General features: G+C 38.4%; 1 pseudogene; it reads left to right on the forward strand.

Annotated features, from left to right (window-relative positions):
* Positions 1 to 26687: 26687 nt before the first annotated feature.
* On the forward strand, positions 26688 to 28064 carry LOC100342489 (cysteine and histidine-rich domain-containing protein 1-like; annotated as a pseudogene).
* The last annotated feature ends 44025 nt before the right edge of the window (positions 28065 to 72089 follow it).

A 72089-nucleotide genomic window follows, 5' to 3' on the forward strand; every position in this document is an offset into this window, starting at 1 on the left:
AAAGGCAGGCGTGAAGAGAATTATGAGAAGATGTTAGTAAGGAGTGGATGAATATATGCTTTGTCAGAGGGTGCTAGAAGAAAAGGGTCACGTAAGTGCTGTACTGGGGAAACCAGAACAAGATTGATGACTTACTTAATGTAGTCACATGTTTGCCAAAGACTCAGAAAATTAAAGTTACTCACCCAGCACTCCACTGAGAAAGGAGTAATTCCACAGTCTTCACTTATCTTTTGACTCAATGTTACTTTGAAGGGTCAATTTTATGATACCAGAGGAAAATATATTTTGCAAAACCTATGTGAAAATAGAAGCATTTTCATAAGAAATGTCAGGGGTCATTTTCCATCACGATCAGGAAACATACGAGCACTTTGACAAAGAAAACACCTTTGCATTCTCTTGTATAGATGTAACCTGAGTGGGCCTTTCCAAACTTGCAATTAGAAAGATTTGTCAAAGCATAACTTGCAGGACTTAACTGTATGTAAAATCCATACTTAATTTTGACCTTATAAATGTTCTGCTACTTATTCTAGGTAGTAAAAATAGAATGTATTTTCCAAAAATAACGAGTAGCAGGCATAATTGCACATGTACTCTTGAAATCACTGAAATGTGAAAATGGATGATCAAACCACAAAGTATAGTTTAGAGACCTGAGAAAACCAATTATAACCATCTTCAGTAGCTTTTGAACTATTTAGAATTTCTTTGCAATGCGATATAATGCATATCAGTCAAAGCTTAAATGTCTATATTGAATACTTTAACTGTTTATTACGTTGGAAATAGGCAAAAATTATTTTTTCTCATCTACACAAAAATTTCAATTTACACTTATTTTAAAATAGCCTCACAGGAAAAGGAAAAATAAGAAGAACACTTTAATTTCTGTTTACGATATTATCAATATAAGTAGGCAGGGTGTTGATTGGGCTATTGCTCCAATCTTTTCCAAAGGAATAAAACAATATTGTACTTGTTCCACCCTTGGGCTTAGGTGGTCTAAGAAGGCTTCCCTAAGGAGCACCATGACAATTGACAAGGTTTGACAAATTAGGTAATGTCAAATTGAGTGAACACACTTAATGGAAAACAAATAATTGACAGCTAATGATGAGTTTCTTTGGAGGTGCACAAACATACCCAAAAAAGATGGAAAATAATTGGACTGTATGTTTGTCTTTCTAAGGCTACATCTATTTTCTCTTACATGGTATCATGTAAGGATTATTAATAGCATGATATAACTTTAGCCAGACATGAAAGCAACTTCTGGCCAGGGAGGATAGGTGGACTGCGTTATGTTGCTGCTAAGTCTGACAGGTGCTGTATTTAACTCATCTACTGACACATGAGTCGGGCAGAATATCCTGGATACCTCCTAGAACTGTATTGGAAACAAATGTTGGATCTTGCCTATCATAACTAATGGAGTAATCTACATACCAGTATCTCAATTCAGAGCCAATCTTTTTTTTTTTTCCTGACAGGCAGAGTTAGACAGTGAGAGAGAGACAGAGAGACAGAGAGAAAGGTCTTCCTTCCATTGGTTCACCCACCAAATGGCCACTACAGCTGGCGCACTGTGCCGATCCGAAGCCAGGAGACAGGTGCTTCCTACTGGTCTCCCACGCGGGTGCAGGGCCCAAGCACTTGGGCCATCCTCTACTGCCTTCCCGGGCCACAGCAGAGAGCTGGACTGGAAGAAGAGCAGCCGGGACGGAATCCAGCTCCCCAACCAGGACTAGAACCTGGAGTACTGGCGCCGCAGGTGGGGGATTAGCGTAGTGAGCTACAGTGCTGACCCCTAGCCAATATTTACCACCAAACATGATAGTTCAATCTTTAAGAACATGGTAAGGCAGCTAGGTTATTCCTTAATTTATTTGCCATAATTAGAGTTAACTAGTGCCTTTCTGACGCTGTATAAAGCACTATAGTAATAAATTTGAGTAAAAATTGTTTTTTTTTTTTACACAGAATCCACTGTTCTCAGACCAAACTTCACATTGATTATGAAACATATTCTTTTCTTTTTAGCTATGGGAAAGCTTTCTGCCCACAAAAGTCTAGTTTGCTTTTACCAAAAATCCCATACTTGTAGGATTCCCCTATCATATTTCAAGTAGCTTTATAGCATTTATATTTTGCCTTTTGTTATTGGAAATGCACAAATCATAGAATATAGAGAATAAGGTAAAAAGCAGAATATATCTATCATTAATGTATTTTATGGACTCAGATTAAATCACAAAGAGATTATTTGCATATATAAAATATGAAGTTGGGGCTGCTTTGTGCCACAACTTTTTTTTTTAAAGATTTATTTATTTACTTACTTACTTGAAAGTCAGAATTATACAGAGAGGAGAGACAGAGAGAGAGAAAGAGAGAGAGAGATAGAGAGAGAGAGAGAGGTCTTCCATCCGATGGTTCACTCCCCAATTGGCCGCAACTGTTGGAGCTGCACTGATCAAAAGCCAGGAGCCAGGAGCTTCTTCTGGGTCTCCCATGTGGGTGCAAGGGCCCAAGGACTTGGGCCATCTTCTACTGCTTTCCCAGGCCATAGCAGAGAGCTGGATCGGAAGAGGAGCAGCTGGGACTAGAACCAGCATCCATATGGGATATAGGCACTCCAGGCCAGCGTATTAACCCACTCACCAGAGCGCCGGCCCCAACCACAACATGTTAAACCTGCAGCCTGTGCCACTAGCATACCGTATTAAAGACCTAATTTGAGTCCCAGCTGCTGGTTCTCTATCTAGCTCCCTGCTGATGTTCGTGGGAAAGCATCTGTAGATGGCCAAAGTATTTGAGGCCCTGGTTCCCATGGTAGAGTCCAGGATGAAGTATGGAGTTGCTACCTTCAGACTGGGCCAGCCCTGGCTGTTGTGTGCATTTGGGGAATGAACCAGCAGAGGATGATTCTCTCTCTCTCTCTCTCTTTCCTTGCTGTCTGTATGCCTTTCCTATAAGTAAATCACTTAAAAAATATGAAATTAGATCTCAACATACTTTACATAAAAATCAATTCCAGATAAATTAAATGCTTAAATATGACTGATAAACCTTCAAAACCTTTAGAATATATTATTGAAGAATATTGTTTACCTTAGGGGAAGTATGCTACTTGTTGAACAAGAAACAGGGCCCTGTCTTTATGTCTTTTCAATTTTTGAAAAAAAAATATTTATTTGAGAGGTGGAGAGAGAGAGGAGTGAGGAGAGTGAGAGAGAGACTGACAGATGGAAATCCTATCTGCTGGTTCAGTTCCCAAAAGTCCACAATGTCTTGGGCTGAACTGGGGTCAAAGTCAGGAGCCAGGAACACACACCTTGTCTCTCATGTGGGCGCCAGGAACCCAGTTACAGGATTCATCCTTATACCCAGCTCCCAAATTAGCAGGAAGCTGAAGTTAGGAGCTAGAGATGGAAACAAACCCAGATATGTAACATGGGGGTGCTGGACTAAATGCACATTTCTCTTTATGTCTTTTGATACAGAACATCTTCCAATTTGAATGTCATTGAGCACATCAACCTTGTCCTTTTCAGTCTATACTTAGTTTGTAGTCTGTGTCTCATTGTTCCTGTGTCTTTTTCTGTGTGTCTGGATTTTCTGGTTTCTGTTTCTTTCAGTTCCTGCTCCTGCTACCTTTTCCCGAGTGGGTGAACATGGGTGCGTTTTTATTTAACACATGCTCAGTTGTATTTTACCTTAGGGAATACTAGAATTATTAGTGGAAGGGATATTCTCTCAAGTGTTTTCTTTGGCTTCTGTCAAGTGAAAATCCACGATCATTTTAAAATGGAAGCTTTCATAACAGAGAGGCTGTGTATTTTCAGCTGCCAACTCCGTGTGAGGCTTGCCATATTTTAGCCTTTAAATGTTAAATGCAGAGATCTTTGGATTCTAAGCTGTGTCCTCTGTTTTGTGTGCTTGCAGTCTCTGCAACCCCAGAAGACACTTGGATAATCGTGTGTGCTGCAGAAGTACCCAGGGCAAAATTCATCCACACCAAGGGTTCCCTCAAGGAACCTTCTACCTCTATTACTTCTTTATCTCTTTAGCTTTTTAACCTTTGTTTCTTTTAATTTATATACATGTCAATTAAGTATTTAAAATACATCCATTGAAATATTTATTTTATTCTGCACTATTGTCTGGTGCTTTATGGTTATTTAGGATATTTATTTTATTCTGCATGATTGTTGTCTGGTGCTTTATGGTTGTTTAGGATATTTTGTTTCCCTGTCATAGTTTCATAAAGACTTAGGTACTTACTCTTTTCTTGTCTTTCTCTTGCAATTATATTTGTCTTCCATCTGCTTTTTAAGTTGCCATTTATTCTCCGCTTTCTCTGAGAATTCTCTTTGCTTTCTTCATTCTTGATAACAATAGAGATACAAATGAGAATTCTAAAAACACAATTCATTAAATATTTTTTAAGGAGTGTGAGAGAGGGTACACATAAGAATGAGACAATGTATTAATAACAGTGACTTTTAGTTCTGTAAAAAAAGATAAACAATTAACTTCACATAAACATTAACTTCACATGAAAAAATACTTATATGTAATACCAAATTAGCTATGCATTCCCACAGTCTTTAGTCTAGAATTTTCTTTATTAAAATGTGTATCCACAATGTTTGATAATCCATCAATTTATGCATTTATATATATTTGTAAAATGAGCACAATTATACTGTGTAAGGTTTTGGAGTTTCTATGCATGATAAAATACTATGTCATTTGGTGATTTTTTTGAAAAAAAAAAAAAAAAAGACAGCAAAAAAGCTTGCAGTTGTAAACAGGTTGTCGTGGGAAGGACAGACTGAGACCCATTCAGGAAAGCTTAAGGCCATGGGAACTTAAACAGTTAAGGATGAAAGAACTAGTGGCCCATAGATGTGGTGGTTTCTGAATGCCATGTCAAATAGGACGTTTGCTCTCGTGGAAATTGAAGAGCACCGTGGCAAATGCGGGCTGCAAATCTCATCTCCAAATTAGACACACAGACTCTGCTGCTCACTGTGCACTTTCCTAGGCAATGCACTTTTCTGTGACTTAGCTTGACAGTATCTTTTTTATGAACCATTCAGGAGCAATATTGAAAATTAAACCATTGAGCAGAGCCAGAATGTAAGTTTGAAGAAAGAGCATTTTTGAGAAAAACATCTAATGCTTTTAGGCTCAAGTTAGACTTAAACTAAATGGAAGTAACTATTTGTGTAAGAGTAACACTATTTGTGCTAGGTACGCATGTCAGTCTTAGAAATATAAATGATTTGGGGTTGATGCAAATGAAGAGAATTTGAAATACAGTTGCATAGTAGTGAAACATTAGTATTTCTCTTCTCAGGACTATGTAATTGTTTAGATAATAGGAAAGCTAATATAGAAAATTGATACAATGTCACACTTTCAAAGAGAAACCACGGAATTATTTAGTTTGGTTGGGGATGGTTCTCTGACTTCCTAACTCTGGTGTGCTAACTCTCCACGTCTCATTGTGGAGATAGCATATGTCTTTTTAAATTGACAATTATCATTTTAATCTCCACCAGGGGTTTAAAACCTTTGCTTGCATTGAATCAGTGTGACTTTAAGCAAAAGTCCATTTATTAAATCTTTTATTAGGCTTTTCATTATGCATGCTTGTAAAGATCTTAATAGAGATGTTAAGTAATGAAATTTTGCAAGTTCCTAAAATCTTCATAAATCTCCATAAATTGACTCTTTATGAGAAACCTGCTTTCATTGTGTCTGATTTTTATTCATATGCAACCCAAATGTTAATATACTTTAATTAGAGCTAATATGATTTATCTCTTCACTCATTATATAAGTTAATTTTCTTCTAAAGAAGTCCTGTTTTCAAATTCTCTCCAGCAGTGTAGAATTAAAGTAATTATAGTTTGGCTTAGGAAATTAGTCATGAAGGTTCATGAATGCTAAAATAAATTGGAGTTTTCACAGGATAAATTAGGCCATATGCTTTACAGAAGGAAAAAGGAGAGAGGAAATGATTTCTGTCGTTCTATTTTCTACAGGGGAAAAGACTCTGGAAAAATAGAGGATAAATAAAAAGAAGCTTTGCTATAGCAAAACCTGGGACAGACAGAATGGTCCTCATTTTTATGACTAACAATTGATCCAACAAATATGGAATATGCACATGTAAAATCTAGTGTTATACTAGCATTCAAAAATAAACCGTTGTTTATTCAACAGCTATTTTTATAGTTTTTGATTGCCTGTGAGTGATAGGCTAACAAAATAGTTCTAAAATTTATCAGAAATATTTTTTATGATCTAATGTCTTTTGTTGCAGGTGTAGATTTCAGGTTTATTTGTTTTCTTTTTCTCAGTGTTCTATGCCATTCTTCTTTAGCTTTCTACATATTCTACCAATGAAATATTCTGAAACTTATCCTCCCAAGATTTCTTTCTGTCATGAAAATACTCGCAATTCAATCTGTAACTCTGTCATCATGAGCCTCACTGTTGTATACAAAAGGATACCCCAATAAAACATCTCAGCTACCAAAATCTTGTTCTAAAACTTAGGGTAGCACATTTATTTTAATCGAACAGTACCTAAATGGAAGTATTCCTTGTGAATTAGAAGGAAACAAAGTATTTCTTGCAACAACTTCAATTTGGATGATATTTCTCATTTATTTCTGCCTCCCAAGCAATGTGGTGGAGGAGCTGGAGGTAGTGTTGCCACTTCCTCTCTTTGCTGCTGGAGGCCAAGGATTCATGGAGGGCTCTCCAAAAACAGCCACTCTAGAGCGCTCTTCTTCCACTGCCGTCTCCTGGGGGACAGAGGAGCCTCCTGGTGACACCAAGAAGAAAATTGACCTCCTGCTAAAGGCTGTGGGAGATACCTCTATTATGAAAATCAAGAGGAGGACAGTAGCGTGAGCTAGAACCATCCAAGGGCTCCTTGACTTCATCAAAAAGTTTGTTAACCTTATGGTCTCAGAACAGTTGATTATTTATGTGAACCAATCCTTTGCTGCTTCCCAGACCAGGAAGTCGGAACTCTGTATGGGTGTTTTGGCAGTGATGACAAACTGGTCCTGCATTACTGCAAATCCCAGGCATGGGAATGAACCACAGAGAAAAACAGCTTACTACATAAAAGGACTTTTCACAGAGGAAAAGGCTTTGTGGCAAGAGAATTAATGGGTGATCTGTCCAGGATACATCTACTGTGACCCTTTTGTAAGCCTAGGAAAGGGCCATAGAATGGATGGACTCAGGAAGATGTGACTAGGATGGATGTCCAGACCTTCCTAAAAGACTGACAAGTCTGACCATTGCTCCTACCCATCACTACTATTGTGGGTTCTGATCTGCCTTCAAAATAGAAAAGGAGGTTAAGGTGCTGAGAGTTTCTCCATTGCTGTGTGGGAATGACTGAAATGGTTCAGGTGGAGAAGTGCACTGCTGATTTTCATAGTAAGAATTAATTTACTAGGGGATTGCTTTCTCCCCTCATTCTTCAGGAAATCTCAGTTTGGGTTGGAGATATTAACTTTTTTATGTGTACTGTGTCATATGTTCAACAACTTCATTGACCTGCTGGCAGAATACCTTCCATAGTCCAGGATGGGGCAGAGAAGGTTTGGCAGTGTCTTTTCACATCTTTGCCAGGTGGTAACAAAGAGCAGGATGGTTCTTGCTAAGTCCTAGTGAACATCTAGCTAGGGGAGCAAGCATGTTGACATACTGAAAGGCTGTTTTAGGACTATGCAAGTGGTGTGCTGAGTAACAGTTCCCTTTGCAGTGAAGAGACCACTGTTGAGTTCTTTTCTGCCTCTGACCATAAATTGTTGGTTCCTTTTATACCAATGTCTCTGTGTGGTAAGTTCATACAGCCAGTGGTCACAGTGGGATAATGCTGACAAGCAGAACTCTGCAAAGTTTTAAGATTAGGAAACAGGTTTGTGTATATATTGATAAGAAACCTGGAAAATGTATTTTCAAATCAAGTAAGTTGGATATAGGAGAAATGTGTTCCCTGCTTTTGTTGACTTAGAGTTTACTGAAGTAGGTGAATTCATTATATGCATAGGTATTTAAGGAATACCAAAAGTGTGTTGAGTTTGTATACTGTTTGCTGCTGGTGTTTCAGATGATAGAATATGTACTACCTTAACAACCAAAAATCTGTTTGAAATTTTAACATCAATTTAATTATTATATCTGACCAAAATAATTTGCTAGCTTATTAAAACTAAGATTAACCAAAAATATTTCTATTCTCGTTTCACAGTGATTGTGTGGATTCAAAGGGTTTACTTGGAAAAAGAAACTGATAACCACAATAAGGGTAGAAAAGAGAATTCTGGGAAATATATAGCAAAATTACTTTCTATTGTACTTCCCATATTGCGATGTTATACAGAATACTATTTCCAATTTTTATTCCTGTATAAAATTTCAATTCCTGTAAATGAGAGATGATGTTAAATTTCTCAAAGTTGTTATGATTTTTTTTACGTAGATCATAGCTTCTTCTAGCCTTCTGGGTGTATTATCAGTGAGAAAACTGCAGTGAATTCTCACCTTGAACTTTTCTGGCTGCCATTTGTCTCTTGTGATAGAGAATGAAGCTCTGAAAGTTTTGGGGTCATCTGTTTGTGTGAGAGTGTGTATGTGCAAGCTTCTTCAGGTTGCATGATGGATGCTTCTTTTCCATTGTGGATACTCAATGATTGATGATAAACTAGGCGACTCAAATCATGCTATTTATCATATAGATTTCCTTATTAATATTTCTTAATCTGAAAAATCATGGGTGAGAAATTCTGCCTAGCACTAATCAAGCCCTGTTATAGAATAGGTTATGATGTTTCTCTAGAATTTAGCATGTTGTGCATAGCCAAGAGCATATTACATATCTAAACACTCAGTATGTTTTCTCTTTAGGTAAAATTTATCGTGTTCAAGATAATGGACCCTCGAGCTATCTTGCATTTTCATTTTTTTAATGCCTATTTGTTGATTGGTTTTATTTGAAAAGCAGAACAACAGAGTGAAAGAGAGAGCTGAAGTGAGCGGTCTCTTCCAACACTGGTTCATCCCCAAAAGCCTGTAAACAAATAGCCAGAGCTAGACCAGACCAAAGACAGGAAATAGGAAATCCATCTGATTCTCCCAGGTTCATGACAAGAACACAAGTGCATGAGTCACCAGCTGTAGTTTCTGATACATCAACAGGAAGGTGGATCAGAAGTGGAGAAGCTGGCGCTGGCCCTGTGACATAGCAGGTAAATCCACCGCCTGCAGTGCCGGCATCTCATATGGGCTCCCCTTTGAGTCCTGACTGTTTCATTTCCGATCTAGCTCTCTGCTACGGCCTGGGAAAACAGTACAGGATGGCCCAAGATCTTATGCCCCTGTACTAGTGTGGGAGACCCAGAAGAAGCTCCTGGTTCCTGGCTTTGGATCTGCCCAGCTCTGGCTGTTGCTGCCAGCTGGGGAGTGAACCAGTGGTTGGAAGACCGACCAACCTTTCTGCCTCTACTTCTCACTCTGTGTAACTCTGACTTTCAAATAAATAAATAAATCTTAAAAAAAAAACAAAGAAGTGGAGAAGCTGGGCAAAAGTCCATCAATCCAATATGGGGTGTTGGATTCCCGAGTTCTGGCCTATCTTGCTGTGCCACATGCCCATTGTAATCTCTTAGTGATATAATAAATTGGAAGTAAATTACATTGAAATCAGATTGTTTTCATCTAAAAAGTGGGTATAATAATCAGGATATTTCAAAAAGTTTATGGAAAATGGAATTAAAACTTATTTTGGTGCAAAATATTTAGAAATCTATATAAACAGGATGTTCATAAAGCTATGAAAGGACTGTGCTTGTATCTAAATGTTTTAAATAAACTGAAATAAACATATCTTCTAATTTCATTTTTTCCCACAAACTTTTTTTGCCTTCATATAATGTGACAGGTTCTCAGGATGCTAAGTTGTATTCTCATTCACTTTGTGTTAACAAATTAGACACAAAACAGCAAGGTGATTAAATTGTTTCAAGTGAGAAGATGTAGATTCAAGTCCTGTTTCTGTCTGTTGATGTCTATGTAAAACATTTAAGCAACTTTGTTCAACAGAAACATGAAGAAAATTACAAATGTGAATCCCATTTTTAACTTCAAATTTCCTGGTGCCCATGTTAAGATAGTAAAAATTAATGGATACTTGGGATTTTAATCGCTTTAAAAAGTCGCAATAAATATTATAATTTAAAATTTCTAATAAATATAATCAGTTATTTTACAATTTTTTCAGTCTTTTAAACCCATGGTTTTAAACCCATGCTATACACAGTCAGCGAAGCTTAATTTGAATTTCATCACATTTAAGTGCTCAATAAGTTACAAGTTCTCTATGTGCTGCAAAATTGGAGAGTATTGACTTTGAAAACTGCTTGGCATGCAGCAAAATTTTTATCAATACTAAATTTTAAAATATGTTCATATGTAGTAAATAATATAGTTCTTAGATATGTTAAGGGGCAATAGATAATGCACTTAGTTTAGAATTTTGGCCCATAGTAAGGAGTTGATTAATGTTTAATATTCTACTAAAACTTGCCTTTCTATGATAACTTAAACATTCTACTCTAACTGTGTTGTGATCTATGTTTACACACATGATGACAGTTCAATCCTTGCTTTGAAGGGGATCGGTGCTCAATGTGGAGCATTGAGATTTCATTTAGATGCAGTAGAAGTTGGTTATAATGGTTTCTCTTTCATATCTGTTCTCTTTCCTTTCTTACCATATTCTGTACCCATAAAGGCTGAATTCTGTTCCTTCTATTGTCTGGAATCCTTCGACAGCTGAAAGCATTGTAGTTAGGCTAACAGGAGGTGTCAACAGAAGACTGATGAGGTTGACAAGAGAGACATCAGAACATTTCCTCATACTTCTTCCTCGGTTGTGTGTCATATATATATATTTTTTTGACAGGCAGAGTTAGACAGTGAGAGAGAGAGACAGAAAGAAAGGTCTTCCTTTTGTCGTTGGTTCATCCCCCAAATGGCCACTATGGCTGGTGCGCTGCACTGATCTGAAGCCAGGAGCCAGGTGCTTCCTCCTGGTCTCCCACGTGGGTGCAGGGCTCAAGCACTTGGGCCATCCTCCACTGCCTTCCCGGGCCACAGCATAGAGCTAGACTGGAAGAGGAGCAACCAGGACAGAACCAGCACCCCAACCGGAACTAGAACCCAGGGTGCCAGTGCCACAGGCGGAGGATTAGCCTAGTGAGCTGTGGCACCGGCCATGTGTCATATCTTATGATAGGTCCACCACTCTGTCTGGAAGAAATACTTCCATGGTTTTAATACTTATAGGCCTTCAGTAACATTACATTCCACCCATAGCCACTCATCCATAAGGGTGGTAACGATTTCTCACCGCCTAAGAAATCTCTGAGAAACTCATTTATTGTTTATGCCTTAGTCTGCCCATTTCTGTTTGTATTCTCTTTATTAATGCCTCTTACTGTGAACATTCAGTGGTCATTTGGCTTTGTCCTTATGTGTTAATTGATTCAATAGTCAGTATCACCATTCAGTTTAGTGTCCAAATTCTAGAATTGTTTTTACTCATCTAGGAGATGCCAAGATTTTCATTTAATATTTGACTTATTATTTTCACCTCATCCTTAGAAGATGAGTAAATTACCAAAGGGTATTGAATTGTATGAATTCCTTGTTTTGGCAACTTATTATTAGGCAACAGAAACCTTTAGAAAGAGAAGTATGGCTTTTAGACAAGCACGCTAATGTCCTGGTAGACCTATTCTTTTTGAGCAAAAATAGGAATATAGATTAAATGATATGTTCAGGTCAAAGATTCTAGAAGTAAGTGAGCTTTTTACTTCAATAGTGTGCAGGAGTAACACAACAGCTAGAATAGAGTTCTGGGACTAAGATTTATTTCCCATTTTCCTTAGATTATCTTTAAGACTGTTCTCTGGGAACATACTCTCTTCCCCATGCCTTTGGACTTGAATTCAGAGAGAGTGGCTCATGGAATCTGCATAATAAGTGACACTTTGGGTGAGCATAGGACTTGGAAACTTGCCTTGAAATTAGAGATAATTCACATAAATTTCTTTTTTTTTATTTTTTGACAGGCAGAGTGGATCCGATGATCCGATGGCAGGAGCCAGGTGCTTCTCCTGGTCTCCCATGCGGGTGCAGGTCCCAAGTACTTGGGCCATCCTCCACTGCACTCCCTGGCCACAGCAGAGAGCTGGCCTGGAAGAGGGGCAACTGGGACAAAATCCGGCGCCTTGACCGGGACTAGAACCCGGTGTGCCGGCGCCGCCAGGCGGAGGATTAGCCTAGTGAGCCGCGGCGCCGGCCATAAATTTCCTTATCATAGTCCATATACATTTCAGTAGCTATTCACATTCTCATATCTACTTTTTTTTCTCTTATCTTTTACCTCAGTTAGTTGTATTGTAATCTAAGGATACGATTAGCTGTTTTGGTATCTTGTGACTACTACAACAAATTAGCATAAGCTATCTGATTAAACCAACAACAAAAATTTGTCTCACATCCTGGGGAATAGTGTTGCTAGAAAAGCTTCCATTTGAAGACTTTAGAGTAGAATCTTACCTTGCCTTTCCCAGCTTCTGGTGATTTCCAGCAAACCTTAGACTTCCATGACTTTTAGTTCTTCACTCCAATCTTCCGACTTCTCATGGCCTTACACCTGCAGATTTGTCTGTATCCATGTTTTATCTTACATGTACACTTATCATGCGTTTAGGAGATCCCTTTAATCCAGGATGAGTATATCTTAAGTCAATTATATATAAAAAGACTATTTCCAATGGGACTATAGAATAAAATGGCATTTTAAATGTCTTTAGTATTCTTCAGACTAACACATTAAAGATAATATTTTTCTTCTGGATTGTCAGCATTTATATTCTCTTTTTCTACAGTTTATTTATAATTACCAGCTAGTGTAAGAATTAGGTTCAATATTTGAAAAATGAAGTACAATAATAGTTTATACAATAAGATATAAATGTTGTAGAAATAAATCACACTGTAACATTTGGAGAGAGAGAGAGAGAGAGAGAGAGAGAGAGAGAGAGAGAGATCAAATACTGGTTTATTCCCTAATGCCCAAAATAGCTAGGTTTGATGCTAGCCAACCTCAGGAGCTGGGAACTCAGTCGAGGTCTCCCATGTGGGTGATGGGGACTTCAGGATGTGGGTAATCACCTTCTGCCTTCCAGGTGCATAGTAGCGAGAAGCTAGAATTTGAAGTAGAGCCAGGACTTGAAGCAAGCATTCTGATATTGGGTGTGGGCATCCCAAGTGGCATTTTGAAAGTTGCACCAACAAATTTAACTAAATAGCAGGCACACACAGACTGAACTTGAAAAAAAAATAGGTTAAAAATCTGATATCTCAGCGCGGTGTGCCGGCTGCAGCGTGCCGGCCGCAATGGCCATTGGGGGGTGAACCAACAGAAAAGGAGGACCTGTCTCTCTGTCTTTTTCTTTCACTGTCCACTCTGCCTGTCAAAAAAAAATCTGATGTCCACTTTGATGATAAGTGAACAAAGTTATATTTGAAAAGACCTGTTCTTATAAATTAGCTTCTCATTGGATTAGAAAGGAATTAAAATGACATTAACCGTTTTAAGCAAATGGTCTCAAAGGTAGACATTTTTTCATTATGAGAGAGAAAATTGACATAAGGCATAAGAGAAACTTTGACATATCTAGCCAACATCACAAAATATTCATGCTCACTTTCTGAATTTTAGGTTGACATGGCAAAGAAATTGTGTTTACCAGTGTTTATTGTCTTCATATCCCTTGTAAGCACATCAAAAGAGACAAAAAACATAATAATGAACTCATATAAAGCTTGCAAAAAAGTTACTGAAGATGGGTATTTGGCTTAAATGTTGATATACTCACACCCTGTATTGAAATATTTGGGTTCAATATCCACCTCTGGCTCTCGATTCTAACTTCCTGCTAAAGTAGATCTTTGGAAGCAACAGCAATTGCTCAAATGATTGAGGCCTTACAATCCATCTGATAGGTTTGGACTGAGATCTTGGCTCATTGCTTCAGCCAGACCCCGTCCTGCCCATTCCAGGCATTTGAGAAATGGACCAGTGTTTAGGACCTCTCTGTTTTTCTCTGTGTCTTTCTCTTTTTCTTAAATAAACAAAAAAATGCTTATAGAGGCTAAAGCTATATAAGAAATTTCATGATATAAAGAAAACAGATCAAATTTATCCATTAACGTATTCATTTACTTAAAGATATTTAACATTTATGTGCCTGACATCATTCTATGAGTAGGTATTTTGCAACTGGGAAAAATTATCCAAAGCTTCTGATTATCTCAGAATACATCTAAATATATTACAATGTTATATGTAGCATATATAGTCTGTATAATATGTAAATGAATTATCTAGCATATAAATTTATAAGTATGGTAAATAAATGTTATGATATATTAAATAATGCTTTCATATAATATGATATATATTTAATGATGTATTCTGCAGTATCTGGTATATGTATGTGCAATGTATACTATATGAAAGTTAACAACTATTAAACAGATTACATTGGATAGTGTTGCATGCTAAGAAGTATAATGAAACAGAAATATGGGATAGAGACAAATATCCTGGATGAGTTGGTATTTTTAATATGGTGGTCATGAAAATTTTATTGTGGAGATGACATGTGAACCTAGAACAGATAGAATTGATGTTATTTTGAGGGAAAGTTTTTTTTCAGAAAGAGGAGTAGGCAAATACGTGAATAAGCATGCCCGATGTTTGGAGTTTTTGAGAGACTGGTAGAGATACGAATGTGATCAGATTAAAGAGAGGATGAGTGCAGTCATGAGAGCGTTCACAGGTATTATAAATGTGTTTGCTTTTACTCTTGGTAAGAGGGAACCCTCGGTTGTTTTGAACAGTGGTGTGAAGGTGTCTTCTACTCCTATGTTAAGGAGAGTTTGAAGAGGTCACTAGTCTCCAGAAGTAACACCTCAGTTTAAGGACTACTTTGATAATTCAGATGGGAAATGAATGGAATATATATGAGAAGCAGGACAAAGAAAATAATGAGAAAAGGCTCAACTCTGGATAAATTCAGATGGTGACATTTATATTATTTCATGAAAAGTTTGTTGAAGGATGCAAGAGAAAAAGAATAGGGATAATTCTAGTTTCTGGCCTGAGCACATTGATAAAATAGAACTGAATTTACTTAAAGAACATAATTTCACAGAATCGGGAAAAGTTGGGAAAATCTAGAGTTCAGTAATGAAAGTATTAGATTTGACATGTCTTTTAGATATTCAAGTGAAACTAAGTAGGTTTGCTTCTCAAAGTATGTTTAAGCTTTTATGTATACATTTAGGAATTACCATTGTGTAGATATTTGGGCCCAAGAGATCAAATGAAATTTATAATAAAGGTGGTTTGAATAAGAAAAAAAATCAGTTTTTGCTTTTGGGCACTAAATAACAAGGACTGAAGGAAAAGAAAACATCAAACAACAAAGGATGAAATATGCCCCATATCAGCCTGAAACACAAGAACATCTGTTGTGCTAGAAGTTGCATCAAGAAGGAAGAGACGAACACTGCCAAATGGTGCTGTTGGCAAAGAACGACGATGACCTGGAAAGGACCATTAGATGTAGCTACACAGAGACCTTGGCCAGCTTTGCAAGTACTTTCCAGTGACGATTAAATAAAAATCTTGAAATACATGAATAGTATTCCCGTAGTATTCATTTCCATTTACCTTTTTTGAGATTCTTTGTATGCATGGATTCTGAGATCTTCTGGTCCCCAAATCAATTTGTCTTTTAGTTCTGTTGACCAGGAGCTTTCAGAAGTGCCTGTGTTCTTTTATTTGAAATTTCGACTTGTCATTAATATTTTTCCCAGAAACCTTTTATTTAAGGAATACAAACTTCATGCTTTTCATAAATACAGTCTTAGTAATATAGTGATTCTTCCCACCATAACCATCCTCCCACCCATACTCCCACCCCTCTTTCTCCTCCTTCTCCTATTCCTAGCCTTATTTTTTAGTAAGATCTATTTTCACTTAACTTTATACACATATGATTAACTACACTAAGTAAAGAACTCAACAAATTGTTAGATTAAAAAAAGAAAACCTCAACCTCAGCAGTTGAGAAGGGCTATTCAAAGTCATTGCATCTTGAAGTGAGTGTTAATTTCACTTCTAAAGATTACCATTTAGGTGCTCTATTAGTTGTTACAGATCAGGGAAAACATATGGCATTTGTCCTTTTAGGGACAGGCTTATTAATGTGAAGTTCCCCAGACTTGGTTTAGCCATTGAAGGTCTCAGTTTGGACAAAAGCCATCATGACTGTGCTATGTGTTGGAGGCATGTTCCATCTGTATATAGAATCTGTTGAGAATAAAGACAAAGGGCACCATTGGAAATAGCTATATTAAATCAGTGTCTAAAATATTTAATGGAAATCAACAGTTGTTACAAAAGAGTTTGTCAGAGAGTTATCTAGCAAAATAGGATTAGGTGGTAGTTACACAGAGTTCAACAAATAATGTGAACAGATAGAAGAGTGGATAGTATTATTTGATAATACAAGATTACATCTGGGATACTGCAATTTTCCTATTATTGAAGAATATGGATCCATTTGCAGTACAGAATGGTAGACTGAGGGAGAGAGAAAGAAAAATAGATTGATCTTACATCTGCAGTTCCTTCTTCAAATGACCACAATAACCATGGCTAGGTCAGGCTTGAAGTCAGAAGCCAAGAACTCCATCCTGGACTCCACGTGGTTGGCAAACAATAAGTATTTGGAGCAATTGCTGCTGCCTTCCCAGGTATATTAGCAGGAATCTGGATGGAAAGCAGAGTAGCTGGAACTCAAACTGGCATGGGATAATGGCATCAGAGGCAGTGGATTAACCTGCTCAATCCTGTCCCCTGGATGTTGAAATTTCTATATTTAGACATTTACATTACATAAGCACACTAGACAAAATAAATGAATCAATTGTGTTTATATATTGGTGCACTGGCATAGCTCTGACAAGAATGCAATGCTAACCAGAACTCTCATTCATACTGGTGGGGATAAAACAAAAAATCTGTAGAACTATATGACTCAGTAACCCCACTCGTAGGTATTGATTGAGGAAACATGAAATTCATGCTTACACAAAAACTTGTTTCTGAAAATTTCAGTAGGATTATTCATAGTTTCATAAACTCTACATAACTCAAATGGTCTTCAGCTGTTGAGTGGATATGTAAAATGGTACATCCATATAGTGGAATACCATTGGTAAGGTAAAACAGTGAACTATTGGTTTGTGAAAAAGCATGGACAAATCTCAAATGCATTCTATTGAATGAAAGAAGGCAAAAGATTGCATAATGTATGATTTCATTTAAAGGCAATTTAGGAAAAGGCAGAACCATAGGATATATTAAGTCTAACAACAAAGGAGAAGCACTAAAAAAAATTTTAGGGGGAGATATTTAATATTCCTACATCTTGGTTGTGATGGCAGTCACATAAATTTTACAAAAGGGTACTTCTAAAAATTCATGGAAATACAATTAAAGAGTTAGCATATTTTGTCATTTTTTGGGAACTCATGTGTGTGCTTTTCATAGTATACGTTTCCATTGGCTTTTGAAGCATTCTAATAACTTGTCCAAACACATGAGTATATGCTACAAATATTGAATAATTTTGTATATACATTTTATAAATCTTAGAAATTCTGATTTAAATAAAAAAGGTCCTAGACAGATATCAACTACTAAAATGAACTCAATGAATGGTAATATTGAACAGAAAAAGAACTAGAGAAGAAATTAAGTGTGGGTCAAATTCCCACATAAATAGACTCAAATATGCCCAACTCATTATCCATAGAGGTACGAAAATAGTCAATTGAAGAACACATTTTCCAACAAATGGTGGTGGAGCATTGAACATACATAACTATAAAGCAAAACCTCAAGCTAAAAATAATACTTTTTACCAAATTCAGCTCCAAATGTATCCTGTAAAATATACAAGTATAACATTCTAAGAATAAGAAAGAACAATTTTAAGACCTAAAATTAAGCAAAAAGTTTTCAACTTGCCACAAAAAGTAAAATCCACAAAAGAGAAAAGTGATAAATAATTCACGTTTTGTCAATAAAATTTAAACTTTTGCTCTATGATCTTGATGAAAAAGATAGTCAAGTTGCAGACTGAGAAGAAATATTTGCAAAATGTCTTACAAAGTCCTTCTATGTAAAATATGTGATAGATTCTCACAGGTAAAACATATGAAAATTCTATTTAGAAAATCTATAAAAGGGGACCGGCGCTGTGGCGCAACAGTTTAAAGCCCTAGCCTGAAGTGCTGGCATCCCATATGGGCGCCGGTTCTAGTCCCGCTGCTCCTCTTCCGATCCAGCTCTCTGCTATGGCCTGGGAGGGCAGTGGAAGATGGCCCAAGTCCTTGGGCCCCTGCACCCACGTGGGAGACCCAGAGGAGGCTCCTGGCTCCTGGCTTCAGATCGGCGCAGCTCTGACCGCTGCGGCCATATGGGGAGCGAACCAGAGGATGGAAGACCTCTTTCTCTGCCTCTACCTCTCTCTGTAACTCTGTCTTTCAAATAAATAAAATCTTAAAAAAAAGTCAGGAAAAAAAGGAAATCTACAAAAGATATAAACATATTTCACTACAAATGACATCCAAATGGAAAATAAGCACATGAGAAGTATATCATTAGCTATTAGGGAAGTATAAAATAAAAGCACAATGAGAAATCACAGCATACCTATTGTTACAGCTAAAATTAAAAAAAAACAAAACACATATTATGACAGCAAATGTTGTTGAAGCTACCGAGAACTTGGCTTATCCATAGATTGTCAAAGGAGATGTGAAATGATGAAGCCACGTGGAAATTATTTTGGCAGTACTGTATAAAATTAAACATGTACTTAACATTATAACATAGAAATTGTTCTCTGCTATACTTTGCTACAGAAATGAAAATATATGCTCATAAAACAAAACTTTACACTAATATTAAGAGAAGCTGTATGTATAATAATCAAAAAGGGGGAACACAAATTTCTGTCAAAGAATGAAGTGTTAAATCAATTGTGAAACAACTTAAGTAGCTCTCAAGGGAATTATGGTGAGTTAAGAAAGTCAATGTCCAAATCTTACATAACATGTGAATCTATATATCATATATATCAATAGAAATCAATATCAGAAATGGAAAATATAGTGGTTGCTACACCGGTTAATGCTTAGTAGTGGGGTAGAAAGGATGTGACCATAAAAAGGGATCTAAATATTGATTGTGCACATGGCTATACAATGTACTCTTGGGATAGAATTACAAAAACCTTTACCTAGACAACACACACACACACACACACACACAAAACCTATGTAATATGAATGACTTGTATGTATTTTACTAATGTTCAAGGTTTTTTTATTTTGATGTTGTGCTGTAGTTATGCAAGATATTATCATTGGCCAATGAAGGAAACTAAGTGAGCAATACATGGAACTTCCCTGTACATCTTTTGCACCTCCTATAAATCCATAAAGATTTCAAAATAATAACTAAAAAAACTCCATACATAAATATGTACAAATAAATTTGCATGTACATATCATCAACCTATTCAACTTACTTGGCCCAGCAATTCCAAATTTAAAAATTTAATGGAATTACTATAGTATACATGTTTTCATAGTAGATATTTATCTAGGATTTATAGTAGGGCTTATAGCAGGTATTAGGAAAAAACTATATAACTATCAATAAAAGGAATCACTAACACATTATAGGAATTATAAGTAACTTTTCTTATATATAACTATTATAATATTATATTATTTATAATATTTATTATTATATTATATTATTTATCATAATATGATATTATACATAATATATATTATTTATTACCACATACAATGCTATACAAACTTACATAAAACAATTATTTTGTCAAACTTGCTTCAGTGATCATCACTAAAGCTAGACAATCAGCAATAGTCCCTGTTTCCTTAAAGCTGATGTATTAATAATAGATCCATGCCAATAGCACACTTTGAAAACCAAAAGGTAGGTGCGGGCACTATGGCGTAGCCTACAGTGCCAGCATCCCATATGGGTGCTGGCTCAAGTCCAGGCTGCTCCACTTCCAATCCAGCTCTCTGCTATGGCCTGGGAAAGCAGTGGAAATGGCCCAAGTCCTAGGGCCCCTGCACCCATGCGGGAAGACTTGGAGGAAGCTCCTGGCTCCTGGGTTTGGATCCTCACAGCTCTCGTCGTTGTGGCCAATTAGGGAGTGAACCAGCGGATGGAAGACCTCTCTCTCTGCTTCTCCTCTTTCTGTGTAACTCTGACTTTCAAATAAATAAAACAAATATAAAAAAAAAAAAAAACTAAAAGGTAGTCAATTCCTAAATACTCCTGTTTTTGGAAATCTATCAGTTACTGGAATTCACACTGCCAAAATTCCCATGTAAGTTCGGCCCTCTGCTTTCACAGGGAGATTAAGCCTCCTATCACTTATCCAGGGTAAATGCAGCTTGTTTCAGACATTGAATATGTCCTTCTGTTTTATTAAGCAATTGGTCATCATCAACTGATGAACAAGGAAACATTTGTGAAGAGTGAAGAAGGAGTGAAATTACATGTGTGCACCTTGTAGAGATCTTTACTTAGTATGGAGTTGGTCTGTGTATAAAGTTAATTGACAAGGAATCTTAATGGAGAATGGGACTGGGAATGGGTGAGGAAGGAACAAGTGGGGGAGAATCTCTATATTCCTAAAGTTGTATTTATGAAATTTGTAGTCATTAAATAAAAGGTTTTAAAAAACAGAGATTTTCAGAAATCATTTATAAAAATGCGGGTCCATCTTATTCTCTCTGGAAAATGTAAGGGACAAAAAAGTGATATTGTTGAAGATCTGTAGGAAGCTGCTGCTAATGGTATCACCCTAGTTATTAAAGGAAGACAAATCACAGCTTCTAGGACATTATGAAGTGACAACAATACTGACGCTAAGAGTCCTCAACATACACTAGTGCTTCGTGGACAGTGAAACCAACACTTTCAAATCATTGCAAGTTCTATCCAGTGCAAGCCATATGGAACCACTGAGATATCATTCATGTCTTCAGCTAAACCAATAGAGCCCCAGTGGGCTTACCCGTAATGTCTGGTTTTCTATACACATAGGAATAAGAGAAAATCCCTGGGAAGGGATACTTCCTACTTAAATAAATTCAAGTTCCCCTTTCACTCTACTCTGCCCTTGTTCCCACAAGTACATAAAACAATGAAGACTGTAATAGCCACAGCACAGATATCTCTCTTTCACAGATTAGTTTCTCATTAGATACATATGCTATAGTGAAGCAGTTGACTAAAGTTTTATTTTCTGTGACTGTCCAGATGCTAAGAATGTGATCAAAATGAATGTGATTTGAAGGACCATTACTATTTATCAAGCAACCACAATAGGAGGTATCCGTATACACTTTATTTATTTATTTATTTTTTGACAGGCAGAGTGGACAGTGAGAGAGAGAGAGACAGAGAGAAAGGTCTTCCTTTGCTGTTGGTTCACCCCTCAATGGCCGCTGCAGCCAGCGCGCTGTGCCAATCCGAAGACAGGAGCCAGGTGCTTCTCCTGGTCTCCCGTGGGGTGCAGGGCCCAAGCACTTGGGCCATCCTCCACTGCACTCCCGGGCCACAGCAGAGAGCTGGCCTGGAAGAGGAGAAACCAGGACAGAATCTGGCAGCCCAGCAGGGACTAGAACCCAGGGTGCCGGTGCCACAGGCAGAGGATTAGCCTATTGAGCCACGGTGCTGGCCCATACACACCAGGTCTCCATAATACAGTTCAACTTCATGTATTTGTTAATATTCATTTCCCTCTGTGTTTTCTCCATTCTAATAGGTCGATGACAAGTGCCATGTGAAATGGTAATTTATATCTATAACATATACGTGTAATGTGATGTTACTAAGCAGATCTAAGCTTTGTTATCAACTATGACCAGTTGCCAGAAAACGCTGCTTTAAAAGTCAAAGCCACATGCTCAGATTCAGGCCCTGTAAAAATGGGATGCAAACACAACCAACTGTCAGCCTTTTGGAATGCATTGCTTTTCTTTCTTGTGTATCCCTTAGGAAGACCTTGCTCATATAAATAGGAGACTCAGGTTGAAGAAGCTCTTCTGCCCTCCATCCCCTGTGATTCTTGGAGCATGTGGATAAGCCATGCCATCTGCGTGGAGACAAAACTGGATAATGAGTTTGCGGCTGCCAAATATTACCAGGTAAGATTCATTTAGAAGCTCCCTGTGAATTCAGATTTCCAAGATTTTTATATGAACAGCCTAGAGGCTATGTTCCTTTCCCTTCCCTTCTGCATCTCTTTGTTTCTTATAATTGGCCAAGCAAGCCTCAGTATGAGCTATTTAACATGGCAGCCATTCCAACTCCGAGAGAGACATTTTAAATGCACTTGCTAAATTAATGCTCAATATTTTTTCACTCTGCCTGTTACTGATGTCCTGAGAATATCATGAACGTGTTTAATAACCCATCTTTGCGACATGGCTCTTTTTGAATTATGGAAAGAATGACAATAATGGCCAGGTTATTGTTAAACATGATAAATTGTTATAAAATATAATTTCCCCTTAAAACATTTTAAACAGTACTCTAACTGATAAGACACAATGGAGAGAAAGAAGAAAAGAGAGGTTGCTAAGGAAACAGTAGGTATTTAAATGAGCAACAGAGTGAATAGGCAGGTAAAATGCACCAAAACTGGGTGTATAATTAAGTTCTCCCACCAATTCAAAACTGCTAGTACTGTGTGCTACAAAATGACAGGACTTATTTTCTGATCAGCCTCAGTCCTAGATGAATCTTTCAAATGAGATCAGACATAACTTGTCCCCCCTTAGCTAAACTCCAAATTCCCAACTGTAACTTTGGGGGGCCATTTGACCTTGTTTCTGCCTACAGGCCTAAAATGGATATACCTTAAAGCCTAGAAGAAAAAAATAAACATTTCCCTCCAATGTTGAGCCTAAGTTCCTAAAAACCTGCTTATTTGTCTGAAAATGAAAATATCAGAAGCTCAATAAGGTGCATGTTCAAATAATAAGGGAGAACTTAAATGAGATGCTTACCTAAGAACTGACTGGCTGAATTCAGGACACTGATGCTTCCCTTTCTCATGATTTTTGTTTCTTTTGTGTTAAAAATAACAAAGCAAAAATTGGTTTTAGTTTGATAAAGGGTCTGTGTCCCTATGGTGATTGATGGCCAATGGAAAAGCGAGGTTGATGAATTGAAAGAGAAATTACAGTAGAAAAAAGATAAATCAAGAGAGGGAGAGGGGGAATGAAATAGTAACAATAATAAGAAGAAGCAGAGGAAGATAAAGAGAACATGTGAGGCTGGCAGTGCAAGGGAGGGAGACCAGCAAATGTAGAAGATCAATAGCTGGAAAGAGAAGCGAAGCCTTCGGATGGATGAGCTGCAGAAGGTGCAGGGAAGAGGAATGCTACGATTCAAATTCTCCTCTGTCCAAGGAACCTTAGATGTTAATCCTTGAAAACTCACCGCAATAAAAAAATGGGTTAAAAAGAGTCGTTATACAAATACACAGCAGAACGAAAAGAAAATCCCATATTCAGATTATAATGTTTCTTGGCTAAAAAGTGTAGAAACTTCTGGAGCAGAGACATGAGTCTGGGTCTGTTTGAACCAGGGCCTAGTCCTCCTCTACTAGCCACTGTCCTGACTCTTTGGGGTCCAGAAAAGGTTTGAGACCCATATTCTGTTCCTTGTCAAGTCCGCACCATTAAGTCTCACTCTCTGGTACTTCCCACGTACAATGAAGACATTGCAAGCTCCATCCAGTTTCAGCCTATGGGACAACTAAGGCAGCAAGTGACACCCATTTCATTGCATATTAAAATAGGAATAAATACAAACTTCGTAGACTGTCCAAATCCCAAACTCTGCTTACAAAAGGGAGGCTGGAGTGCTTTGTTAAAAAAGATAGTTTTGAGAATGTGAACATAATGCATTTCCAAATTTATTCCTAGACCTATTAGAACAATAGGACACAAGGTTTTAGAATTGCCTCTAATCATCTGTGTTGGCAGAAGCTGGAGAAACATAATGATACAGGACAGCAATCATCTGCCTTTCCAGAAATGTGGATAGAATCTGGGAGAAGGCTTTATTGAGCAGAATACAAGTCTGTGATAATTTAGAGGCAGCAATTCTCATGGCATGTAACGCTTTAATCCTGAAACTTTATGATTGATCTGGAAGAAGCTCATTCAGCATTAGAAAAAGCACCATCCAGGAGTATCTGCTCTCAGAAGCCATTCTATTGTGAATGACAACTAGTTTTTAAAGTGGAACAATTTTCCTGATCCTGAATTATTATCTAATAGCTGTAAATGTGTTTAATAAATTTTACGACCAAGGCTACCTGGGCATGAAAGGCAAACAGTTGCAGGGAACGATTGGAAGATCTCTCCAGTTATAAAATCATCTTCTCTAACTCCCTGCTTTAAGAGATTTGTTTAAATCAAGTCTTAAGATTTCCACTGAAATATAAGCTCCTTACTGGGCATCCAGCTTTTCTGTGTGGGCAGCTCACCACTGTACCCCAAGCATGGGGGAGAGTGCTCTCAGCGCCTAGGAGCTGTCCATTTATTATTTACTGACCAAATTGTTTTCTGTTTCTGGAAGCTCCTAGTTCAATGATCAATCTGCCACTTAGAAGGCACACTTTATTGAGCATTATAACTTAGCATCTCAGCACCTCCAAGATTAAAGGGAATGTACTTGAGAAGGAAGGCGGCTGCAGGAACTGAAGTGTCCGTGTTTGTTCCTGAGAAGGGCAAACGGAGAAGTGCACACTTTTTAACGTTTCTTACTCTCTCACATCCTTTAGAGCTGTTATGACTATAATAGTCAATCCAACTGCAGTTCAAAAGTCATATTGAAATACTGTTATCCACCTCACATTGCTTCACGAAGTTATTTAGTTAAAACATGTACAAATAATACTCAATATCCTTTTGTGACTCTGAATTTACTGCATTATTTTCTGAATTGACTACAGAGAATGGAGGCCATCCATGGTCTTCTTACCCACACCTAAAAAATCTCTAGGCGTCACACCACCAGAATGAGTTTTTGTTTTAAATGATTTATTTATATATTTGATAGAGTGACAGTAGAGAGAGGAAGAGACACAGCATCTTCCATTTCTCCCACGTAGGTTCTGGGACCCAAAAACTTGGGCTGTCTTGCATTGATTTCCCAGGCCATAATCAGTGTGCTGGATTGGAAGAGGAGAAGCCGGGGCATGAACAGGTACCCATATGGGATGCAGACACCACAGGCAGAGCCTTAATCTGCTATGCCAACAGCTCCGGCCCCAGAATGAGTTTTTTTTTTTTTTTTTATATATACTTATTTATTTATTTGAAAGGCAGAGTTAAAGAGAGGCACAGGCAAAAAAAAAAAAAAAAAAAAAAAAAAAAAAAAAGAGAGAGAGAGAGAGAGGTCTTCCATCTGCTGGTTCGCTCACGAGATGGCCGCAAGGCTGGAGCTGCACCAATGCAAAGCCAGGAACCAGACCATCTTCTACTGATCCCAAGCCATAGCTGAGCGCTGGATCAGAAGTGGAGCAGCCGGACCTGAACCAGTGCCTTTGTGGGATACTGGCACTGCAGGAGGTGGTTTTACCTGCTAAGCCACAGCACTGGCCCCCAGAATGAGTGTTTCATGTGATCATGACAATGATAAATTCATCTGCTTCTGCATGATGACTGAGACCTTTACCTAAACAGTTTTCATGGTTTTTTTCAGAGTACTATCTGTGAGTTATAGTGAACTGAGTTCCTGGATAGAAAGATCTTTGGAAAGAGATTTAATATCTCCCTCACTTCTCTATAGTATCCACAAACAAAACTGCTATGAGAAAATTAAAAAGTTGGCCGGCGCCGTGGCTCACTAGGCTAATCCTCCGCCTTGCGGTGCCAGCACACCGGGTTCTAGTCCCGGTTGGGGCACCAGATTCTGTCCCGGTTGCCCCTCTTCCAGGCCAGCTCTCTGCTGTGTCCAGGGAGTGCAGTGGAGGATGGCCCAAGTGCTTGGGCCCTGCACCCCATGGGAGACCAGGATAAGTACCTGGCTCCTGCCATCGGATCAGCGCGGTGCGCTGGCCATGGCGGCCATTGGAGGGTGAACCAACGGCAAAAGGAAGACCTTTCTCTCTGTCTCTCTCTCACTGTCTACTCTGCCTGTCAAAAAAAAAAAAAATTAAAAAGCAAAGAATCAAAGACAAAATACACTCATGTTGGATGCATGAACAACTAGGAAATTCAACATTCAGTTTTATAGATGACAAGATAGTTGCAAATCATTTAGACCCAAGAAGTGGATTTCCCAAGACAGGCAAATCATGGAGCATGAGGTTGAGACAAAATTGGAACTGCATTGTTGAAAAGCACCAAAAGGCTGTTTCCGGAAGCCGGCTGCCGCCCTAGCTGTGTAGCCAGTACTGGTGACTGGAGACTTGGAAACGCGCCCTCTTGCGGTTCCTGGCTTTTGGGCTTCACCTGGAGCGCCGAGCAAAGAAAATGGCTCTGCTGTGCTACAACCGGGGCTGTGGCCAGCGCTTCGATCCTGGATCCTGAGAATAACTCTGATGATGACTGCAAATACCAGCCAGGTGTTCTAGTCTTTCATGATGCATTAAAGGGTTGGTCTTGCTGTAAGAGAAGAACAACTGATTTTTCTGATTTCTTAAGCATTGTAGGCTGTACAAAAGGTAGGCATAATAATGAGAAGCTGCCTGAACCAGTCAAGCCTGAACTGAAGACCATAGAAAAGAAAGAACTAGATCTTCTGTATATAAAGAGAATCGAAAATGAATCTTGATGTGAATGGAAGGGGAGAGGGAGTGGGAAAGGGGAGGGTTGCGGGTGGGAGGGACGTTATGGGGGGTAAGCCATTGTAATCCATAAGCTGTACTTTGGAAATTTATATTCATTAAATAAAAGTTTAAAAAAAAGAAAAAAAAAAGAAAGAACTATCTGAATTGAAACCCAAATTTCAGGAGCACGTCATTCAAGCCCCTAAACCAGTAGAAACAATAAAAAGGACAAGTCCAGATGAACCAATGACAAATTTGGAATTAAAAATACCTGCCTCCCTAAAACAAGCACTTGATAAACTTAAACTATCATCAGGGATTGAAGAGAGAAGAAAGAAGAAGACAATGATGAAATTAAGATTGGAACCTCATGTGAAAATGGAGGGCGTTCAAAGACATACCAGGGTCAAGAGAGTCTAGAAGAAGTCTGTGTATCTCATTCTGGAGTACCTATTTTTCATGAAGGGATGAAATATTGGAGCTGTTGCAGAAGAAAAACCTCTGACTTTAATACATTCTTAGCCCAGGAGGGCTGTACGACAGGAAAACACTTGTGGGCTAAAAAGGATGATGGTAAAAAAGTTGTTCCATGTAGACACGACTGGCATCAGACTGGAGGTGAAGTCACCATTTCAGTATATGCTAAAAATTCACTTCCAGAACTTAGTCGAGTAGAAGCAAAGAGTGCATTGTTAAATGTTCACATTGTATTTGAAAGAGAAAAGGAATTTCATCAAAATGTGAAATTATGGGGTGTGATTGATGTAAAACAAAGTTATGTAACTATGGATGCAACAAAGATTGAAATCACCATGAGAAAAGCTGAACCTATGCAGTGGACGAGCCTTGAACTGCCTGTGACCAAAAAGCCTGAAAAGCAGAAAGATATTTCAGAGTGAATGAGGGGTTGGGGACAAACCTATTGCCTGTTTCAGAATTCTTACTGTGGTGAGGTGGTGGCTTGCTGCTGTAATCTGTTGTTGTTGTATCTTGGCTTTTCAGGGTCAGCGTTAGGTTCTTAAAAGCCAAAGTCAGTCTGTCTTTTTGTGCCTCCCATCTTCCTTTCCAGTTACATAAGACTGATTATTCATTTCTCATACTGATAGAACTGTAGTTGGGTCCTATACTTGAAGCTAGAGTATAGATCATAAACATATTTGCAGTATTTCTTTGTGTAATATTTCAGTAAGCTGAGAAGTATAATGAACTTTGCTCATTTCTGTTGTCCCATAATTAGTAAAGCAAGACAAAATGTCAAAATTTTAATTCATTTTTTCCATAGATTTCTGTTCCTATAATACTTGAATATCTTTACAGAAGAGATAAGGCTGGCATTGTTTTTCCTTGTGATAGTTACTTTTTCTAAGAGGATTAATCCTGAGGAAGTGCAGTAATTAAAGGGAAATATAAGCATTGATTGACAAATTGGAACTTGTTTACAGTTAATAGAACTGAAAAATTACATCAGTACATATATTACTTGTTAAGAGTATGGGAAATATAATTAAGATTATAGAGTTATCAATTTCGCTAAAATTCTCTTATTTTATGATAAAATAATGTTAAAAATGTTTTTCCTGATTATTCAAAAGGGTTTTGTATAGTGTTATCACTAAATTTACTTGATTTATAGCCTATACTCTCTCTTAAAACCTCTAATTAGTTATATGTAAGAAGAAATTAAATATTTGGTCTCCCTGATGGAAAACTATATCTGTACAATTGTGGACTCAAAAGGTTGTGGAAATACATTAGGGAATCAAAAAACTAAATATATAAACATTGCTTTATGATAACTAATACATATTAAATAAAAGAAATAGCTCAAGAAAAAAAAAGAAAAAAAGAAGAGCACCAAAAGGCATAGTTTAGACCATAGACTTTGGCATGAGCACAGCCAACTCCTCCAAGCACAACCTTGGATTCATGATGGTATCTTAGAGTTTCAGTTACTGTATGTAAAATCAAAAAATAACCCGTAGAATATAATTGATATATTTAAAGTATATAAGTCAATTAAAGCAGTCATATAATAAATGGATAATATTATTTAAAATCGGAAGGCTATAGACTGGTGACCACATTCCAGTATGAATCTTTGATGTGTGAGCTAAGCATGTGACTTCAAGTGTATTACACAAGTCATCCTCATTACGTCTCCCTACTTTGCTGAACAGAAAAATGGAGACTAATTCTATTATGTATCTGAACATTCTATTTGAGAATGTTTGGTAAAAATAGATGGATATGTGGATATATCTATGTATAGTATTTATAAATCTCTAATATGTCTCTATATGTTGCAATAAATAACAGTAAAATAATGAGTAATAATATTCAGTATCTAAACCTGTTACATGAGTATAGCAATAAGCTTGCTAGAATACATATGGATGTAGGTTTATCTATATATGATCATTCTATCTATCTATCTATCTATGCATCTGTCTAGCACTGCATTGATTGCCTATAATGTGGATATTCCATGATGGATGACAGCCCTTAATACAATTGCTTTCTTGAATAATTTTGTGAAATTGTTTTTATCTGAACATGATACTTCCTATATGTTGATTTTCTTTTTTCTGAATCTTTATGCATAAAAACATTTTGCTCTGAATTTCTCATTTGTGACTTGTATACAGTCACAGTATTTTGTAAAGAAAGTAGAGAAAGTGTTTATATTCTTTTTTGTTCATTCAGACATGTAACCAATCCAACTGTTATTAAACTTTATTTATGTCTCATTTTCCTCTATATGTGATGGAGAGCTGACCTATAGCTTAAGTGTTCCATTCATTTTAATCATGTTTGTAACTGGTAACTGATCTCAACAGTTTAGTTGAGTCTAATCAATTGCTAAGATAATTCATTTGTTCAGGTCTTGGCCTGGCAGGAGGTATCTGCTGGTGGTAAGAATAATGCCAGGTTGGAACTAATATGGCAGCATAGAAACAATCCTATTCGTCCCAGCAGGGAACAGAAAATAAAATCAGAATCCCATAAGACAAAAAAAAGAAAGAAAGGAAAAATAACAACGCTGTTCTCACTTATACTTGCCTTTACAGAAAATAAAATACCAGCAGGAGGGAAAAAAGTGGAAACACCAACAAATTATCAGAAGCAGAAATGACAACAATGCTGTGATAAATGTACTAATAATTTAAGAAAAGTGTTCATTAACAAACAGGACCATGAAGGTGAAGAGCAACAACAAATCAGAATAATAAGCACATTTTCTGCTCTTTATTATTTTACTGACACGATTTCACTAAACAATCCTTGGGAGCAGTGAGGGAGCAAAGGATGAGAGGTGAGTAAAACTTGCAGGATGTATACTTATCTAATGCTCAAATTCTCCCTTTGAACAAGACTTTCCTGGCAGCGACATTAACCCCAGTAATCTGTAGTGAAATGCTTACTCTAGGTTTCACACAACATAGCTCAGTGCAAGTAACAGTTACAGAACAAGATTCAGAGAGCAAGCATGACGGCTTGGAGTTGGAGTTGATAAGCCGATAAGGAGGCAACACAAGAACATGGATGCACACCTAGTGAACCATGAGCAACTGGTTGCTTAGTTCCATAAAGTCTCCCAGAGTGAGCCTTAGAGTGGTGCTTTTATGGGAAAATACTACAATATTTATTTATTAAACACCTCCTGTTTGTTATAGGTCAGCCCTTAGGTTTCTTTTTCTTTTTTCTTTTTTTTTTTTTTTTTTTTGGACAGGCAGAGTGGACAGTGAGAGAGAGAGACAGAGAGAAAGGTCTTCCTTTGCCATTGGTTCACCCTCCAATGGCCGCCGCAGCCGGCGCGCTGCGGCCGGCGCACCGCGCTGATCCGATGGCAGGAGCCAGGAGCCAGGTGCTTTTCCTGGTCTCCCATGGGGTGCAGGGCCCAAGCACTTGGGCCATCCTCCACTGCACTCCCGGGCCACAGCAGAGAGCTGGCCTGGAAGAGGGGCAACCGGGACAGAATCTGGCACCCCGACAGGGACTAGAACCCGGTGTGCCGGCGTCGCTAGGCGGAGGATTAGCCTAGTGAGCTGCGACGCCGGCCAGCCCTTAGGTTTCTTGTTCACTATAATTTCAGCTGTGCATGAAAAAAAAATGTTCCTGGTAAGTAAACCACACAAGAGAGTTAATATAGAAGTCACAGAGTGGGGTTGAGTTGAGCCCAAGGTTACAGACTTTTGGGCTGCACCTGTGTTAACTGACCTGCATCTGCACAGGATTAGACTCTGCAGTAATTGTAAAGAAAAAAAAAAGGCAATAAGAAAGTAGTGGAAGATAGCCCAAGTCCTTGGGCCCCTACACCCATGAGGGTGACCCAGAAGAAGCTCCAGGCTGTGGGCTTTGGATTGGTGCAGCTCTAGCTGTTGTGGACAATTGGGGGAGTGAACCAGCGGATGCAATTCCTCTCCCTCTCTGTCTCTCTCTGCCTCTGCCTCTTTGTAACTATACCTTTCAAATAAATAAATAAATATTCTTTCAAAAGATGAGATCAGTAGGATCTGAGGAAGCCCACAAGCAGTACCCACTATAGTGTATTACTTTGTTATCAAATTTAAAAATAAAGACATAATTTTTAAGCTCATGTTGGAAATTACTTCTCTCTGTGATAAAGAATACCAAGTGTGTTTAAATCAAATTAAAATAACCTGAGTTAAATGGCTAGAGTGTATGACCTAAACCACTGTGTCACAATTTTTACTAGACTGGCATATTTTCTGTGTTATTCCAAACATAGACATGACTTTCTTAACTTCAAAATCTTCTTTAAATTTCAGTTGACTAAGCAGATCCCTAGTGTTTTTAACAAGTATATCACACTGTACGTTGCATGATTTTATTTTTTTTTTAATTTATCCATTTATTTTGAAGGCAGAGCAACAAAGATTAAGGAGCAAGACATATAATATATATATATATATATATTTACATACATATAAACTGAGAGAGAGAGAGAGAGAGAGATCAAACTTCAATCCATGTATTCACTCCCTAATGGCTGTAACATCCAGATGTGGGCCAGGCTGAAGCCAGGAGCCAAGAGCTTCTTCCGAGTTTCTGCCAGGGTTGGAAGGGATTTAAATATTTCAGTCACTTTTTCACAACTTTCCAGGCACATTAGCAGGCACCTAGATTGGGAGTGAAGTAACTAGGACAGAACCGGCACTCATATAGGCTGCTGGTGTCAAAAGGGGCAGCTTAACTCATCGCACCTCAATGCCAGCCCCCTGTTCTCTGATTCCACACAACATGAGCCCAGCCCCAGCCATTGTAGCATTTAATAATTGAACAAGCAGATGGAAGAGCTCTCTCTCTCCCTCTCTCTTTGTAACTCTGACTTTCAAACAAATAATATCTTTAAAAAAATAATGTTTGACAATGAAACAAAATAAACAAATAAGTTCTGTAGACATATAATGAGTTTAAAATTTAAGTTGTTAAGTGAATCAATCCTGTCTGACATGGCTAGATGCTAAATGAGATCACTCATAGGACATCCTGAGGAAGTAAATGTTATATATTAAGGTCATTGGATGCCAGAGTTCAATGGGTGATTGGTGGATAGGTAAATATGGGGAATATTCTTAGGGTAGTGAAATTTTTCTGACTGATGCAGCAATGCTAGTGATATGGTATTTGACAAATATGTTTATTTGTCAAAACCCATGTAACTGTGCAATGCAAAAAGAAAGCCTTTGTCTATGCATTTCTTCTTAAAAGATCCTGAAGTTTCAGGAGGTTGGGCCGGGGTTAAGACACTGAACCCCTAATCACAATGCCTAGGTTCCAGTCCTGGCTCTGCTTCTTTTTCCCACTTCCTGTTGATGTCCATCCTGGAAGCCATCAGTTGATGGCTTGGTACTTTGAACCCTGCCGTTCATGTGGGAAAACTGAATTGAATTTCAGAATACTGGTTTGTATCCCAGCCCAGCCCTGGCTGTTATGAATATATAAGTAGTGAACCAGCAAATATAAGATTTCTTTCATGTATGTCTCTGTCTGTCTTCTTCTGTGTCTCTGCTTTTTCAAATAAATAAATTAAACTTAAAAAAAGCCAAAATATACTGAATCTGTTGTGGGATCCCAGGACAGAAACAGAAATGTGACAAAATAATATAATTGCATTAAAATACATGAATGACCCTGGGTGGGTGGGAAGAAAATACTTCATAATTTAGAAATGAATGGAGCACAAGATTAAAGGCAAAATGAGCAGCACAAAAATCACTGTGCTCTAACTGATAAGGCTGTTCTAGGGAAATGCAGATTGCCAGTTATCAGACCTGCTATACATCAGTACTGGAATTGAACAGCTAAATGAAACCACGCTGATTCATGAAAACCGACTTTCTCACTATTAGAGTGAGGGGTTACATATTGAGAAGGTGGCTTGGAGGACTCACACAGTAGTTGATTAGAATTATTACATGGGCCATTAGTAGTGGAGTAAAATTATGAATGCTCTGCTCTCTCTCGCTCTCTCTCTCTCTCTATATATATATATATATATAGCATGCATGTATATGTTACCGGAGAATGGCAGGGTTCTTGTCTTCACACAAGAAAGAATTCAGGCGTGAGACAGAGAGTAGTGGGAGGTAAAACAGCAAGGTTTATTAAGGAAGGGACATCCGTAAGGACAGATGGGCACTTCTCCAGACAGGACCTGAGAGTGCCCAATTGCTTGGACTGGGCGGGGGAGGTTACATGGTTGAGTGGAGAGAGTACACCTGGGCAGGCAGGCGAGCACTCAGCAGAGAGGCAGAGGGCTGAGCGTGCGCCATCCTCAACGGGGGTTTTTAAGGAGGTGGGTCTTTGTCTTCACACATCTCCTCCTGAAACAAAGGATTTTATGGCTGTAAAATATTAAGAAGTTCCTATCTGAGTTTTCCCCTGAAGGTATCAGACAGGAGGAAGGCTAGCTGGTGCCATCCTGGGTTCAGAGGAAGGGTGAGCAGGACCCCCTAGAGAATTGGGATCCAGAGCAGGGTGTTTGAAATGCAGATACTGGGCTGCATCTGGGAGACTGTGGAAGATTTGTCAGGCAGAAGGGGTAGGGACCCCCACCTGGCAGGTTATCAGGTAGAAGGGGACAGCGCAGGATGCGAATACCCGGCTGCCCCTGAAACGTTATCCAGATGACTTTGAGATGCAGCATATGCTGGACATGGATGTCTTCTCTTTAGGCCTGTTACACACGCATAAGCTCATATCTAACTTCCTACCTAACATATACATGATATATGTCACACAAATATATTATATATATATCATATAAATATATTTTAATATATACATACAACACACATATATTTTATAAATGTATTTCACAAATATATTTTCTTGCTACGGATAGAGAGGTTTTAGAAGCCATGACTTCAACAGCATTGAGCACACTAAGATTGAAAACTTGATTTCTAACATTATTCTCAATCAGCATGGCTTCTTGGAGAAACAGCTAACTCTGGGACTGTGGGGGAGGCTGCATCCAGAGAGGCCTAGAGGAAATTTCTGAGTCTGCCTTGAATTTGAAAACCTGTCTTTAAGTTTCAAATCCCTGGTGGCAAACACCCCAGCCCCAGGGTGCTTTTGCCTTAGGATCATTGAGGTGGTATCATAGGAGTGACCAAGACCCTTTTGCATCACATCGCCCCACCCCTTGCCTGCATCCATTCTGTAGCATCTGCTCTGTATGTCAGCTATACAAACGCCTCCCTTTTACAATAAAGTGAGACCCTGCTTCGACTGGGCTCCCCACCGCATCTGGTTGTCCCCCTGGGGTTCGGGGAAGGCTGAGTGGAGGGTGGCACACTTCCCCTCCTGGGCCAGGGCAAGCTGCGGGCAGCCTGCCTAATTCTCCCGCGGTGACAAGGAAGAGTCACTGCATAGGACAAGCTTATGAGATACGTAAAATAAACTTGGAGATTTGGTAGTTCTGGAAAGTAAGAAATGCTATAGATCATGAACACACACACACACACACACACTTACACAATGACAGAAAAAGACAATGAATAACAGGAGTTAACTAAGGGAATCTCAATAACCAAATCTTCAATAATTTGAACAAGGAAATAAATATATTGGATTATAATATGAAGTCTAAAAGAAAGATCTGGAGCCGGCGCCGTGGCTCAATAGGCTAATCCTCCACCTTGCGGCGCCGGCACACCGGGTTCTAGTCCCGGTTGGGGCGCCGGATTCTGTCCCGGTTGCCCCTCTTCCAGGCCAGCTCTCTGCTATGGCCAGGGAGTGCAGTGGAGGATGGCCCAGGTGCTTGGGCCCTGCACCCCATGGGAGACCAGGAAAAAGCACCTGGCTCCTGGCTCCTGCCAGGATCAGCGCGGTGCGCCGGCTGCAGCGGCGGCCATTGGAGGGTGAACCAGCGGCAAAGGAAGACCTTTCTCTCTCTGTCTCTCTCTCACTGTCCACTCTGCCTGTCAAAAAAAAAAAAAAAAAAAATAAAAGAAAGATCTGTAAGTCTGCACTGATCTAAAGATAGTATTATGTAAGTAAATGGAGAAGAAGTGACAAATATCCTTTCAGAAGAATTCCAAGTTCATATTTGATACTCCAGTCTCAGGGAGAAGCAGAAATCCCCACTCTCAAGTTGTGGGCTGCACATGGCAAATTCTTCCTAAATAGTACAGGATGGAAACAGGGTAAAATGAAAATCTTTACAGTGGATGTAGTAGCCAGCTCTTCAGCCAGGTAATCAAGGTTAACATGAACACAATTTCATGTTGAAAGCAGGCATGCTTTGTATAGTATGAAGTAGCACATTACGATTCTTCCCCTAGGCATACAAAACACTAATATAATCAAACACAATGAATAAATCACAATTTAGGCATATTCTACAAATCCTGACCTTAACCACTTAAAATTGCATTAGCTTTAGTAAAATTAATGTTAATATATTGATATTGGTTCATCATTTGTGACAAATATACCACATTAAGATACTCTAGTAAGATATTAGTACTAGGAAAAACAGTGTGACTTATATGGGTACATTCTATATCATCTTCAAAATATTTCTATTTAAAAAGATAGCTTCTAAGTTAAAAAAAAATCCAAAACCCAATTGAGTTATACAGCACCATAATTTTATTCAGTATGAAAAATATTTTGGTTATATCTTTTAATGGTATGAGCATTTTAGAACCAACAAGGACTTAACAGGAGAACAAACTAATTTTCTCTTAAAATTGCTTCAACTTACAAATAAGTTGTAACTCTAGATGAGGAATTAGAAACAGATCCTATTAGACACATGGAGTAAATAAGTTTTCCGCTTGGTTGATGAGAAGGCTGATACCTGATAGTGAAATATCATAGGCTCTGCCTCCAGGAGACTGTATTCAAACTTTATGGAAGTATTCTTTGGTATGTGGAGAAGCTTATTTTCCTGGTCAACAGAAAAGCAGAGTTCTAAATGTGAGACTGCAAATTGGCTTGATGTACTTCAATGACAGCTGTGCTGATTGAGGCTAAGTTTACTTTTTTCTGTATAAGCAATATGCACATCTGAATTATGAGTTGAAGTTTTGTAAGCTCGCTTTGAGCAAATGTAAGAGTTACCATGAGTAAAAATTTTCCTGTAGTACAATGGGTCATTGATGCAAAATTAAAGAAAGCAATAGTACAATAAGGGCATTTATTATTCTACTGCATGTATGCTCTGACTTAGAATGGGAGACAACAGGAGAACAAAAGAATTGAAGCATATTTAGCTATTTTTAAAAAATTTATTTAAGGAATACAAATTTCATACATTTCACATATACAAATGTAGGAACATAATGATTCTCCCCACCCTACCTCTCTCACACATACTGCCACAATTTTCCTCCTCCTTCTCCTATTCCCATTCTTGTTTTTTACCAAGATATATTTTCAGTTAACTTTATGCTAGCCAACACTAAGTAGAGGGATCAAAAATCAGTGTGAAGAAAAGCTTCAAACAAACGAAAAACTTTGTTCTTTCACAGTCAAGACAAAGGCTGTTCAACATCATTACATCATAGGGTGTCAATTTCACTATAAATTACCTTTTAGATACTCTATTAATTACCACAGATCAGAGAGAACATACAGCATTTGTCTTTTTGGGACTGGCTTATTGCACTAAATATGATTTCCAGTTGTGTCCATTTTGTTGCAAATGACAGGATTTACTAGTGTATAGTATTCCATTGGATATATATACCATAATTTCTTTTTCTCCCAAGTTTTTTTTTTTTAATTTTGTTGGCTAGACAAGTGTCATATTTCATATATACAGATTTAGGAACTTAGTGGCACTTATCCCCATTCTTCCTCCTGCCCACATTCCAATTCTTCCTCTTCCTTCCTCTTGGATTCCCACTCTTAATTTTTACAATGATCTATTTTCAGTAATGATCATATAGTTAAACCCACTCTAAGTAAAAGAGTTCAACAAATAGTATAGAGGGAAAGAAAACAAAACAAACACTGTTCCTCAGTGGAAGAGACAAGGGCTATAAATAATCATTGTTCTCAAAATGTCTATTTCACTCCAATACATTACATTTCAGACACTCTTATTATCTATCTACTCAGATCAGGGATAAAATATGGTATCTGTCTTTTTGGGACTATCCTGTTTCACTAAGTATAATGCTTTCCAGTTGCATAATGGTTTCCAATTGCAACCATCTTGATGCAAAAGTCAGGATTTTATTTTATTTTTTTTTACAACTGAGTAGTACTCCCTAGTGTATATATACCATAATTTATTTATCTAGTCTTCCATTGATGTATCTATAGGCTGATTCCATGTCTTAGCTATTGTAGATTGAGCTGCAATGAACATAGGGGTAGAGATCACTCTTTAATATATTAATTTCATTTCCTTTGGATAAATTTTCAGGAATGGGATGGCTGGGTCATATGGTAGGCCTATATTCAGGTTTCTGAGGTATCTCCATACTGTCTTCTACAGTGGCTGTACCAGTTTACATTCCCAATAACAGTGGATAGGGTACCCTTTTCCCCACATCCTCGCCAGCATTTGATGTTGATTTCCCTATGACAGCCATTCTAATGTGGGTGAGATGGTTTTGATTGGATTTGTTTTGATTTGTAATTTACTGATGGCTAGGATCTTGAACATTTTTTTCATGTGTCTGTTTTCCATTTGAATTTCTTCTCTTGAAAAATGCCTGTTCAAGTCCTTTGTCCATTTCTTAAAAGGGTTGTATATTTTATTGTTTATTTTCTTGAGCACTTTAAACTAGAAATTAATCCTTTATTAGTTGCACAGTTTGCAAATATTTTCTCCAATTTGGCCGATTGAGTCTTCACTTTGCTAACTTTCTTTTGCAGTGCAGAAGCTTCTCAATTTGATGTATCCTATTTGTCAATTTGGCTTTGATTGCCTGTGTTTCTGAGGTCTTTTCCAAGAAGTCTTTGCCTATGCCAAGGTTTTGTATGGTTTCCCCAAAGTTCTCTATTAATTTGATGATATCAGGTTACAGATTTAGGACTTTGATCCATTTTGAGTGGATTTTTGTATAAGGTGTAAGGTAGGGAATCTTGTTTCATACTTCTGCATGTGGAGATCCAGTTTTCTCAGCACCATTTGTTGAATAGTTTGTACATGCTCCAGAGTTTAATTTTTGCTTCTTTGTCAAAGATAAGTTGGTTGTAGATGCATGGATTGATTTCTGGAGTTTCTCTTCTGTTCCATTGGTCTACATCTCTGTTTTTTTTTTTTTTTTTTTCCAATGCCAGACTGTTTTGATTAAAACTGCCCTGTAGCGTACTTGAGATCCGGTATTGTGATATCCTTAACTTCGTTTTTGTTGTCTAAGATTGCTATAGCTATTCAGGGTCTCTATGTTTCCATCTGAATTTCAGCATCATTTTTTCTAGATCTGATAAAAATATCCTTGTTATTTTGATTGGTATAGCATTGAATTAGTAAGTTGCTTTTGGAAGAATGGACATTTTGATGATATTGATTCTTCTAATCCATGAACATGGAAGATTTTCCCACTTTTGTATGTCTTCTTCTATTTCTTACTTTAATATTCTGTAATTATCATTGTAGAAATCTTTTACATCCTTGGTTAAATTTATTCCAAGGTAGTTAATATTTTTTGTAGCTAATGTGAATGGGATCAATCTTCAAAGTTCTTTCTCAGCTATGGCATTCTCTGTGTATACAAAGGCTATTGATTTTTGTGTGTTGATTTTATAGCCTGCTACTTATGCAAACTCTTTTATGAGTTCCAATAGTCTGTTAGTGGTGTCTTTTGGATCCCCCATATATAATTACATCATCCGCAGATGGGGATAGTTTGACTTCTTCCTTCTCAATTTGAATCCATTTTACCTAATGGCTCTGGCTAGCCTAGAGCAGAGCTCCCTGTCACTACTCTGCCATTTACAACCCCCGCAATATTTATCTTGTAATTGTTTCCAAGCTTTGGCCTCCAGATATCACCAACAGTAGCCACCTTTATTTATTTATTTTAAATATTTTAATTATTTATTTTAGAGGTAGAGTTACAGAGAGAAGGAGAGACAGAGAGAAAGGTCTTTCATACACAGGTTCACTCTTCAAATGGCTGCAACAGCTATGACTGAGCTGATTGGAAGCCAGGATCCAGGAGCTTCTTCCAGGTCTCCCACGTGGGTGCAGGGGCCAAACACTTGGCCATCTTCCACTGCTTTCCCAGGCCATAAGCAGAGATTGTATCAGAAGATGTGCAGCCAGGATATTAACAGGTACCTGATATGGGATGCCATTACTCCAGCCCCCAGAAGCCACCTTTGATTGCACCACTTTAGTGCAGGCTTAGAAAGTGAGATGAAATTGTTTAGCTATTTTGTCATTAGTAAATCTCATAATTCATTTCAATATTACGATTTCAATAGCTTGTGAAGTATCCACAATCAAATCAGCATTTTTAATGAGTACAAAGTGTTCTTCCCTTTAAGCATTTGGTAATAACATTTTAAGAATATCACCATGAAAGAATGACATATGTGATAACACCAAAAAGCCTCTTAAAGAGGTGTCCTTAAGCGATTCGTTGCACACTGTAAAGTAGTATTCATATATTTCAAAAAGATTATCAAATTTTTACTTCTTTATTTAATATAAAGGGGGAGAGGGAGAGAGAGAGAGGGCAATACGGGAAGAGAGAGAGTGCCTATTCACGGGCTTACTCCCAAAATACCCACAATAGCCAGGGCTGGGTTGGGACAGAATTGGCTGCCTGGAACTCAGCTTGGTTCTTTTGAATGACTGGAGGGGACCCAAATTATTGAAGCATAACCTGCTGCCTGCTAGGGTGCACATTAGCTGGAAGTTGGATCAGAAGACTCAAATCCAAGGACTCATAGATGGGATGACAGTATTTCAAGTGGCAATCTAACTGCTATGCCAAATGCCTACACAAATGTTAATTTCTGAAGTGATTATTTTAGTTGTGTAAATCATCTATAAGACAGTATTGCATTTGGGAATGATTAAAACAATGTTTGATTTTTGAACAATAATCATTTTTAGAAGATTTATTTGTTTGAATAGGAGAGAGAGAGAGAGAGAGAGAGAGAGATCTTCCATCCACTGGTTCACTCCCCAAATGGTTGTTACTGCCAAGGCTGGGCCAGGTGGAAGCCAAGAACATGGAACGCCATATGGGTTTCCCATGTGGGTGGCAGAAGCCTAAGCACTGGGGCCATCTTCTGCTGGTTTCCCATGCATATTAGCAGGGAGCTGGATCAGAAACAGAGCAACCAGGACTCCAACAGGACCCCAGATTTAAAGACATTGCAGATGGTGGCTTAAGAAGCTGTACCACAACTCCAGCCCTGTGAAATATGATCTTATGGCTGTAACTGATTTGCCTAAAGGTTTATCCAGTATAAAAATATTTTTTTCTTTGCTGCATTTTCAAGTGAAAATTTTCTTAGAAGCAAATATTTAGAGAAACACTCTGAGTATAAAGAAAAACTAAGACCAGCACCGGTTCATCTTTACTTGAGCATATAAAGGGTTCTAAAGCTGCGTAGCATTCCAGACCAAAGCTAATTCTGAATGTGTCCTTTTCCATGTGGTGGAAATTAGAATTGTGTAATTAGAAAGACAGAACACTACATACAGAGATTAGTTCAGTGTTCTCTTATTTGGACTTAATTTGGCAGCCTTCAGCCTGGGATTGGCTGAGGGGTCAGCTCCTGGGAGTTGGGAATGTTCAGTTGCTTAGTTACCAGAGTGGAATTTTAGGCTAGGTTACACTTTGTTTACACACCTAGGCTGAGTTTCACTACACGAGGGGGTCCCTGTGGGCCAGCTCATCATAGAATGGGAAGTGTGGTTTAGGCCTACTTATTCCAGTTCAATGAGGTAGACTCCAAGCTGACCAAACATTTTAAATAATTTCCTTCGGTCACTGGGCTTACAGTTATGAGTCAGAAGATTGTGTATGCTGAATTTAGTTTAGTCAGAGAAAATGTAATAAATTTTATAAATTCATAGAATAGTGTACTTTGAAATAAAAGAAAATACTGTCTGTGGATAAAAATGAAGGAATAAACAGAAGCTTTAACTCTACATGTATGTAGATATAACAGTTTAAGCAGTGGGTATTTGACCTTAATAGTTAAGATGCCACTTGGGATGCCAGAATCTTGTATCAGAGTGCCTGGATCCAAGTTCCCACTCTGCTACCAAATCCAGCTTCCTACTAAGATGCATCCAGTAGGTAATGGCTCAAGTAGTTTGGTATTTGCCACCCACATGAGAGATCCAGATTGAATTCTTGACCCCTGGGTTTGGTCAGACCTAGTCCTAGCCATTACAGGCATGGGGAAAGTAAACCACCAAATGAGATCTCTCTCTCTCTCTTTCAACTGAATAAACTAGAATTTTAAAATTTTAAAAATCTAATATATGATGTTTTAATTCAGTTCTAAGTCTTGCATGGTTTTTGTTCAGCACATTAGTATTCTTTTTAAAATATACTTATGTATTTATTTAAGCAGTAAAGAGATGGAGGGTTGTGGGAAGAGGGAGAGGGATAGGGAGAGGGAGAGGTAAGAGAGGGAGTGAGATAGGAAGAGGGGAAGGGGGAAAGGAAGAGGGAAAGGGAAAGGAGGAGGGGGACAGGGGAGGGGGAGGAAGAGAGGGAGAGGGAGGAGATCTTCCATCAACTGGTTTACTTTACCCAAATGACCACCATGACTGGATCAGACTGAATTCAGAAACAACCCAGATCACTGATGTGGGCGGCAGGGACTCAAATACTTAAGCCATTATCTGCTGCTTTCCTGAGTGTGCATTAGCAGGAAGCTGGAATCACAAGCAGAGTGGGAACTCAAAGCTAGGCACTCCAAGGTGGGATGTAAGCATCCTGCGTGATGAAGTGCTGCCAAATTCCCACCCTATGGATACTCTTGAATCAATTCTCAGCTTCAGTTCTTTTAAAAATTCATTAATTATCTCCTATGGTATGCAATGAGGATGAGAAATAATGAAACATTTGACAAACACATATAGTTCATAAAAGTATAATGGAACAAATAACTATGATAATGTGAATTAACCTCAAAATATATGAGCTGAAATAAAAGATTCCTATCATTTATTTTAGTTTTATTTCACATGCATAATTAGCTGTGATTTAAATATCTTATTCTTTTCTGATCCCTTTATTTGGCTCAGAGCTGAGTTCCATGTATAAAAGTTCCCAAATTTAAGAGTATTATCAATGCAATAGCACTCTGGTTATAATACTGCAGCCAACTCCATAAGGTAAGCAAGATTTGGCTGGGGTTTTCAATGGAATTCCTGGAGAACCAGACCAGCACAAGGAGTCTGACACCTGCAACGTGTTCATGGGGATCTAGTAGAGACATGCATGTTCAAGTTTGTGTTTATGTCCAGCAAAGGCCTACGAAAAAAGGATGCCGGATTCTCTCCTCTCCAGCTTACCTTGAGGCCTTGCCTGAGCAGAAAGTGAAGTTTATATCACAGTCTTGGGCATACTTTATCACACATCTCCTCACAGTCAAGTGTAGGAGACAAACAGGAAGATGTTTCAGAAAATCTGGCCAACCACTGGCAGACTAATACATTATAATAATCCTTTAGGAGGCAGGGGGTCTGACAGAGCACATAGGACATATATTATTTTAGAGTGCCTGTGCTAAAGTCTCCGCTGCTGCTCCAGATTCTAGATTCACAGCAATGTGTATCCTGGAAGGAGCATGTGATGGCTCAAGTTGTGGGTCCCTGCAACCCATGCGGGAGACCTGGGCTGTGTTTCTAGATCCTGGTATAGCCTAGCCTCACCATGGCCATTGTGAGCATTTGGGAAGTGATCTAGCAGATGGTAGCTCTATCTGTTTACCTCTCTCTTTTGGTCACTCTGTCTCTCGAATAAAATAAATGAAAAAAAAAAAGTATATTATTACATGGGTAACCCCTAGAAAGCCAGGTGTAAAAATGAAACGAAATGAAAAAAAATTGTAGCAGGGAACTTAATAGCAACATACTAGGAAAACAGTAGCTACGAAATAGGTCGATAAACACACACACAAACAAAAAAGATCAAGAAGAAAAACAAATCTAAAAAAGTGAAATATTTAACAAATGAAACAATATTTGAGGAGATCTGAGACCAGAACTGTACTGAGACTACATTTATTACTATTATTTATCTATATTTATTATTACTACTATTTATTTATTATTTTAAAGATTTATTTCTTTATTTGAAAGCCAGAGTTGCAGAGAGAGAGAGAGAGGAGAGAGAGAGAGAGGTCTTCCATATGATACTTCACTCCCCAATTGGCCTCAATGGCCAGAGCTGCACTGATCTGAAGCCAGGAGCCAGGAGCTTCTTCCATGTCTTCCATGCAGGTGCAGGGGTCCAAGGACTTGGGCCATCTTCCACCGCTTTTCCAGGCCATAGCAGAGAGCTGGATTGGAAGTGGAGCAGCCAGGACTCGAACCAGCGCTCATGTGGGATGCTGACACCACAGGCGGTGGCTTTACCTGCTATGCCACAGTGCCAGCCCCAACAGTATAATATTTAAAAACTCCAATTTCCAATGACTAAAAGGAAACATTCAAAGGAACATGAAAATATATTATATACAGAGCAAGAAAAATACAGCCAACAGAAATGTTCCTAAGGGAGGTAGACATTGGATTTAGTAGATAGTTTAAATAAAGAATCATAAATACATTCAGATAAATATAGAGAGCATTGTATACAATTTATAAGAAAGTATCATGATGTCTTTCACCACATAAAAGATAACAATAATAAAACATTTAAATGAACCAAATTTGAATTCTGAATTTGTAAAGTTCAAAAGAAAAATGAAAGAGTGATCTAAAAAATCTTAGCTGGTAGAAGAAATTGAAAATTAATAAATATAGATTATCCATTCTGGGGAGCATTAAAAAGGACATTTAGAGAATAATTTAAATCCATAACAAAAAATTAAAAAGTGAGTTAACTAGATATTCATTGTGAATTTTAATATTTATCTTATTTGGAGCTAGGCTGTGTTTGCTTTTTCCTGTAGTTTACTGCTTCCTTTTGGTGTGCTATAGAGACTCTTTCTTAAATAGAATCTAGGACTTCAGGTCTTTTTTTTTTTTTTTTTTTTTTTTGACAGGCAGAGTGGACAGTGAGAGAGAGAGAGAGAGAGAGAGAAAGGTCTTCCTTTGCCGTTGGTTCACCCTCCAATGGCCGCCACGGCCGGCGCGCTGCGGCCGGCACACCGCGCTGATCCGATGGCAGGAGCCAGGAGCCAGGTGCTTTTCCTGGTCTCCCATGGGGTGCAGGGCCCAAGCACCTGGGCCATCCTCCACTGCACTCCCTGGCCACAGCAGAGGGCTGGCCTGGAAGAGGGGCAACCGGGACAGAATCCGGCGCCCCAACCGGGACTAGAACCCGGTGTGCCGGCGCCGCTAGGCGGAGGATTAGCCTAGTGAGCCGCGGCGCCGGCCGGACTTCAGGTCTTTTAAATGTAATCCCCTGTTTTAACACAGGCACACTTTTGATGTGGTAGTAATATGTTGAAGGAGGGAAATGATTCTATAACCCTAGGATTAAGTCTCTCTCTTCCAGTAAGCTTATATCCCTGGACTGTGTTTGTCACATTTTCACTCCATAAAGAGAGACAGAAAGTTGAGAGAGGATTATCATTGGATGTATTTCTTCCCCTGGGTCTGTTGGACCATGATAAAGTAGTTTTGTAAGAATAGAAAGCACAGGCATATTTCAATATGGTTATTATTCTCTCCTGCTGGAAGCAGTTAAGACTTCTCCTCAGATGTTTACAATGAGAACCTGGTAGATCTCCTGGGGTCGAAACCCACAAATATCTACGATCTCACTAATTGGGCCTATTTGATTTTACCTCTTACACTTCTGAATTACTCAGTCTTCTTAATGAGTCAATTACTCACCTTTGGACTTCTGCATACTGTTAAGTTACAATGCCTTGTATTAGCCTGACCATGTCCAGGTTCACAGTCTCTTCTGTGACTTCCGCTCACTCCAGGATGAAAGTTATGTTGCTTTTCATGGTTTACTATATAGCTTTCTTCCTTGTTGCATGGATGCATGCAGTGACATTCACATTCTTTGTATGTTAGACTAGAAATTGAAAGTCCCTTATCTGTATCAAGGGATATATGTACAAAGCAGCAACTGTATTCATGGAAGTATAATATGTAAATTTATAATTTGTATGACAATAGGAGCACAATAACAGAGGATGAGAATATTGGTATGCTAAAAAAGGTTTTAGTATATCATTGAATTAACATAAGTACTAATCAGACCTAGATTGCTTTAAGCTAAAGTGCTAATTAAGAACAAGAGTAAAATACAGTAAAAAATAATGAGATTAAAAAAGTACTTTAGAAAGTATATATTTATCAACAAGAAGTCTGTAATCAAGGAATAGAACAACAACCAAAAAACCTATTGGGCTTGTAAAAACAGTGGCAAAATGTCAGACTCAAATTCAACCATTGCAGTAGTTACAGTATTGCAAAGGGATTAATTGTATCAATTAAGAGGAAAATATATAAAGAAAAATTAAAAATTCTCATTCAACTATATAATAGACTGAAAACACAGTTAAATTCAAAAAATAGGCAAACAATGTGTCAGGACAAAAATTAATACACATTATTGTAGAGTACAGAAAGATGCCATATAATGATAAGAGGGACAATGGAATGCTGTGGTATAGAAGGGCTGTCTGGTGGAACTTTTCTTAGTGAGTGTTTTTATGTCAATGTTTTGGTTCACTTACTCAGTAACAAGCAGATATTATTATTATTAGCTGGTCTTTTGGAAAGTCCATAAACAAAATACCATAAGCTTGCCAAAAAGCTTTAGCAATGATCTTCTCTTGACCAGTCTATCTTCGTTTTGGCCAGCCCTTGTCCTCCTCTTGCTAGTTAGTGCTTTGAGTTTGCTGTCCTCTGTATTGCAGTAATAAAGCCATATTCATCTCCTGATACAATTCTTTAAAAAAGGGCTCAGGATTTTGATCACACTTGTTGAAATTTTCCCTAGAATGCTCTTCTCTTGGATGGACTGGGTACAGCAGTCTTGGTATTTATGAAGCATACAATGTATTACAATTTGATTTTTCAGTTCTAACTGTGAGAACAGAACCAATTGAGATGTCTTTACTGTTTGCTATTAATTATTGATACTCCACTATTAAGGCATTGGAACATTTTCAATTTTTCTTTCAAAAACATCTGTGGACGATCTACCACTGTAGGATTTATCCTCAGCATTGTCTTTTATCTGCTCATTATGAGTTATTAACTTGTAAACTGATAAGTATTTACAGCATTATCTTCATAAACTTTTCTAAAGTATCAGTGATTTCACCATTCTTCCACCAAAGTTTCATCATAAACTTGATGTTTTTGATGGCTTGAATTCTTGCAAATTTATATTGTTCTTTTAGGGACCTTTTCAAAGTAATGTCTGATCCATCTCAGTGTTTAATACATTCTGTTCAGACATTTTATTGCAAATAAGTACAAGTTTATCTTGGCACCAAAATTTTTGGAATCCATTCATTCATTTTTATAATAACAAATATTTTTCACAAACCTTTCTCTCATTTAGTGAACAAAAGAACCCTTGATATACATGAAGCAATAAGGAAAGAATTTAAGGGAGAAATATACAATGTAACAATAATTGTTGGAGACTTCAAGCCTGTTCTTTCAATGATGGATGGGATAACTAAGAAGAAGGGTGAGGAGGATATAGAAGTTCTGAACATTTTAAACCTATTTTACCTAACAGACTTCTGTTTCATACTCCACCAGAAAAGGTAGAATTCACATTCTCTGAAATAGACAAGAAACACTCTGAAAATACAATGTGCCATAAAATAGGACTCAATACATTTAAAAAAGATGAGTATGATGCAAAGTATATATGCTTGCCAGGGCAGAATGAAATTAGATATCAACAAGGAAAAGAAGATTGTAAAATTCATGAGCATGAGGAAATTAAAATTAACATTCCTAAAAAAGTAGTAGATGAAAAAACAACAAAGAAATAATCAGAGAAATTAGAAAACACTTTTAAGTAAGTGAGATCAAAAGCATAGCATTTGGAAACCTGGGGTGAGCATTTCATCTAGCAGTTGGGATGTCTGCATTCCCCATTCAGATACCTGGGTTTGATTGCCAGCTTTTGCACCTGACTCCAACTTCCTGCTAATATACAACCTTGGAGACCCTTGAAGGTTCTTGTAAGTAAGTTTATGCCATCTACAAGGGAGATCTAGATTGAGTTCCAAGATCCTGACTTCAGTCCCAACTCAGGTGTGCCTTTATGGACATTTGGGGAATAAACGAGTGGGCAGGAGCAAAAACCAAATACAACAAAACAAAATGCCATAATCAATCACTCTGAATAATTATGTAATCTGCTTAGGGAATCCCCCTGAATTTGTCTAGGCACAATGCAAACTTGTCTTATGAAGAAGTGTGTGTAGCATACAAGCTCATAAACATTGAGGTTCCACCTCTAGTTCTATTCTATAATCATAATCTGAGATGTTTGGCACAATTTATTTAACCATGTGGAAGAAGAGTCTCTTCAATTGTAAAATATGTAATAATGAAGATTAACCCGAAACTTTTTAAGTATTTTAGTATAATACATGACTCAATATTTATGAGTCATTGTCAGTAGTATAACTTGCTATTTATTGTGTTATTACTATGCATATCATTTATGTTAATTATTTCATTAAATCTATTTGAAATCACTCCTTTGTCCTAAATACCACTTCCACTGTTCTAACCTGATGTATTTCCATCTTATATTTGCAGCACTTCAGGAAACTTCTAGCTGGTTTCCTACGGTGTATCCTCATGCGTCTCCACAATTTTTCAACATCTTTCAAGGAGAAAATTGAGATCATTTGTGTGCCTAAATTCCTTCAGTAATTTCCTGCTTCGTTCTCTTAGGATGAAACTAGTAACTATTAGCAAGGCTTATAAATTTCCCCCTGTAAAATTCTCAGCATTCTGCCTGCCCTCTGAAAATGAAAACATGATGGGCTTCTTTGATTCTGCAAACCTACCTTAGACTCTCATTACTTCACATGTTACTCCCTCTATTAAGATCCCTCTGGTCAGCCCTGGCTCTACTTCCATGTAGTTAGTGTATCTGCTTTCAGTTAAGTACCTCTTCTTCCGGACAACTTTGTTTCTATAAAATCCACATTCAGATGAAACACCATGATAGTTCCCTGCCATAATACTTTTCGTAGTTCATTGTGATTAGTTCTTTAAAGTATGTCTTTCTAGATGGCCTCCAAATTTTGCGAAAACAAACAATAGTTATGGTCTTCTTCACCACCAAATCTCCAGTAATTAGTTCAGCACCAGTATTTATTAAGCAGATGAACAAAGTTCAGCTGATCTGAAGCCAGCAGCAAGGAGCTTCTTCCAGGTCTCTCACAGGGGTGCAGGGGCCCAAGGACTACAGCCCTCCTCTGCTTTTCCCCGGGTGCATTAGCAGGGAGCTGGATCAGAAGTGGAACAGCCAGGATTGGAACAGGGCTTTAACCCACTGTCCCACAGTGCAGTCCCCATGTAAAGATATTTTTAAAACACATGAAGCCATCTTAAAAAAGGACTGTAGGGGCCAGTGCTGTGGCACAGCAGGTTAACGCCCTGGCCTGAAGTGTCAGCATTCCATAAGGGCGCTGGTTCGAGACCCAGCTGCTCCACTTCTGATCCAGCTCTTTGCTATGGCCTTGAAAAGCAGTAGAAGATGGCCCAAGTCCTTGGGCCCCTGAACCCATGTGGGAGACCCGGAAGAAGCTCCTGGCTCCTGGCTCCTGGCTTTGGATCGGCACAGCTCCATTGCAGCCAACTGGGGAGTGAAGTAGTGGATAGAAGACCTCTCTCTCTGCCTCTCCTTCTCTCTCTGTGTAACTCTGACTTTCAAGTAAAATAAATAAATATTAAAAAAAGACCTGTAATAAATTTTGAGATATCAGAAAGTTTGGAAAGTCTGAGACTGAGGGATATCGGATCTTGCATGTTCAGCCTTACTTTTGATTTTTAAAAAAATTTTTTTTGACAGGTAGAGTTAGAGAGTGAGAGAGAGAGACAGAGAGAAAGGTCTTCCTTTTTCTGTTGGTTCACCCTCCAAGTGGCCGCCACGGCTGGCACGCTGCACCGATTCAAAGCCAGGAGCCAGGTGCCTCCTCCTGGTTTCCCATGCAGGTGCAGGGCCCAAGGACCTGGACCATCCTCCATTGCACTCCCAGGCCACAGCAGAGAGCTGGACTGGAAGAGGAACAATCAGGAAAGAACCGGTGCCCCAACCGGGACTAGAACCTGTGGTGCCAGCGCTGCAGGCGGAGGATTAGCCTAGTGAGCCGTGGTGCCGGCCTTGATTTTTACTGTAAGGGAAAATGACATTTTAACCAACACATTCGCTTTCTTCCACTCTACTACTGTGTATGATTCCAGTGGAAGTATGCTAAAATGTGTAGCTATGATAAAATGTTGGGTTTTGTTATTGTTATGTTCTCCTTGATCGTTTTTTTTTTTTTCACACTTCCTGATCAATTGACAATTGCCTTTCTATTTTTAAAAGTCTTCCTCTCAAGGGTTTTCATTTTTCCAACAGCTCCTGGCTTGTGGATTTATTTCTTCATTTTTATGTGTTGTGCATCTACATTTGCTGATGGACCGTAGCACTTCTACATTGCTTTCTAGAACAGGTGTCTTGTGCTACAGCCCTTTGGAATAAGAGCTGAGGGGTCAACATTTCACCTTTTTCTTACTAAAATCTATAAATCTACAATTGCTTTTTTCCTCTCTTCACCAATGGTATATCCTTTAAAGAATGAGTTTTAAACTCCTTTTGTGTGTTTGCTTAGCAGTTAGATTAAAAGAAGTTGAAATGTAACAGCTGAGAATAAGAAATCAATATCAAACTGAAGGCAGAATACTAATTTAAAATTATTTTGAGGCAATATCTCACTAATCCAGACTTGTGGAATTTAAAATAAGTGAAAGTACATGTAGACTTTTGGAAGCACAATTGTGACTTATATAATTAATGCAGCTGTCATGCTGCATGGGCTCCTATCTATGCACCATGATTCATTAGTTGTGTGATCTTGGGAAAGTCATTTAACTTCTCTGGGTAACAGTTTTAAAATGACTGTAATAGTCATGTTAATTAATTTAATTAGGGAGGGCATTAGCACATTGCTTGGTTTTCAACACATTTTTATCAAAATTTGAATTACAAATATGTTTTCAAATTTATACCAAGTGTATAAATTAGTAAGATTTTAAATATGGGTTTTTGTATAGAGTCTTTTTTTTTTAAAGATTTGTTTATTTGTTTGCAGGGAGAGTTTCAGAGACAGAGCTAGAGACAGAGAGATCATCCACCTACAGTTTTACTCTCCAAGTGGCTGCAAGCTAAAACCAGGAGCCAGGAACTTCGAGGCAAGTGGTGTCAAGTGCAAACTTTAAATTGTTCGTGGTCTTAGTATTTGTACCATAAAAATAGGCAAAATGAGGGCCGGCACCGCGGCTCACTAGGCTAATCCTCCGCCTAGCGGCGCCAGCACACTGGGTTCTAGTCCCGGTTGGGGCACCGGATTCTGTCCCGGTTGCCCCTCTTCCAGGCCAGCTCTCTGCTGTGGCCAGGGAGTGCAGTGGAGGATGGCCCAGGTGCTTGGGCCCTGCACCCCATGGGAGACCAGGAAAAGCACCTGGCTCCTGGCTCCTGCCATCGGATCAGCGCGGTGCGCCGGCCGCGGCGGCCATTGGAGGGTGAACCAACGGCAAAGGAAGACCTTTCTCTCTGTCTCTCTCTCTCACTGTCCACTCTGCCTGTCCAAAAAAAAAAAAAAAAAAAATAGGCAAAATGAATTCTCTACCTTTACTTTGCAAAACATTTACCAAACATCATGTGTGGATGCATTGACTGGATTACTAACTGGGATTACGGAAAATATAGTGTAGGGAAGAAGTAAAAATCTATCTTTTCTTCAATTAATATGATATTTAAAAGAAATGCATATGTGTTTGTATATATATATATTTAGTAATCAAACATTTCTGAATGGAGCTTTTCAAAGTTTATAGAAGTAAAGACATCCATTAAATGGCAGTTGTACACACATTTAATTTAGAATTCAGAAAATCACAGTGGATTTTAATCCTTTGCTCATCAGTCTTCTCATCCAATCTTTGGGTTACTAACTCTATAAGAAAGTAACTATCTTTCATTTGGCTAATGTGAGTTTTTTTACAATCCCACTAAACTATTGTTCTATTGTTCAATTACAATAGAGGAAGGTAAATTTGAGGAATTCTTTCATGTTAAACCTGTTACCATGAATCACAATGCAAATGCAACTAAGTTAGAATTTTGGCTCCAAAGGTTGTTGATTAAATAAGGCAAAACACAAGCCATTCTCTCTGTTCTCAAAGTAGGTGATGTATTTTCTTAATAGCCTCCAGTTTCTGTGTCCCTTTTAACTCTCTATGTGTCTCCCCACATCAGTGGGCACAGACTGCAGAATACTCTTATTCAGGATATGTTTCCTTCACAGATTGTAATATTCTGTGTGTCCTTGGATTTTATGTACTTGGTTGTACCAGAGGAGAGAACAATGGAAGGCATCTCTCTGCCTTCTCCTGTGTTAGGCCACAATGCAGGTAGAGGATACACCTATCAACCAGCATGTGTAGTTGGAGTATCATCACTTGTGGATTCAACATGTTTTTGCCACCAACACTGAAGAGCGTTCCGGTTTAGGATACAAAGGAGCAGGTATGACTTCTTACACAGCAAGTACTCAGTTAAAAATGTCTCCAACACAGGCCATCCCTCCCTCAATTTTATATGTGTTCCAAGTGTCCTAGGCTCCGTCTTTCCTGGTACATAACTTAATTGGGTTTATACTTTTCATAAATAATGGATAGACTTTTCGTTTATTTTGAAAGAGTTACAGAGATGGGGAGTGAGAGAGAGAGAGAGAGAGAGAGTGGGAGAGAGAGGGAGAGATTGAGATCCATCTTCTGTCCTAGCTGAAGCTAGGAGCCAATACTTTCATCCGGGTTACCCACCTGGATGTCAGGGGCACAAGCACCTGAGCCATGTTCCATTGTTTATCCCAAGTGCATTAGTAGGGATCTGGATCAGAAATGGAAAAGCCAGGACACAAACTGGCACCCATGTGGGATTATGGCATTGCAATTAGCTGCTTTACCCGCTTCACCACAACGTTGGCCCCAGCGGATAGTCTAAATTTGGTGATGATTAAATCTGTTAATATGAATGTTATCAAAATCAGATGATTGTTCGTATACATCCCAATGATAGGAGCAAACTAAAGGAGTCTAAGTTCCAAACATTTGTTTTATTGCTGTAAGTAAGAATGCATTTTTCAAGAAAAACAAAACATTACATTTTGTGATGCAGTGCTAAAGTTTGTGGTCAAGCATTGTTTATGGATATTTCTGTAAGAGTGTTTTTGTGATGTACAGTGGTCTTTGAGTAAGAAAGTTGCCCTTTAAAATGTGGTTGGTGGCCAGCGCCGCGGCTCAATAGGCTAATCCTCCGCCTAGCGGCACCGGCACACCGGGTTCTAGTCCCGGTCGGGGCGCCGGATTCTGTCCCGGTTGCCCCTCTTCCAGGCCAGCCCTCTGCTGTGGCCAGGGAGTGCAGTGGAGGATGGCCCAGGTGCTTGGGCCCTGCACCCCATGGGAGACCAGGAAAAGCACCTGGCTCCTGGCTCCTGCCATCGGATCAGCGCGGTGCGCCGGCCGCAACGCGCCGGCCGCGGCGGCCATTGGAGGGTGAACCAACGGCAAAGGAAGACCTTTCTCTCTGTCTCTCTCTCTCACTGTCCACTCTGCCTGTCAAAAAAAAAAAAAAAAAAAAAAAATGTGGTTGGTGTCACCCAATGAATTAAGGCATGGATAAGCAACCACTGAAGTCTTCTGAACCAGAGTGAATTCTGCCAGCTGACAGCCTGTGGACTTGAGTGTAGCATGGACCCCTTTCTCGTTCTGCAGGCTACTGAACCTCACCTTCTGTTCTACATGCCACATTCACCTGTCTACAGTGGTGGTCAGAACTTGCCAGCCAACTCCTTATTTTATAGACTGATCTGTCTCCTGTTTTTGTTTCTCTGGAGGAAATTAACACAATAAACATAACAGGAAACAAAGTGGGAGATTTGTGTCTGTGTTTCTTGAGGGTCACCATACTGTTAGTGGAAATCAAGAGATTCCTGTACTCATATTCTTGCCTTGGAAGTTGGTCAATGATTCACACCAAATCATGAAAACAAAACATACCTGTATACACTGAAATACATATCAATGGTGTATAAAATGCATTTTAGATTTCAAAAGTCATATGAAATAAATGCTAGCAATTATAGCCTATATGATGGGGGATGACTGAAATTTAATCCTTTGAGGACCTTGTTTAGGTTGAATGAAATAGGAAAGAAGTAATTCTATTAGATAAACATAGGTCAAGATGTGTGGTGAAGTCTCCCAAGCAAACACAAAAAATGATAAATGTATTTATTTGATATCTGTGTATTAAAATATATTAAAATGGAATCATAGAAACATGAAATAAATCCAAGTATGGAGAAAGGCAATATAAAATATATATTATATATAGAATAAAACACAGAATAAATTTAAACTCTATCAATCAATACATTAAAAGTAAAGACATTTTTAAAAACATTATTTAACGTATACAAAGTTCATCTATTTCATGTATACAGATGTTAATGTGATGTTTCACATTTATTGATTTATTAATATTGAACCATTCCTGCATACCAGTGATAAATCCCCACTGGTTGAAATAAATGAATTTTGAATGTGTTGGAGGATTTTTGCATCTATGTTCACCAGAGATATTGACCCAGATTTCTCTTTTTCTGTTATATCATTTTCATGTTTAGGAATTAAGATAATGTTGGCTTCAAAGAAGGAGTTAGTTAAAAGTGATGAGATAGTGGCTCCTAGATAACTCTGGCATTCTTATACCATGTAACTCCATGTTTATCTCTGAGAAAGACATCTGACAAACATCAGTTTGGGACACTGTATAAAAATATATGGTTAAGATTCCTCAGAGCTTCCAAGGACATAAAAGGCAAATAAAATCTGAGAAACCAGCACAACCAAGGTAAGATTTATGAGATATAGCAACTAAATATGTTATACTTAATGAGATATGGAACAGGAAAAATATTTTATGTAAAAAATTCTATGTAAAACTAAGTCAATGCCAATAAAACATGAACTTTATTTAATGATGTATCAATATTGGTTCATTAATTTAACAAATGTATCACAATACTATAAGAGATAATAATGGGCACATGGTTTATGGGAACATTGTTAGCATTTGCTAAATTTTCCTGAAAATGTAACTTTCTAAAACACAAAGGTTTAATTAAAAAGGAAAATGTGCTAAATTCAACTACTAAATTCCATTGGTTAAGTTTAGTAAATTCCATTTACTAAAATGTAAATATTGCCTGTCTGAATTATTTTTAGATTTTATTTATGTATTTGAGAGGCAGAGTTATAGACAGATACAGGGGGTGACAGAGAGAGAGAGAGAGAGAGAGAGAGACATCTTCCATCCGCTGATTCACCCCCCAAGTGACTGCAATGGCTGAAAATGGGCTGATCTGAAGCCAGGAGCCAAGAGCTTCTTCTGGGTATCCAATGTTACTGCAGGGCCCCAAACACTCGGACCATCTTCCATTGCTTTCCTAGGCCATTAGCAGAGAGCTGAATTGAAGTGAAGCAACTGGGACTCAAACCAGCACCCATGTGGTATTCCGGCACTGCAGACAGAGGCTTAGTCTACTACACCACAGTGTGGGCACCACCACTCTGAATTTAAAAAAAATGATCAAAGACCCAATCATATATGGGGTATTTCAAGTTTATGGAATAAAGAAATTAAAAGACAAGCTTATTTGATGAAAAAATAGATATTCATATGCAGTTTTGCATTATATATTTTTCTTTACTTTTGGAAAGACTCTTATACTACTAAAAAAGGCACATACTTAGAAGAATATTGATACAGGATTGAAAACAAAGGTGATAAAAATAAAATACTAGGCAAACATTAATCTCAAGAAATGTGGTATAACATATCAACAGATATAGCAGGAAAGGGTATTATCTGGATTAAGAAGGGATGTTTTATAATAAATATTAAAATTCACCAAGAAATACAATAATTTTACATTTTATATACCACATTGCTTATTGTCAAAATGCATCAAACAATATTTAGTAAGCTAAAAAGGAAAAAAAAATGCACAGAGAGAGAGAGAGAGAGAGACAGTAGGATACATTTCTCAGGAATTGACATAAGAAGTAAAAAACACATAACAAACCTTAGCAAAGATACACAACTTGGAAAAAACATTTAGCAAATTTAGGCACAATTTTCATGTATAGAAGACTTTATTTAAAAAGTAAAGAATGCATGTTCTTTCCAGCAACAAAGGGAAGTACACCATCAAGAAACAATTCTACAAAGAATTCTTACTCTTTCTTGGACACACATAACCAGGACCATCAACACAACAGCAAAAGGTATCTGGACATAGAAACAACAAGAAAAGAATCATTGTGGGGTCATAGTTAAACAAACTGTAACCTGCAATGCCAGCATCTCTTATGAGCACTGAGTCCCAATTACTCAACTTCACAAGCAACTCCCTGCTAACGTGCCTGGGAAAGCAGCATAAGATGACCCAAGTCTTTGGGCCTATGTACCCACTTGGGTTACTTGGATGAAGCTCTTGGTTCCGGGCTTCAATCTGGCCCAACCCCTGCCATTGCAGCCATCTGGGGAGTGAACCAGTGGATGGATAGTCTCTCTTTGTCTCTCCCCTCCTCTCTCTGTAACTCTGCATTTCAAATAAATAAATAAATATGGTTTTTTAAAAAAGTAATCATCATTATAGATCTTACAGATTTTAAAATTAATGAAAGGGTAAAGGGTAGCAAAGTATAATTTGATCAGTTGATTTACATTTCCTTAAAACATAAACAGACTTGCAAAAATTGTACATACTTTTAAGTTACCATGTGTTGTTTCATTACATGTATACAAAGTGTAATGTCCAGTCTGAACAAATATATTTATTCTTGCAAGTATTTAGCATCTCTTTGGAGTAAAAACATCTAAAATTGCTATCATCCAGGTTTTCATAAAGAAATAGAAAGTAAACTAATATTACCTGTCTTCACACTACCAGGCCACAGAGTCTCAGAGCATTCTATTTCTATCTAGTCATAACTGAGTATTTGTCAATGAATCTTTCCCAATCCATTTCTACCCAGCCTCTGGTAACCCTGGTTATATTTTTAACTTCTATGAGATCACCTATCTTTTTGCAGACCCATATATGTATGAGGTCATAGGATATTTGTCTTTCTGTGCTTGGCTTATTTCACTTAGCATGATAATCTCCAATTCCAAATATGTTGTAGCAGATAAAGGTTTCATCCTTTTTTCAATTTTTAATAAAAATGCCCACAATAAGACTTTATTTGAGAGGTAGAGTTACAGACAGAAAGAGGGAGAGACAGAGAGAAAGGTCTTCCTTCCATTGGTTCAGTCCCCAAATGGCCTCAACTGCTGGAGCTGCGCCAATCCGCAGCCAGGAGCCAGGTGCTTCCTCCTGGTCTCCCATGCGGGTGCAGGGCTCAAGCACTTGGGCCATCTTCAATTGTTTTCCCAGGCCACAGCAGAGAGCTGGATTGGAAGAGGAGCAGCCAGGACTAGAACTGTTGCCCACATGGGATGCAGGCACTGCAGGTGGAGGATTAACCTGCTGCGCTATGGAGCTGGCTACAAGATTTCATCCTTTTTTATGGCTGTGCAGTAGTGCATTATGTAGTTGTACTGCATTGCCTTTATCTGCTCATCAATTCCTGAACTCTTTTAATGTTTCCATTTCCTGACTATTATGAATAGGACTGCAATTCACATAGAAGTGTACATTTCCTTGCCAGATGCAATGCATTTCCCTTGGAATTATACCCAGAAATGGGATTGCTGGATCAACCTAATTTTAGTTTTTTGAGGATCTTCTATGCTGTTATCTACAATGACTGAACTGATTTACATTTCCACCAAAAGTGTGCAAGCGTTCCCCTTCCTCCATATCCTCACCAACACTTTTTAATTTTCTATTTCTGAGAATACTCAAGCCGGCGCCACGGCTCAATAGGCTAATCCTCCACCTAGCAGTGCCGGCACACCGGATTCTGTCCCGGTTGCCCCTCTTCCAGGCCAGCTCTCTGCTGTGGGCCAGGAGTGCAGTGGAGGATGGCCCAAGTGTTTGGGCCCTGCACCCCATGGGAGACCAGGAGAAGCACCTGGCTCCTGCCATCAGATCAACGTGGTGCGATTGCCGCAGTGCGCCAGCCGCGGCAGCCATTGGAGGGTGAACCAAAGGCAAAGGAAGACCTTTCTCTCTGTCTCTCTCTCTCACTGTCCACTCTGCCTGTAAAAAAAAAAAAAAAAAAAAAAAAAGAAAAGAGAATATTCAATCTTACAGCATTCAAGTGGGATTTCACTGTAGCTTTGATTTGCATTTCACTGATGATTAGTGATGTTGAGAATCTTCAACATGTACCTATTTGTCATTTGTATGTCTTCTTTTGAGAATGTCTATTTAATTGATTGCCTTTTTAAATTGCTTTGTTTTCCTTTCTGCTATTGAGTTGTTTGAGTTCTTTTTTTCTTTCACTTCCTGGCTATTTTTATAAAGCACAGTAAATGGATGACATTTAGATGTCAACAGTTGGCATAGTCAATCCAGTTAAAACAATAGATAATTTTTGAGTTATTTATATATTCTATATGTTTTCTTTAAGTTTTATTTATTTACTTGAAAGTAAGAGTTACACGGAGAGAGGAGAGGCAGAGAGAGAGAGAGGTCTTCCATTCGTTGATTCACTCCCCAATTGGCTGCAACGGCCAGAGCTGTGCTGATCCAAAGCTAGGAGCCAGGAGCTTCTTCTGGGTCTCCCACATGGGTGCAGGGGCCCAAGGACTTAGGCCATCTTCCACTACTTTCCCAGGCCATAGTTCTGATCCAGGGAACTGGATCAGAAGCAGAGCAGCCAAGACTCAAACTGGTGCCCATATGGGATGCCGCCACTGCAAAACGGCAGCTTTACCCACTATGCCACAGCACCAGCCCCTATATATTCTGTATGTTAATCCCTTTTCAGATGTATAGATTATGAACATTTTCTCCTATTCTCTAGATTGACTTTTTACTCTTTTGATTCTTTTCTTTGTAATGCCATTTATTTTGACAAAATAACATTTTTCTATTCTTGATTTTATTTCCTGTGCTTTTGGAGTATTATTCAGAAAATTCTTGCCCATCCCCATGTCCTTCAGTGTTTCCCTATGTCTTCTTCTAGTCATCTCAAAGTTCAGATCTTGAGGACAGCAATGTGATACTGTGGGTTAAGTCACTGTTTATAGCACTGGAATCCCATATTGTATTAGTAGTTGGAGTCCTCAATATTCTCTTCCAATCCAACTTCCTGCTGATGCATCTGGGGAGGCAGTGGGAGATGATCCAAGTACATGGACCGCTGACACCCATGTAGGGGACCTGGATGGGGTTCCAGGCTCCAGGCTTTGAATTGGTCCATCCCCAATATTTGCAGGCATTTGGGGAGTGAATCAGCAGATGGAAGATTCTCTCTCTCTCTATTTCTCTCTTTCCCTCATTATATCTCCCTCCCTTCCTCCTCTATCTCATAAATAATCACCTTTTTAAAATAAAATAATGGCTGGTGCTGCGGCTCAACAGGCTAATAGGCGCCGTCACCCCGGGTTCTAGTCCCAGTCAGATTCTGTCCTGGTTGCTCCTCTTCCAGTCCAGATCTCTGCTTTGGCCCGGGAGTGCAGTGGAGGATGGCCCAGGTCCTTGGGCCCTGCACCTGCATGTGAGACCAGGAGGAAGCACCTGGCTCCTGGCTTCTGATCAGCATGGTGCACGGGCCACAGCGCACCAGCCACAGCGGCCATTGTGGGGTGAACCAACAGAAAAGGAAGACCTTTCTGTCTCTCTCTCTCACTGTCCACTCTGCCTGTCAAAAACTAAATAAATAAATAAATAAAATAAGACTTCCTTTCCAAATGTTTTTAATTCAGAAAGCCTGTTTTAGATAAAATTCTATTAAGTGTCATTTAAACTTCAGTTATGATGAAAATTGATGTCTAGCTAATGTGCACCTTTGTAATATTTCTAGAATCTATATACAGAACCTAGAATATATATATATGTGTGTGTGTGTGTGTGTGTGAATATGTACATACACTATATATATATACACACATGCATTTTTGATGTTAGTAATTCTGTGGAAATATATTACTCTTCCAATTAAAATAACTATGAACAGCATGGAAACTACTTCTTAATACAATTACATATCACTGTAAAATCTTGGAAATGGGTTTGGCTGTATATTTTCACACTTAGAGACCCTTTAACTAAATGCAAACATCCTTCTACAAGATGATTTATTGTCTTCATATCTTTTTAACATATTTTGATTTGTGTTACTAAATTAAGCAAAATTACCAAATAACATTGTAAAGTACATCCTACAGATTAATCCCTTATATTTTCAGGATTTTCACTTCATATTATTACCATACTTTTCTAACCACAATTCTCCCAATCAAATTACATCTGTCAATTTGTTGGTTATTTTTCTCATTTTTACTGTCAATACTTCATAGTTTCTGAAGTGTTTCTTAGATGAAAATTTCTAAGTATCTGTGAGTTGAAGAAAGAAGCTATATATAAAGGTTTTACTGGTTCCACGAATAACTGTATAAATAATTACACAGGTACTTAACATTTAGAAGTGAAGTGCACCTTCATGACATTTAAGACATTATTTTTTTAATTTATTTTGGATACAGCGAGAGAGAGACAAAGAAAGCAAGAGAGAGAGAGAGAGGAAGAGAGAAAAAATCTTCTGCTTGTCCACTCTTCAAATGTCCACAAAATGAGGACTGGTCCAAGGCTAAAGCTAGCAGCCAGGAGCTCAATCCAGGAACTCAATCCAGGTCTCCCAACTGAGTGTCAGGGACCCAAATACTTGAACCATCACTTGAAGCCTCCCAGAGTCTGCTTAGCTGTAAGCTGAAACCAGAGATCAAGCTGAGAATCAAACCCAGGTACTCTGATGCAGGATGCAGGTGTCCTAACCAGCATCTTAACTGCTATGCCAAATACAGGTTGCAATATATTAATTATTTTATTTTCATGGTTTCCATTCCAAGAAGGTCCTGCTATCAGAGGTTTAATCTCTGAGCAGCAGTTTGAAGGTAAGCAAACAACTAAACCAATTTATAGTCTTGGCCATATTTTAAAATTCTTCCTGTCTATCTAAATATGGTGAATCAATATAAAAACATAGAAATTAAATCTTGCCCAAGCATCTTGTCTTACTTGACTTCTTCATGAATAATTTTAAAACTGTATTTGTGAAAACCTGAGCAGAACTATTTTTGATGGTTTTAGCCCCATTAACATATTTATATGGCTTATGATTTCAGTTTATTTTTGAAAATTATGATTGACCAGGTATTCTATTCATTGGTTCAACAAACTTTGGGCAGATAGATTCTTATTATCTCATAAATTCACTTATTTTTCAAGCCAGTCTTTTCAAAATAATTAACTTCCATGTTAATTGTCATTCCAATAAGACAAGGAAGAAATATAAATATTCAATTCTCTGTGATAACATCTCTCTGCCGATTAATACCAAAGAGTTATTTAGAATCACTCATTCTGTGGGAATATATTTTCTAACTTCATGCTAAAAAATTCATTGTCAACATTTCAATTAGAATTTATTAAATTACAATGTTTATTATTGATTTGTATAATAAGTAACATAATAAGCATTAATGATTTTCCCATTACATTTCAAATAAAAATATTCCTCCAGTATTAAAGTCCCCTTAATGAATGACTAATGAGGACTTAAACTAAACCCACTATATTTTTACTTATTTCTCCTGCTAGACTTCTGGAAGAAATAACCAACCTGAACAGCACTCAAGGGAATGATTCTAAACCAAGCATGAGGTATTCATAAATTATTTGCTGATGGAGGTTTTGGAAGTGTTAGTAAGTGAGGTAAATTTACAGTGGTAACTGGGGATTATGATAAAATTGACAACTGTTGCATGATTCACAGCAACTGCCTTAAGGATATGCCCACGTTCCAAATCTAGGAACCCATAAATGTGATCTCACTGGAAAATAATATTTATACAGATGTTGGGGACTTTGAGATGACCTCATCCTGCTTACCAAGTTGGGCTCCAAACCTAATACAGAGGGCAAAAATGTTGACACACAAAGAGAAGGTGGAAATGAGCTTCAGAGGCAGAGATTGGTGCTCCCCAAAACCAAGGAATCACTGGAGTCATGGGGGGCTGGAAAAGGCAAAGAAGGGGCTTCCCCTAGAGCCATTGGATCTGGGATGTGGTGCCTAGACCATATAGTCAAAAAGATAAGAACACAAAGGAAATGCCTTCATTTTTCCAGTGTCCTTGGGAAACATCATTCAGAAGATGAATTTACAAGACTGAGAAGGAAAAGCAAAAGAACAGTATTAACAAAGAAGGGGAAATAAAGTGTCACATGGGCTGTATACGTCAGCAAAACCCATAGTGGAAGCACAATGTACCAAGCCACTGAAAGCCAAACATTTTTTGTTCAGCATCAAACCAGAACAGGTGGACTCATTATCAAAGCTGATTATTTAAGAACACTAAAGCTAAATAACCCAAACCCTGTATCCACTATAGAGATTATAATACTAGAAATCTATTTGTTAAGACTCCCTTCTCTTGAAGTCACTAGAAATATCAGCCTTAACCGACAGAATGGGAAAAAATATTTGCAAACTATGTAACTGATAAAGGGTTGATAACTAGAATCTACAAAGAAATCAAGAAACTCCACAACATCAAAACAAACAACACACTTAAGAGATGGGCCAAGGACCTCAATAGACATTTTTCAAAAGAGGAAATCCAAATGGCCAACAGACACATGAAAAAATGTTCAAGATCACTAGCAATTAGGGAAATGCAAATCAAAACCACAATGAGGTTTCACCTCACCCCGGTTAGAATGGCTCACATTCAGAAATCTACCAACAATAGATGCTGGCGAGGATGTGGGGAAAAAGGGACACTAACCCACTGTTGGTGGGAATGCAAACTGGTTAAGCCACTATGGAAGTCAGTCTGGAGATTCCTCAGAAACCTGAAGATAACCCTACCATTCAACCCAGCCATCCCACTCTTTGGAATTTACTCAAAGGAAATTAAATTGGCAAAGAAAAAAGCTGTCTGCATCTTATTGTTTATTGCAGCTCAATTCACAATAGCTAAGACCTGGAACCAACCCAAATGCCCATCAACAGTAGACTGGATAAAGAAATGATAGGACATGTACTCTATAGATTACTATACAGCAGCCAAAAACAATGAAACCCAGTCATCTGCAACAAGATGGAGGAATTTGGAAAACATCATGCTGAGTGAATTGAGCCCGTCCCAAAGGGACAAATATCATATGTTCTCCCTGATCGGCCACAACTAACTGAGCACCAAAGGGGAAACTTGTTGAAGTGAAATTGACACTATGAGAAACAGTGACTTGATCAGCTCTTGTCCTGACTGTTGATGTACAATGTAATACATTATCCATTTTAGTATTTTTTTTGTTCAAGTACTATTGGTTGAACTCTGTAATTAACACACAATTATTCTTAGGTGTTTAAATTTTACTGAAAAGTGATCCCTGTTAGGAACCTGGAAAGCATTATGCTGAGTGAAATAAGCCAGTCCCAAAGGAACAAATGCCATATGTTCTCCCTGATTGGTGACAACTAACTGAGCACCAAAAAGGAAACCTGTTAAAGTGAAATGAACACTAGGAGAAACGGTGACTTGATCAGCCCTCACCCTGACTGTTGATGAACAACGTAATACGTTATCCCTCTCAGTATTTTTTTGTTTATTTGTTCTACTTAATACTTTTGGTTGAATACTGTAATCAATACACAGTTATTCTCAAGTGTTGAAACTTAACTGAAAAGTGATCGCTGTTAAATATAAGAGTGGGAATAAGAGAGGGAAGAGATGTGCAATTCGGGACATGCTCAAGCTGACTTACCTCAAACGGAAGAGTTAGAAACATACCAGGGGATTCCAATTCAATCCCATCAAGGTGGCATGTACCAATGCCATCTCACTAGTCCCGGTGATCAATTTCTGTTGGATCATAATGATAGGACTAAGAGCCAAAGACTAAGATCACATAAACAAGACTAGTGTCTGCAAATACTAGCTGATAGAATAAAAAAGGGAGAGAACAATCCAACATGGGAAGCGAGATACACAGCAGACCCATAGAATGGCAGATGTCCTAAACAGCACTCTGGCCTCAGAATCAGCCCTTAAGGCACACGGATCTGGCTGAAAAGCCCATGAGAGTATTAAAGGCATGGAAAGCCAAAACACTCTGGCAACAACAACAACAACAACTACAGCAACAACAAAAAACCACCATATGTGAAAGATCTCTGCGAGTGAGATCCCAGTGAAAAGAACAGGAACAGGTCATCAAAGAAGGAGGTACCTTTCTCTGAAGGGAGGCGAGAACTTCCACTTTGACTACGACCTTGTCTAAATATGATCAGAGTTGGTGAACTCGAAAGGCTTCCATAGCCTTGGCAACTCATGACAAGAGCCTAGGGTGATTACTGATGCCATAAATAAGAGTGTCAATTTGTTAAGTCAACAACAGGAGTCACTGTGCATTTACTCCTCATGTAGGATCTTTGTCCTTAATGTGCTGTACATTGTGATTTAATGCTATAACTAGTACTGAAACAGTATTTTTCACTTTGTGTTTCTATGTGGGTGCAAACTGATGAAATCTTTACTTAATATATGCTAAAGTGATCTTCTGTATATAAAGAGAATTGAAAATGAATCTTGATGTGAATGGAAGGAGTGAGGGAGAGGGAAAGGGGAGGGTTGTGGGTGGGAAGGACGTTATGGGGGGGAGCCATTGTAATCTGTAAGCTGTACTTTGGAAATTTATATTCATTAAATAAATGTTAAAAAAGAAGTATCAGCCTAAATGTGTTTTTTATCAATGGTGTATATGCTACCTCTTCCAACAGACACACTTATTCTTTTCACTTGTTAGTCCCATAATCAGAACCCTGACAAGTATTGCTAGTCTAAGAGCAGAGTAATAGTTTTAAAGTGACTTTATGTTTTTATTCTGCTCTGATCCATTAATATTTAAGTTTAGAAGTTCACAGCTTGAGAATAGTCCCCACGTAGAATCCAGATCAAGAATTACCAACCCTTATTGGTTGGCAAGCTGTATTTTCTGATTGTCAAGGGGTCAATACTAATGACATTACACTTATCTTTAACTATCACTCATCTAAATCCAAAATCATAAGAAATTTTTTTAAAGATTTTATTTTATTTGGGAGGTAGAGTTATAAACAGTGAGAGGGAGAGACAGAGAGAAAGGTCTTCCTTCCGTTGGTTCACTTCCCAAATGGCCACAATGGCTGGAGCTGTGCTGTTCCGAAGCCAGGAGCCAGGAGCTTCTTCCCAGTCTCCCACGTAGGTGCAGGGACCTAAGGATATGGATCATCTTCAACTGCTTTCCCAGGCCACAGCAGAGAGTTGGATTGGAAGAGGAGCAGCTGGGACTAGAACCGGCACCCATTTGGGATGCCAGCGCCACAGATGGAGTATTAATCTACTGCACCATGGAGCCAGCCACCAAAGTCATAAAATTTTGTAGATAAAATTAAAATGGGTAGGAAAGGTAGCTGACGTTTAGATAAAGTCATTTTAAAGAATTTCAGAAGTGACAAAATAAGAAAATCAAATGTGAGGCTGCAACAGAAGGAGAGTTGATTAAAAAAATTGGACAGAAAATAAGCTTCTTTCTCTAAAATTATTCACTCTGTTATCAAGGGGAAAATAATCACACATTATGCCAACTATGCTCTCTGTGCACTTCCTACTTTGAAAGAGGAACTATATCTTACCAGGAAAGAAACAACCGCAACTGGAACTCAGTTCATGCCATTCACTGCAGACATTTAAAGTCTTATTCATAAAAGGCCAAATATTAACTATGTGATAAAAACGGAAAATTAAGTTTTTGTTTTCATAGAACTTCTTTGGCTGCTGTATTTACTATATTCTGGCCCAGTAATTATTCTGATTTTACCATATAAAAGGCTTTCAATTATAGCTTTAGGATGAAGTGACTACTTAGTGTGCATACAAATTGAAAATTCCAGCTTCCTCTATTCTAATGCCTTTTACTGATGAAAATGGAATTCTTATTTTTAGATTTTAGAAGATGGAAGAAGTTGTCAGAAAAATTGCTAGACCGTGTTTGCTGTTCCACTTAAATTAAAGGATACTCTATTTATGCCTCAAGTAAATTGGTTTTCATAAGTATATACCAGCACATCAGACAGCAGCTTCAATTTTTCCACACAGCTATAATCTATTTTTGGGTAACATTTTCAATCAATGGATAAGGCATAGGGGCACAGAGATGTACAAAATTATGAAATCACAATATATTAACTCACCATCTTCTCAGAAAGCAGTCATAGAATTTTTATACTTCCAAATTGATATTCCAGACAAAACTGCCCAGACATCCTGAAAATGCTTTTGCCCCTTTAGCCTCACTCCTACCCCAACACATAGACTCATGGGAGCACAAACTTCAGTCTAGACTTTCACTTCTGGTGGTTATGTTTCTTACAGACAGATTCCTTTGAAGTCAACTAAGACATGCTGTTTTTCAAAGGATGCTCCCAGTGTGCTTCAGCTAACACAGTGTGAACCTAACATCCGTGTCTACCAGTTTTAACGCTCTAGTCTGACTTGGCTAAATTGCCAGATGACTGGCTCTGCCACAGATACCTGCATCCTCTTTATGGGATCAATGAGAAAACCTTGCTATGTCCTTTTTGTAGTGATGGGTGTTGTTAGCGCAGAGACAAAATCTAATTGCACAAGTACTTTTCCAGCATTTTCTTGGTCATGTTTTCTTGGCCATGCCTGGTCCTGTAACTGGTAACAGTCTTAAGGTACAGGATTGTTGCTGTGGGCAGCCACAAGCAGTCACCCCTTTTGTTTACACTTAAACATATGGATGGAGACATCCTGGCACAGACAAAAGGCTAAGGAGATTCCAGGAAGAGGCAGGAAGAACCTTATCTCACTGTTAAACTTCTCACAAGAGATGATGTAGATAATGAGTCACACCTGAAACCTGCATACCACCTAGGTGTTTTATTATACCCTTGGAATCAATGACTGATAACATTTTATGATCTGTTAAGCAGAAGAGCCTTGTGGGGAACTCTTTGTAACCCCAACAGTCTTTTAGATATGTAAATCTTTTGTGTGCCTTCTTGTGTACAACTGGTCATGTTTAAATACTACTGGACTTGTTGAATAAATGAGCCTTGATCAGGATTTGTCTTGGCTCCATTCTTTGCATCCTTGACCCGCATTCCCACTCTCTGTTTAAGGAAACCCGGTTCTTGGTGCTGCAGGCCTACACAGTTATGATGCTCTATGATAAAGGCCAAAGATGCTAAGAAGGATGAGAATTTTTTAAACTGCTATATTCAATTTTCTGTTCACAATTATTCAGTTTTCTCCCTACTTGAAAAATAGGATTGAACATGTCCCAAGAATTGCCCCAAATCTCCTGAGATACAGTTTAGCACCCAGAATCTTATGACCTGTTTTAGACAAAAGTTTCTTTCCTCTCCATTTAGAAAATGTTGAAATTAAAAGAAAAGTAAAGTATTGCCATAGTTTTAATGATCTGTAATTACTTTAAAGTTCATGGCATATGGTTGAAATGGTCATTTTTCCAATCAATTATTGTTTATAGTCATTATTTATCAGTCCCACTAAATTTGAGTCTTTTTTTTTTACTTATTAAACTTCTTATTTGATGAAGGATAAAGCCTTTTTGCTGTAATGTAAATTTAAAATGTCATTTAGAAAATTTTAAAAAAAGACAAAGGGAGAAGAAAGAAGGGTGTGAGGGAGATGGAGAGGAAGTTGGGGAAGGGGGGAAGGGAATACCACTGTGTTCTCAGAATTGTATCTGCAAAGCACACAGAATCTGTTAAAAACTAATTAAACTTAAAATTAAAGAAGTTTCATTTATCATAAGAAAGTCATAATATATTATTTTATACTTATTATATATTGGCATGTTTAATCATAGCCTTGTTTATATCTGGTGTTCAGCAAATCTGTTTATGCTTATGCTTAACATTAAATGGAAAAAATAGAACAAAACAAAAGTAAAAACAAATAAATGCATAAATAAATAAAAGATAAGTTGGCTGGTGCCACAGTTTACTTGGCTAATCCTCCACCTGTGACACCAGCACCCCGGGTTCTAGCCCCGGTTGGGGCACCAGATTCTGTCCTGGTTGCTCCTCTTCCAGTCTAGCTCTCTGCTGTGGCCCGGGAAGGTAGTGGAGGATGGCCCAGGTCCTTGGGCTCTGTACCCGCATGGGAGACCAGGAGGAAGCACCTGGCTCCTGGCTTCAGATCAGCACAGTGCACCGGCCGTAGCGGCCATTTTGGGGGTGAACCAATGGAAGGAAGACCTTTCTCTCTGTCTCTCTCTCTCTCACTGTCTAACTCTGCCTGTCAAAAAAAATAAAATTAAAAAAAAAAGAAAAAAAAAAGATAAGTGACCTGCCTCTCGTGGTGAGAATATGACTGGATAGCCACAAGGAACATTCTTTTTATTTATTTATTTATTTGTTTATTTATTTATTTTTTATTTTTTGACAGGCAGAGTGGACAGTGAGAGAGAGAGACAGAGAGAAAGGTCTTCCTTTGCAGCTGGTTCACCCTCCAATGGCCGTCGTGGCCGGCGCGCCACGCTGATTTGATGGCAGGAGCCAGGTGCTTCTCCTGGTCTCCCATGGGGTGCAGGGCCCAAGCACTTGGGCCATCCTCCACTGCACTCCTGGCCCACAGCAGAGAGCTGGCCTGGAAGAGGGGCAACCAGGACAGAATCCGGCGCCCCGACCGGGACTAGAACCCAGTGTGACGGCGCTGCAAGGCGTAGGATTAGCCTAGTGAGCCCTGGCGTTGGCCAAGGAACATTCTTATTCAAAAGGAGACTGTAGTCACAGAGTCATCTTGGGTACATATGGCTTCTGCAATCCTGATGAGTAAGCGTGGAGAGCCTTCTCTTCAGGGGGAGCATTGGCTTTGTCCCCTGCAAGGGCTTCTGTAACTTACTCCATGAAGATATCAAACATAAGAATTCTATGCAGCTTCCTACTGTTAGGCAGGAAGTTAGCTATGAGCTTATGTGTGTGTGACAAAGGCCTCCGGAGAAGACTTCTACCTCCAGCACATGCATCTACATCTCAAAGTTATCCCCATAATGCTTCAGAGGCAGCCCAGTGTTTGCATCCTGCGCTGTCCCCTTCTACCTGATAACCTGCCAGGTGGAGTTCCCTGCCCCTTCTGCCTGACAAATCTTCCACAGTCTCCCAGATGCAGCTCAGTATCTGCATTTCAAACACCCTGCTCCAGATCCCCATTCTCTAGGGGGTCCTGCTCACCCTTCCTCTGAACCCAGGATGGCGCCAGCTAGGCTTCCTCCTGTCTGATACCTTCAAGGAAAAACTCAGATAGGAGCTTCTTAGTATTTACAGCCATAAAATCCTTTGTTTCAGGAGGAGATGTGTGAAGACAGAGACCCATCTCCTTAACACCCCCCCACCCCCCACCCCCCACCCCGGCCTCAACAGGACTGTGCGTTCAGCCCTCTGCCTCTCTGCTGAGCCGCCCGCCTGGCCTGGTCAGGTGTAATCTCTCTACTCAATCATGTAACCTAGCTTCTTCCCCCCCACCCCCAGTCTCTCAGGCTCTGTCTGGAGGGGTGCCCATCCATCCTTACGGATGTCCCTTCCCTAATAAACTTTGCTGTTTTACCTCCCACCACTCTCTGTCTCACGCCTGAATTCTTTCTTGCATAAAGACAAGAACCCTGCAATTTCTCCGGTAACTCTACCACAGAAAGTTTTTAGTGCAGACATTTTCTGGTATTTGATCAGTTTTAATTGGTTGTTTCCTAGTAATTTTGCCCAAGCAGCCTATTTAAAATGTAAACAAATGGACAAAAACATAACCAAAAATTACAAAAATTTCCTAAGTTTCAGATCTGAATGTTCTGCTTGCTCTCAAAGCTTTATCTGCATGCATATTTCAGTGCTTCATTTTCTAGACATAATAAGCACTTAAAGGATTTTTCAGGCGTCTTTAGAAAATCATGAGAGTAATTCAAAATGTTCTTTGACAATGTGTATTATTAGAAAACTATGCATGAATTTCAAAAGTGTTTTACACCAAAATAAATACTGTTTAATTCCATTTTTACTCCTAAATTTGAAGTAGTCCAAATTCCTGAAAACATTTTTTAAAAAAATTGTATCAATTAGAAAGAATACTAATATTAGTTTGACACTTTCAGATAAATTTACAATAAAAATCAGTGATTTAACTTTAAACTACCTTTTCATCTGATATAAACTTCTTTGCTGCAGAAAAGGGAAAAAATGCTGACTTTCCCATACTCAAAATTCTGGAATTTCTGAGTTCTTTGTAGTAGTTCCTTCAAAGGATGGTTAGAAATTGGCCAGCTCCATCAACGAAGGATGTGCTCTTTTCTAAAGGGAGGAGAGACTCCCACCTTGCTTATGGCCTCCTCCAAATACTGATGGAGTTTGTGGACTCCACAGGTTTCCATAGCCTAGGCAGCTCATTTCAAGAGCCTTGGGTGATCACGGACGTCATACATAAGAGTGTTCATTGTTAACAACAGGAGTCACTATGCACTAACTCCCCATGCAAGATCTCTGTCCTCAATGAGTTGTATTGAGAGTTAGCTCTAAAACCAGTTCTCAGGTTTTTTTGTTGTTGTTGTTGTTTGTTTTTGGTGTGTGTGTGTGTGTGTGTGTGCAAATTGTTAAAATCTCTGTTTAGTATAGAGTTGGTCTTCTGTGTACAAGGTTAACTGAAAATTAATCTTAATGGAAAATGGGACTGGGAAGGAGGCAGGGAGGAGGAGGTAGGGTGGGAGTGTGGGTAGGAGGGCTGGTATGGTGGGAAGAAGAATTGCATTCCTAAAGTTACACTTATGAAATTTGTATTCCTTAAAAATTAATTAAAAAAGTAGCCAGCTCATTATTGAGTTAATATATTTCCTGAGATATCTTAAAATATGTTATTATTAAGAAATAGGAAATCCTTTCATCAGTCTGTTTATAAGTCCCTGTAGAAATTTAAAAGATCATCAATATACATTTTTATTCTGTATGATCTTCCCAAATCATTTAAGCTATATAACTCATGCTTCCATTTTATCAATGTATACCCACCACTACTCAACATTTTATTAGTTTCTTCATCATTTTCCAAAGCAAATATTAAAAGTTTACCTTTTCCAAAGGAAATGCCAAAATGTTATTTTTTTATAATAGCATTTTGGTGTGACATTACTACTGATGTATGACGCACTAATTACTGCAGTAGCATCATAATCAACTGGCAGACTTCAGCAACAGGAAATGAAAAACTTTCATTTAGCTCACAAGTATGCAATCTGACAAACAGGCTGGGGTTGAGGATTGGTCTTCTTGCTAGGCTTGCTCACATGTCTAGAAGTTGACAGATGGATATCTGATGGGATCATCAGATTGACAGTGACAACTAAAGTCTACTTATGTCTCTAACTTTTTTTCCTGAGCCCTATGGGCTTGTCTAGACACATCATTCTCATGGTAATGACAGAGGGAAGAACAGCAAGGTCAGGCCCAATAACACAAATGCTTTTCAAGCTCCAGTTTGCATCCCTTTGCTAACATTCTATTAATCAAAATAAGTTAAGTGTCAAGCTCAAGATCAGAGTAACCTGAAAAGTTTTGTGACAAAAGGTAAGGATGCAAGAAAAGGTAAGATTCAGGGCCGTTTTTGAAATCAGAAACATTAAGTCAGCTTCCAATTCTAAGAAAGGAAGAATTTGAGAACGTTATGTTAGTCCAGATGGATGGAGTAACAGTGAACTCATAGTCTGAGGACAGTGATACTTCAGAAAGCGCAAATTTATTTCTAAAGTACAAGGATCCTACTATGCAAGAACTATGTGCATATATAACATTTGATTAAGGACAGCAGAGTACAATGATTT

The sequence above is a fragment of the Oryctolagus cuniculus genome, chromosome 13 (genome assembly GCF_964237555.1).
Source record: "Oryctolagus cuniculus chromosome 13, mOryCun1.1, whole genome shotgun sequence".
In the NCBI taxonomy this organism is placed as follows: domain Eukaryota; kingdom Metazoa; phylum Chordata; class Mammalia; order Lagomorpha; family Leporidae; genus Oryctolagus; species Oryctolagus cuniculus.